The sequence below is a fragment of the Heloderma suspectum genome, chromosome 5 (assembly GCF_057233095.1).
Source record: "Heloderma suspectum isolate Gila_16-S chromosome 5, 16-S_ref, whole genome shotgun sequence".
Classification (NCBI taxonomy): domain Eukaryota; kingdom Metazoa; phylum Chordata; class Lepidosauria; order Squamata; family Helodermatidae; genus Heloderma; species Heloderma suspectum.
Genome location: NC_139462.1, coordinates 40,347,794 through 40,419,882, shown reverse-complemented (window position 1 = coordinate 40,419,882; position 72,089 = coordinate 40,347,794). Strand labels below are relative to the sequence as shown.

The 72,089-nt window shown below is 43.1% G+C and overlaps 1 long non-coding RNA gene across 1 annotated transcript; it reads right to left on the bottom strand.

Moving 5' to 3' along the window:
• Nucleotides 1–12,951: 12,951 nt before the first annotated feature.
• LOC146343814 (uncharacterized) lies at nucleotides 12,952–52,024 on the bottom strand. Its single transcript, XR_014792569.1, has 3 exons — nucleotides 51,720–52,024; nucleotides 14,120–14,385; nucleotides 12,952–13,213 (listed from the first exon to the last, which is right to left on the bottom strand). It is a non-coding gene; the product is annotated as an uncharacterized LOC146343814 (long non-coding RNA).
• Nucleotides 52,025–72,089: the final 20,065 nt, after the last annotated feature.

The window sequence follows — 72,089 nt, the reverse complement described above, 5'->3', positions numbered from 1 at the left end:
TGGGGGGGGTTGTCCTTTTTATACTGTAGTTTTAAACTTTTACATTTGATATTGTACCTTATGATGTATTTTGTGGTTTTAATTGTTGTGAATTGCCTTGAGAGTCTCAGCTATTGGGCGACATAGAAATGTAATAAATAAATAAAGTTTGCAAATGCTTTAGAGGGGGATTCCAGCAAGGAGTGGCTTCCTCACCTAGAATGCAAGTCCACTGTAGGACTCTGCAGTCAGATAACATTTAACATCGTGTGGACAGGATTTCATTAGACTGATGTTAGGCCCCATCTACATGGCACCACTTTTTCACCCTTCACTCCATTGCAACTGCGCAGCATTGTAACTTCAAATTAGCTTCTGGTGGTATACACTCGTGACTTCCCTTTGGCTTCCCTAACAGACTCTGCTGTGCCCCCCCCCGTCATTATACTTTAATGCGCAGCTGTGCAGTCTCGTGAGCTGGGGGGGGGGGCTTCAGTGGCTGTTTTGTATTTTAGGCGTTCTGTTGTGTCTTTCCCTCCCTCATTAGGTAAAAAGTGGTTGTTCTGTGCACCTTCATTTCCATGCCATCTGTCTGTCAGTTCCCCAGCCTGAGACTCTCGCAATGGTTCGCACTCACAAGCGTGAGCAGTACATGCCTACCCATCGCTCCGAAATGGTGGCCAGAGTGAAGTTAGTCCTTCCCCAAGACCACCTCCCCCAGCCCTTGGGCACTGAGTCCAAAAGCAACCATTGAGAAGATACGAAGCTGCAAAAATGTGCAAAAGTGTGATCAAATAAACAAAAACGCAGGCTCTGTAACTGCGAAGCTGCGAAGGGACAGGGGAAGTAAAGGGGTGCCACAGAATGACGCAAGCACTACACGTGCCTACAACACGCCCACTGCAAAATGCGAAGTCAGTCTGAGGAAGGGACAGATGGCTCGCAACCGTGGGGAAACCCGCAGTGAACGAAAAACATTGCAGCAAAGTGCCTCCTTGGAAATCCGCAGTTTCCGGGAGAAAACCACAGACAGCTGTGAAGTGGTGACTACATCGTTTGTCCCGAGGGACCTCGATTCGCAGCCGCCCCAGAGTAAAAGTGCTGTGCGGCTCAGAACAGCTGAATATCAGGGATGTTTTAAACTACACCTGGCTGTGGAAGTGCTGCAGAAGCTTCAGCATAACAAGGAAGGGAAGAAGAATACAGCAATGGGTGTACAGATGGCTATGACAGCTGCCACTGTAGGCTAGGTGTTTCCCCTCTCAAGCCATCTAGTGAATGCCACTGATTTGGTAAAATGAACCATCAGTTAGGTGTGAATGATATTTTTTATTTTAGAAAGAACTGGCCTGACATGCCTGCTGCACTGGGCATTGTAATGTATTATGTTTCTTACACACACACACTCTGAGTGAAAATGCCAGACATTTGAGCCATGACGTCTGTTACATTAGCTCCTAGGAAATTCTGAAATAAAGGATGCCTGCCAACCTAAAATACCTCCACTTGGAATGTTTCTAGCCTATAAACCAGTTATTCTAGAGTAATCCCCCTCCCCTGGCCTTCAATTTGACTACTTGAGAATATTGTGAATGGTCCTCTGCATATTCTAACTGGTAAACTTACATTATTTAACTGGCAGATGTGTGTAGGTCCAGCATTATTTAGTTAATAGTTTGAATAATGCTGCAGTTCATACAAGACAAAACATGTGAGTTGAAAAGTGATAAGGGGAAAAAACCTTCTACTTATCCTCTTTAAGCAACTAGTACATCAGCTTGTGGGAAGTTACATAACATGAGAATCCCATCTATGATTTATAATGTTGATTCTGGTGAGAGCTCTGGTTAATCTCTCAGTTGCACCTCTGTTTTCCATCAGCAGTGGTCATGCCTATTGTTAATAAATAAGTAATGCCTAGGAGTTAGACTGGAAAACGTATCTACGTTATGAATGTGATTTGACCAATTTTTAGCCACACCCCTTAAAGCCCCCAACCTCCAAGCCACCTGGGCTTGAGAGAGTTCCATATTTGCCTGTCATCAGGAGACTTCCTCTTTCCTGTGCCAGGGAAACAGGTACGTTGCCTTGGCTCGCACAATTTGCGAGGCGTCATTTCAAAGTCCAAAATTTATTTAAACACACCTTCTCTGTAAGCGAAAACATGAATTATAAATTATTTCCATTCATTGAGAGGCCAGTACAGCTGCATTCTATTATCATCAGTCAAAACGTATGGAGTTCTGCCATTGGACACGTGCCATGACTTTCTCCATGATGTAAACAGCTCTGTGGCAACATATATCAGAAACTGTCTGTTTAAAATGTAAGGTGAACCAATTTTTCTACATCCATTTCAGTTTGAAGATATAAACAACTACCTTTGGAATGCGTAATATAGGAACTCAAAAATGCAACAGATTTTTTCAGTGGTAATATAAGTGCAGTATTATTTATATTTATTATTGGTATTTCTGTGCTGCCTTTTAGGGCCAAAGTCCTACTAAAGCAGCTTATATACTTACAAAATATAAATACAAATAAAATCAATTCACTATCAAGTCTCCATTGCTCCTTTCCTGTGTTATTTAATTTTATCTCACCTTAATAAAATGTTTTTTTTCTTGTACTGAATTAATTCTTTTACAAAAGTATTTTATTTTCATTCATTATAGTACCGTTCAGACTGACAGCCAATTCTATACTGTGGGACAAATAAATCCAACAAAGCAATTATAACTGGCCGCTGATGGCCCTACAAAATTTTAATCAAGGTGTGGTACAAATTTTCTCCACAATTACATTGATAAGAAAAACAATTGTGCCCCCAAATTGTGTGCATGAGAAAGAGGGAAACTGTCTTATAGCAAGTCAGTCCATTGGTCCATCTAGCTCAGTATTGTCTACACAGGCTGACCTGGGGATGTCAGGGATTGAACCTGGAACCTTTTACATGCAAACTACATGCTCTACCACTGGGCTATGGCCCTTTCCCAAAATGTTTTGCATTAATGTTGCACTTCTAGCCATGCCAGAGCATAGCTATGAGTTCTTATTGCTAGGTGGCGCTGGGCAATATCCAATAGCGACAAATAGCACTTGCGGAGATCCACTGAATCTTTCTGTTATGCAAGTGGTTGCTCATTATGGTTGTGCAAGTGGTTGCACAATAGATACAAAACAGTTGTGCAACTGGTTGCACAACGGGTTATGCGCAACGTTACGCAAAAGCATTATGCAAAACCACTTGTGCAACCATGCTTACGCAAATGTAACTTTAGTTGGATTCTTCTCTTGCACATAGTGCAGAACCTAGTTTCCACTAGCACCACACCGTTTGCGCTAATGGAATGACACAGCTGGATACTGCCCAATTTGACAATTTGGCCAAGTTAGATTGTTTATATTTCAAAAAGATCCAGCCAGTTGAAGGTGCCTTGTCCGAAGCTGGGAAAAGGTTGGTCAGTATCAAATTGGTCAGTTACCAATTTTTCCCTGGGAGTCATGGGAGCTAAAATGCGCTTTCAAAATAGCCCTATTTTAAGATCTGTGATGCAACACATATAGGACTGCACAGAAGGAAGCAATGGGCCTTCAACCTAAAGGGTTCTGGAAGAACCGAATGAAACTGGAACTGGAAAATGAGCTGTATGTATCACATTGAGTATGCTTTTGTTGGTGGCTTGTCTTTATTTGCTAGACTGCTGCTGAAGAGCTTAATGAAACTTCAGTGCTAAGCCCATCTCCGAGTAAGAGCTAGCATACTACCATTCAATTAACATAGTTTGCTCTCTGTTTTCGGTATTCTCTCAGACAAGAATGGGAAGGCAATCTGCCAGCAACTCGGATAGGCAATCAAATCTGTTTGGGGTATGATCAGGCCAAACTTAAGCACATTTAAGTCCCATTGATTTCAGTGGGAGAATTCAGCACGTCCTTAAAATCCTTCCCATTGAAATGAATGGGAATGCATAAATATGCATAATTAACCTTGGATAAGCAAAAGGTTTTATGGGGTAAACAAAAAAGGAGTTTTATTCCAAAGATGTGAACTGTTCCTCTTTGGAATAAAACACTTTTTTTGTTGACCCCATTGCTTTTTGGTTAACCATTTTGGGGTTTCCCCATTTATTAGATTTTAATTAACCTTGGACAAACTAGGTATGATGTTAAATGTCTGATCCCCCTCATCCAGTTGTTATTTAGAAGGAAAATTATCTGATGTACTTAATATTGCTTGTAGTCTGTCTCTTTTCTCACCTTGTGCCCTTTGTTTATTGTTCTCTTTTTCCTTTAACTATCAGTGCCTGTATGGGACTTGTGGTTTCTGGAAACCAGCCAACAAACCAACCAGTTCATCCAAAACTTCTGCATTATTGATCTCAAGCAATATTAGAATATAATCTAGAGGAAAAAGTTAAAATGAGGATATTCAAGATGACAATTTACCAATGGTAGATTCGGGGTTGCTCCTAAAGGCAACTATCCAAGTAAAGATAGGTGGAGGAACAGAGAAGAGAAATCAGGTTGTCAGATCATTGCCAGAAAAGAAATTACTAAACGCAGAACAGAAGAAAAAGGTCAAACACACATCATTTTTGTCAGTAATATTAGCATAGTGATTCCTGCACAAATGTCTACCTAAGTGATGCTGTAAAAGCAGGAGCAGATAAGGCGGGGTGCTCACAACTTAGCAACAGCTTTGAAAGTATTGTCAATAAATGCTACAGTTTGAAAGGAGGCCAAATGATAGGATGTGATAATGCTGCACAATTGAAGCAGCACTTCAATATCTAATCTGGGGATTAGAGCAGATCGGGAGGTTCACACCATGAAACGTGTCAGGGCTGAATTTATAGCTTTGGTCCACTGATATAAATAAATTACAGATTAGAGGAGACAAAGTACATCACAACTCATCCAAAAATATTGCCTCTCCTAAAGCTAGGCAGACTCAATTTTTAATCCATTAAAAGGGGGCAAATTTCAGGTGTAAGAGATGGCAAAAACATGTCTTCAATACTTTATTTGCTTTTAAAAAAATCCCACCATTCTATCAATATGGCCTTCCAGGCAGTTTACACATTCCATAAACAGCACTGCAGTTAATGCAATTAAAATTATAAAAGTCCAGAAAGCACAAAGGTCCCTCTCCCCGCCAAACACACACAGAACCTTTTGGGAGAAAAAAATCCCTAAGGCAGGTGGAACTAAACCACCTCAGTGACGACGACTGAGCATGCTCAGTGGCCACAGATTGCTAAGTATCTGTTGGAGGGTGGGAAATAACAGAAAGCCAGGTGGAAGGGGAATGGAATGGAATGGAATAGAGTGTTCTGGAAAAGATCATGGCTTCCTTGCTGAATCCCTGAACAGAAAGATTCTAAACTTCAACATTTAACTTGTTGTAGCCTGATGCTTATTGCAGCTCCTTGTGTACACATGGAACTATTTAGGGGAATTTCAGACTTCCAAATCTCCAGCCTCCTTGACATAGGGTTTTTCGACATGAGGCTTGTAACCCACCACTTTACTGAGGCTTCTGCTTCTAGATTCTTTGTTGGATTAAGCTTGGCTCATTTACATATATTTTTTCCATGTGTGTGTGTGTGTGTGTGTGTGTCTTTCTCTGCCTTTCAATATGTTCCAATACACAACCACTAGGAGGCATTGTGGTATAGTGGAATTGTGCCAGATACGCAGGATTAATGCCACTATTCATAGAAATACCAGACTTTCCTTGTTAGCATACACACACACACACACACACACACACTGCCTGCTACAATGGTTGCAAAGAACAGGAGAGGCCCTAGAGGAGGAGGATGTCATGTAAAGCACCCACAAACTACCATGAGTGAGGAACCATGGGCACACAATAAATGCCTCATGTAGAAAGAATCTGTTATGAACTAGGAAAAAAGATAGTACAAACAAACAAGGGCACTGAAGGAGCACACTGTTCAAATGACTTCTCCCTTGACTTCACTGCAGGTTGTTGTTGTTGTTGTTCAGTCGTGTCCAACTCTTTGGACCATATGGTGCCATGGACCATAGCACGCCAGGCCTTCCTCCCGGAGTGTGCTCAAGTCCATATTCATTGCATCGGTGATGCTATCTAGCCATCTCATCCTCTGCCGTCCTCTTCTCCTTTTGCCTTCAATCCTTCCCAGCATCAGGGTCTTTTCCAGGGAGTCTTCTCTTCACATTAGGTGGCCAAAATATTTGAGCTTCAGCTTCAGTATCTGTCCTTCCAATGAGCAGTCAGGGTTGATTTCCTTTAGGATTGACTGATTTGACCTCCTTGCAGTCCAGGGGACTCGTAAGGGTCTTCTCCAGCACCACAGTTCGAAAGCATCGATTCTGCAGCGCTCAGCCTTCCTTATGGTCCAGCTCTTACAATCTCAATAAGATGAGGTTACCTGATTTTGACATAAGAAAAGCAGCGGTACTTCTTTGATGAGGCAAGGGGCTAGTTCATATGCCGCCAGTGCACCATGCATACTGCTTTTCCGTGGTTTGATTCCCCATCGCACCAGCAATATTCGGACAATGGCATCATTTGGAACAGGTGGATCACAAGGGAAGTTTGGTTTCCAAGGCAGTACTGCCAACTAGCAAGAAGTACAGCATTCATATCTGACATTCTCTTTGTGTGAAAGCAAAGAGATGGGCCACAGAACATGGCAGCCCCAGAATAGTATGCAGCATAGGACTCCTGTGTATTTTAACCTAGTATGTTACAGTCAAACCATCAGTTAGTTAGCTGACCAATATAGTATAAGGGTGGGTAGACTGGAATCTACTAGTAGATCTCTGGGTGATTTGCAGTAGACCAGCCAGGGTTTTCTGACTCCCAGGGCTAGCCCAGCCCTGCTATTAGACACAATGAAGCATCCTCGTCAGATGGCAGATGCTGGGGACAGGCAGAAGCAGTGAGGTGTTGCAGAACAGAGTTGTGTGCACCATGAAGCCTGCATGGCACACATACACGCACTCCGCTGCCTCTGTAAGCTAGGCAGCTGTCCTCAGGTGCTGTTTCATTGCCAGTGTCAAAGATTCAACTGCAAGTCCATTTGGTTTCTGAACATGAAACCGAAGGAGGGGTGGGGGCATCTTGTCCTTTGCCTCCATCAGCATCAGCAACATGTCTTGGGCTCGACAAAAGGGGAGAACATCCAAAATAACTCAATGGAAAAGAGAGAACAAGTCACAGGATGTAGGAAAATAAAGTGTTATTCTTCAAAGTAGCCCAAGGTGTTTCAGCCCTTCAAAGTAGCCCAAGGTGTTTCAAGGTGGCATATATATCTGGGCCTTCTTCAGGGGCTATAAAATATGGATAATACTATACATTAATACGCATTTATATACATAAACATTTTAAAATATCATATTAGACTACATAAACATACTAATACTATGTCTATGTCTACATACTTGAAATTTGTAAGTAGCCTGCAAAGATCTCTGAAAAGATGTCTCGAAGAATAAATTCTGCAACTGGTGACGTAATTTGTAAGCAGCAGTTTTTATATATTTTCTCTACATAATTTAGCTGTACCTGTGATTGTACTAGTTAGAAAGACATTGAATCTCTTGAAGACCTTGAAGGCCCAGAAATATATGCCACAGGGCCAGAATGCCTGGGGCCACTTTGAAGAATAAAACTTTCTTTTCTCACATCCTGAGACTCCTTCTGTCTTTTCCATTGAGCGAAATGTCTTGGGCCGGGCCAGCTGACTCCCAATTCTTTAACAATAGCAACAAAGATGGGCTTTTAGGGGAAGGTCCTAAATTAGGCTGCTGTAATTAATCGTGGGGGAGTGATCAGAAGGGATTTTTTGCATGAAAGGACTGAGTTCAGTTCAGAAGCTTTGAAGTTCATGCCTCAATTAGAAAAAGCGGAGAAGCCCCGATTCTGCCAGGATAACACCTTAATTTTTTTTAAAAAAACATCCTTTTTAAAAAAGGAGGGGGTAAAACTTAGTCTCATTTGAAGTGATACAACAACCCCCTGCTCATTGCAGGAAGCCTGATTCCCAGGCGGTCGCCCATCCAACTACTGACCGGAGCCGACCCTGCTTAGCATCCGAGATCAGACAAGTGCGCACAGGAAAACAGCAGGAAAACAGCACAGCGCTCGAGTGTGAACCGAGCTCGCGCATTCGATGAAGCACTGCAACGGGGAAAATGGGTGAGTGTGAATAATCATGTTTTAATGAGAGAGCATTTAACCTGACGGGACACCGAAGTCATTGCGATGGCGGGCGCAATGTAGATCGGCTCATCCACCCCCTGGGGAAAAAAACACCTTATGCAGTTCAGGAGGCAGAAAATGTAACATCTTTTAAACACCTCCTGAAAACTCACCTTTTCACACAGGCTTTCCCTGGGCTGTAACTGCCACTGGGTTTTACTTTGGTTTTATGTGGTACTTTCAAACTTTTAAAAGTTTTATACTATGTCTTGTCAAGTTGTATTTTACGGTTTTAATTGTGAACTGCCCAGAGAGCCTTGGCTATTGGGCCATATAAAAATGTAATAAATAAAATAAATAAAATCAATATTTACAAACAAGAATATTATATATATTTCAGTCTAAGGACCAAACCAAACTAGACATGACACCAAGAGCATCTCTACAGCAGCCTAAAATCCTGCATTTAAAATGGGGTTTTCTGCTTCCATTTAAATGCAGGATCACAACAGACTCCCTTTACATGTGCTTCTTTCCCCCTTGTCCCCTTTCCCCCTCCTTCTCCCCCTTATCTGAGTCATCCATATGTTTCATTGATCTCACTCCTCTTCTTGCCGCTTTTCCTCTTTTCATGGAGGGAACTCAAGCGGACCCCAAGTGGGATAATTTGATAGCTCATTATCTTCATCTATTTAAAAATGGAATAAAGGTCATTTAGTCCAGCAGATGCCCTGGAGGTTCACAATGTCATCACAAACCTTTGTGAGTGAGCAATCTCAACAGCAGGTTAAAAGCTCTGTGTGAAGGAGCCCTAAGATTGCACTCCTATACAAGTCTACTCAGAAGTAAGTCCAACTGAGTCCAATGGGGCTTTCTCCCAGGAAAGAGGGTACTGGATTGCAAGCTAAATGCATCATTTGCTGCATTTTTTAATTTAAAGAAAAATTAATAGCAGGTGTGCCCTCCACCTTTTGTCAAGACTGTGGTGTAAGAGGAGGAGAAATGTAACCCTTTCCTCCCCTGCTACGGTCCCAATGAAAATCACTCCCCCCCACCCCCAGCTCTGTCACTAGCCCTGGGAGAGAAGTTCCATTGGTGCCATAGGGGGATCTCCTTCTTTCTTTGGGACCATGGCTGGAGAGAAAAGGGTTAACTCCAGTTCACTGCATGCCATGGGTTCTAAATTGTCCAGGAATACAGTTTTCCTATTAAGGCCTGTCCGTTGCCTTAATAAATCTCATGTAAAATATTTAAACAGTAAATCACATTGTACTATTTTATTTTTTTAAATCCATTTTTGTTCCATTCTAAGGCATTGTCTCTTTATTTTTGCTTCCTTGTGTTTGGTGCTGCCCTCTTTTTTTTCTTTGCAAAGCACTTCGGGGCAGCATAATCTCTCACTCTTTGTGAGGTGCTTAAGAGGATCAGAAACAGTGTGATCCAATAAGTTATTTTACATAATTTCCCCTCCCTAAACCCCTTCTTGTTGTAGTGTGTGGATAGTCAGACCCAAAAGTCCTGGATCATAGCTGAACTTTAAAGAGTAGGTATTAGAATACTAGAATATTCATGTATGATAAGCTGTTAGACTTGGTACCATCAAAACAATATGTAACATTTGTATAACGCTTTCAAGTATGTGATCTAGTGTAATCCTTACAAGACGTCTGAAAGGTAATTCAATATTTTAACCCACATATGGCAGATAAGGGGACTAAGTCTTAGAGACAGTAGCTTAACTATGTGGTCTGTTGCAAAGTTTATATTAGTATTTATTTAGCATCACTTCGACATTTTCTTCTGGTCTCAATACTCTTTAAAAATGTGACTGTCCCATATTTATGTCAATGTGTTTTTTTTTTCTCTTTAGTCCATCACCTCATTATATGCTTTCCTTTCCTTTCCCCATGTGTGCAGCAGGAAATCCTTCATTCTCAATTTCTGACACTCAGTGAAAGTGGTACCTTTGTACTTGCCACTTGTGATGGGTTCTCTAGAAACACGAATGGCAATAAAATTAGACTAAAGCACCCAGGGAAGGATCCATTTCAGTCCACTTGTTTGGTTCTATTGTGCTGTGCATTCCTATAATACGAAATACTGCCATGATGGCTGATCATAAATATTCTTTTCATTTTGAATGGGTCATCAGGGAGTTCATACCTTGAGAGATATCCACACACCCCTGCTCCGCTGTCCTCACCTTTAAAAGGAGCCATTGTTTTATTTCTTGTTCTGACCATGTAACTCTGCTGACTAATGGAGGAACAATCAGAGTTTTGCCTCTTGTGTGACTGCAGAAAGAGAAGGAGGCTTTCAAAAAGACACATTTCTTTCATTTGTGAGAAATTAAATCCAGGTTTAAAGCTCTTCTTGAGCCTACTACTGTTTGCTTTCTTTAGAAGGAAGCTGTGCTGGTGCCAGACCCCGGGAACGGATTGCTACATGTGTCAGCAATCATGCAAACTCAACCTAGAGCCCCCTAGATTCAAGATGGGATATTTATTAGGAGCAAGTCTTGCCTGAAGTGCGTTCTGGGGGTTTATGCTAAGCTACTAGCAGCATGTAGGGTCCGTTTCCTGTTGTTTATCCCCAGCAAAGTTTAGAGCAATTCTAATTCACTTCCTGGGGCATCCCACCGAGATACTAGGCACATTATTAACAGAGTCGTTTTTGACCATGGTCTCCTACAGGGGCATACAATTTAGTACCTGGAATCCCCTGTGCTGCTTTCCCATTAGACAAATCACTCTTGGCTTTAGAAATCACAAATAATAAAAAAACAACTAAATGAGAAGCGATGTATCATCTTAGTCTTGTGTGACCTTTATTTTCAAAGGTATTTATTTGCTCCTGGATTTTTTTTTTCTTTTTGTTTTTTGAAAATGCACTTTATGAACAACAGCAAGCTCTGAGGATGCAGCTTAGGGTACAATTTGATCCCTTCTTTTCTTTGTGTGTGGAACCTACAGTCTAATTAGCTTGCTATGCACATTAAAGTATAACAGAGATTACTTCAAAATTCTCTTCAAGATGTAGTTATAGAGTACTCAGATTCCCAGCTGTTGTAAACAGAGGTAGCTTCACTTTCATGACTGGAAACTGTGGAATCATTCTGTCCATTCCCCCTTTAATACCTTTACTACGTTGTGCAAATACTGCAGGGAAGTAACAGTCAAGGGGTTGAAACAGAATTCTTACCTGGTTTTTGCTGGTGCGCTAAATGGAGTATTGTTGCTATAGATCAGGGGTGTCATACCTCTTTTAGCTTAATGGCTGAATTCAGTTCAAAAGCTCTTGGGGGTCACATTCTAGTGGTGGGTGGGGCTGGAGGCAAAATGGACAGGGCTGGAGAACCCAGAATATTTTAGTTTAAAGCTCTTACTGCTAGTAACGAAGCCTTAGGAGAGACATTTCAACCTTTAGAATGGGAAAGAACTGTGTAAAAGCCAGGAAACTAGAGGCTGGGAGAAAGGAGCTGAGGAAAGGGTGTGTGGTCATCTGGGGAACCCTGAATGGCTGGATTGGGACCCCAGGCAGGTCAGATTTGACTGGAGGTTAGACTCCCCTGTTATAGTTAGACATGGTAAACTCTCCATCCCATTGTACACATGTACCTCTGGGAAGCACTACCACGGAGAAATGAATAAATCTGTTGCACATCTGGTGCTGTTGCACTCATGCCCTGCTTGTGGGTTCCTGGTCAACAGCTGGCTGGCCACTGTACGAACGGAATGCTGGACTAGATGGACACTTGGTCTGATCCAGCAGGGCTCTTCTTCTGTTCTTCTGTTCTTAAATCCTCAGAGCATGGGCAAAGGTCAGTGTCAGCTCCAGGTTTTTTTGGGGGGAAGGTCTGAGTAAGGTATCCTCAAAGGACCCCCCAACCCTGAGTAGTCTCATCTCCTCTCAGCACAGCTGCTGCTGCCTGTTTGTTTGACCTGTCTTGCTGGGCCCAGCCTGCACCATTGTCCAGAGGAAGATGACAAGGCAAGTGGCGGTAGCTGCTTCTTTTCCTTATCCAGGGCATTTCAAAAGAGCTATTGGCAATGCCACCTTATAATACAGTGCTCTCTGCTTGTGACCAGCGGTGTAAAGGAAATGAATTTCCCTTCAAAATGCATCAGCTGGGCCATTAATGCAAAAAAAAGTAAATTAATTTCAAATAAGATCCTGCCCATTTGTTTCCTTTGGGAAGTTCAAAGTTTTGCCATTCCAAACCGACCTGAAACACTGCCTGGCTTTTAAAGTATTTGATTGTTTGTCTCCAGTGTTGTAGCTCTAAGTTAAATGGGGTCTAAAGCCCTTGAGGCCAACCTCTACCCAAACATTGTTAAAAGGCTTGTTCAATGACACCTTAATTTTTCACAAGCTGAAACTGCAGCCCAGCCTTTTTTGTTCTTTTCTTAAATAACACATTCCTAGGCTCCAATAGTGGATTCACACTCAGATGACCCTTTGACATTTTCCAGTGACTGCAAAGAAGGCTGTTCCCTCTCTGGAAATAATCTAAACATTGATTCACCAAACTGACAGAAAAGAACCAGAGATAAGGAGAAAACTGTCTATAGACACTTACAGATCCAGCAATCCCTCTTGAACAGGACAAAATGCTTACAGTTTGCTTTAACTGGAGAAGTGACTGATGCAGTAGGCCTTACAGGAATAACCAGAATCAAAATCAAGATGGTTGGTCCTAGACTGAAATGGGAGAAGTCCAGATGGTTAAAAAAACGATACTTTAACAAAAAAATGAACTGGTTTCACAGGCGGTTAAAACTTTGCAATCTTTATTTTTGGGGGGACGGGAACTGAGGAGCTATATACCTGATGTTCCCCACACTCCATCAAGCTTTCTTTGCCCACATACATGCTGTGAGACTGGTAACCTTGTATGAAGCCACGATGGTGCCTTCAGATATGACTGCTGTTCCTGGCATTGTCATGTCTCTGGGGAGTGCAGATTTGGATTTATATAATTCTTCCATACGTTCTTAAGAGTGCCAACCCACACTGTTGTGCCGCTACAAGGTCCTGCTGAATATGTGCATAGAAGACATGTTAAGTATTAGGACTGCACGATATGTTCCTATGGCATGTTTTATGCAGAGAATGCAAATAATTCTCATAATGATCTTAACTTGCTTTAATATCTAAGAAACTAGCTGATGTCAGATCCTTCAGGCTACAAAAAAAGAAGACAACATTACACCAACACTTAAACGAAGTCCAACCATTGGCCCATCTAGCTGTACTCTGACTGGCAGTGGCTCTCCAAGGGTTTGTGGACCATGGACGAAGGATTGTCAAGTAATAAAGATGAACCATGTTTAACACCCCACATGACACGATGATAGTATGCATTTTTTCCCCATGGATTTTTAAAAAGAGGTGTCACTTAAAAGCTGAAGTGCTATCAGTCTGTCTGGGATATGTCCGTCTGCTGTCTCTGAATTCTTGTCTGCTGCTGTCATCAGTTCAATAGCTTTATAGCTCAACTCCATGAACTGTATGCCAACAGAATAGTTGAAGCTGGTTTGACAAGAAAATGGGAAAACATCCTCTGTGCAATCCATCCTCTGTGCAATCCAAGTTGTTTGGATGTAAGACCTTACTGCCTTATTCAAAAGGAAGAACTACAGAAAATATCTAAATGAATGAACTATGATATAGAAGGAAAAGGGAGATGGGGAATAATTAAATTAAATGATTTAGGGGAGAGATGCTACAAAAAAAATGTTTGTTAACATCCCATTGAGGTTGATCTCTGTTTTAAGGACTGAAGTTTGCACCAGCAATATTTACACACATGCGTGTGTACGCGTGTGCGCGCGCGCGCACACGCACATACATACATATACGATTAAATTTATTACATATAAATAATAAACAGAAACAGACTGGTGAAAAAAAGCCATTCAACCAATCATTTGTGAAACTGACCTGGTAATTCGAGGATAAATGATAGTGTGAAATGGTTCCCAAACTTTGTTTCAGCATTGTTTTGCTGAATCATTTCACTGGTTCATCAATAGAATTTCTTGGGAATATGTCCTGTTGAACTCAATGGAACTTCCTTCTGATTAGACATGCATAGGATTGAACTGTTAATCTCTGATGTCCATGTCTTCCACCTCCACAAAGGATGCCATGAGATGCCATTTGGGCCTGATTTTGAATAATGTAACTTTGGGTTTTTGCAAGCCATTCTTTAAAAAAGAAAAAAGAAAGAAAAGAAATCAAAACATTTAAAAAGTTTGTCCTAATATTTCAAATTTAAAATACAGTTGCACACTGTGACTTTATATTTTTAACCAGGCTGCCTCAGTCACTACCCTTTCTTTGGAGGGGTATTTAACATTGCATCTCTCAACTAAAATGACTTGCTGGAGAAAGAATCTGCCCACTCTGTAAAAGTTTGGGTGCATTTTTTGTAACTATCCATATATGGGATATAGAGTTGAAACTGCCATGGTCACTTTGGTGGATGATCTTCACCTGGGAATCAACAGGGAGAGTGCACTCCTGTTGATTCTTTTGGATCTCTCATCAGCATTCGATACCATTGACCATGGTATCCTTCTGGACTGCATGAGGGAGTTGGGGGTTGGGGGCACTGCTCTGCAGTGGTTCTGCTCCTTTCTCTCAGGATGGTTTCAGATGGTGTCATTTGGGAATAGTTGAAAAAGGAACTATTATGTGGAGTCCCTCTGGCTCCATTCTATCCCTGATGCTGTTCAATATCTACATGTTGGGAGAGATCATCAGGTGGTTTGGGGCTGAGTGTTATCAGTACGCTGATGACACCCAAATCTATTTCTCCTTAACATCTTTATCCAAGGAAGGTAGGACTCCTCTGAATGATCGCCTGAAGTCGGTAATGAGCTGGATGAGGGAGAACAAGGTGAAGTTGAATCCAGGCAAGACAGAGGTGCTCATCGTGAAGGGTCCTAATTCAGGTATTGAGGTATGTCAACCAGTTCTGGATGGGGTTCCACTCCCCCTGAAGGAGCAAGTTCATAGCTTGGGGGTGCTTCTTGACCCAACTCTGCTCCTGGCACCCCAGGTGGAGGCAACAGTGAGAAGTGCCTGTTACCAACTTCGGCTGATACCCAAGCTATGCCCATTCCTGGAACATGTGGACCTGGTAACGGTGGTACATGCGCTGTTAACCTTTAGGCTTGATTTCTGTAATGCACTGTACTTGGGGCTGCCTGTATATTTAGTTTGGAAACTTCAACTAGTACAAACTATGGCAGCCAGGTTGGTCTCTGGGACACGCTGTGGCAACCATCTACACTGGCTGCCAATTTGTTTCCGAGCAAAATATAAAGTGCTGGTTCTTACCTTTAAAGCCTTACATGATCTAGGTCCTTTAGGGCGTGCCTTCTCCCCTATGCCCCAGGCCAGTCTACCACCTAAGGTCCTTTGAGAGCTCTCTGCTGTGGCTGCCTATGCGAGACTGGCAGCCACACGCAAGAGGACCTTTTCTTTTGCCACCCTTCAGATCAGATGTGGAATCACCTGCTGGTTGAAATGTGCCTGCTGACCTCTTTGAAGGTTTTTAAGCAGGCATTAAAGACTGTTATTCTGGCAGGCTGTTATCCTTTTGAGAATTCTTGTTCCTTTTGCTGACTTATATATACTGTTTTTAAGCTGTGTTGTTTTATTGTTGGATTTGTTAAAAATTGTTTTTCATTCAAAGTCTTTTTTAGTTATATGTTGTTTGTATATATTGTCCGTATGCTTTTATGTGAATGGCTTTTAAACTTTGTATATTGAATTTTAATGTCTTAACTTTTGTAAACCGCCCAGAGAGCTTCAGCTATGGTGTGGTATAGAAATGTAATAAATAATAATAATATAATGAGGATTCCCAGTGAGTGGTTAAGGAGTCATTCATTTTTTCATGGTGGCAGTTATTTTGAATTTTCAAAAATGATGGCAGCTCTAGTTCTCTTCCTCCCTAAGGCATTTTGACTCATCCCCAAATTATAGTTGGAACAAAACAACCAATTTTGATATGGGTGAAATGGTGAGAAGTTATCCTTGTCAATTCAGTACATTGTGTGTGTGTGTGTGTGTGTGTGTGTGTGTGTATATATATATATATATATATGGGATGTACGATCCCCTTACCTGGGGTCTGTGGGGGGGGGGTCTGCAGGCGGGAGGAGGCAATCCGGTCCTCCCCCTGGAATCCTCCCCAGCCAGCTCCGCTCCCACCGGCCAGCTCTGGCCGCTGCCCGACTTCTGGCTGCAGCCGGTCTGCGGACGCAAGTGGCGTCCAGTGAAGGGGATGCCATTTGCGTCCCTGCTGTTGGCTGTGATTGGCTACGTAAATATTCACATCCCTAAATATTAGGGATGGCGGAAAAATCCACCATGGACTCCAACGAGGCCAGATTCTTTGGAATCCGGCCCCACGGAGTCCGTGGCGGAACAGACTAACCCCCCTGCCACCCCCCGAAATCCCCCCCCCGGGACGGAAACTACTTGGCTGTGGCTGGTCCGGGTCGCTGTCTTCATTCCAAAGAATCCGGCCCCATTGGAGTCCATGGCGGATTTTTCCACCATCCCTAATATTTAGGGATGTAAATATATATATATATATATATTTACATATATATACACACACACACATGATGTATATATATCTACACACACACACACACAAATCATATACACACATACTGTGTATTTACACCATAACTAGCGTATATACTAGCCATTACTCAACTGTGTCAGAACAGTTGTAACAATTCCTGGACTTACTGAAACCAATAGCAAAAATACCAATCACCAAATCACCAAAATACATTATTGTAGCATTTCAGTGTAGAACTTCCTTGAGGATTTTGTCTTATATCTTTGTTTAAACATGAATGTAGTAGTACTCTTACACATCTCCTACTCCATATGATGGGACTTTATAGGAGTAGGAGAACATCCTTTAATGTGCTAAGGGTTTTGGCTTTATCTTGGTTTATGATAACAAGGCAGCATAAGGCTACTCACAAAGTCAATGCATACTGATGCTAAAGATGAAGCTGCTATCCCATTAAGGGGTGTTTAGCATAAGTGCGTGGAAAAAAACTTTCAGTGCACTGTTTCTGCAAAGATGATTTTGATTTAGTGACAATGGTCTCTTTGCTAGTGTTTACCGGTTTAAAGGATTACAGAGCCCCTTACGTTTTAAAACAACAGAGGATCCAGAAGGATTTTATTTTTAACTTCTGTTTATTTCCTAAATCATGTATTAATGTGATTTGGGGCTATGAAATACACAGTGTTAAGTGCTGAACTGCTAAATTGGTGTAATCTAGAAAGTGAGCTTTGACAGTGGAAACAGAGTGATTAATCTTTTTTCCATTTTTTCTTTTTGTCTTTCTCTCTTGCAGTTTGTCTTTCAGGGGAGTTTAAGAATTTGCCTTTTACCTATGAGATGCCTTTCTGCAGCATAGGGTGGACCCATCATTGCATGTAGTCTGCCAGTCTGCAGTTTAATCTAGCTCCTATGTAGGCTGTTTGCACAGTCATTTATCTAGGGATGTAAGAGAATTCCGCCATGGATCTCGGTGAAACCAAATGCCAGTGCATTCGGCCCCTCGAAATCTGTGGTGGAACGAAGCCCCCGCCCCCCCAACCCACGAAAGGTGCGTGAAACGGAGCATTTACCTGCTGCCCTCTGCGCTGACTTGTGAATGGCGGCCGCCCTGCGGCCACCATTCGCTTCTTCATCATAGCCGTGATAGGCTATGTAAGTATTTACATAGCCTATCACGGCAAGCGCCCCCCCCAAACCCCAGCATACGCAAATGGCGGCGGCTACGGCGGTCGCCATTTGCGTTCCATATTTTTTGCCATTTTAGCCTACGTAAATATTTACGTAGGCTATTACGGCGGAAAAAAGGGGAATGCAAATAGCATAGTGGGCGCCATTTGCGTTCCTTTTTTTTGCCGTTTTAGCCTACGTAAATATTTATGTAAGCTATTACTGCGGGGAAAAAAAGGAATGTAAATAGCGCCCACTACGCTATTTGCGTTCCCCTTTTTTTCACCATAATAGCCTACGTAAATATTTACGTAGGCTAAAATGGCAAAAAATAGGGAACGCAAATGGTGGCTGCTGTAGCTGCCGCCATTTGCGTACGCTGGGGTTTTTTTTTGGCTTGCCATGATAGGCTACGTAAATACTTATGTAGCCTATCACGGCAGCTTCGCTGGATGCAAATAGCGGCCGCTATAGCGGCTGCCATTTGCGTCCGCAGCAGCCCGTCTGCGGCTGTAACTCCGGCTGCGGATGGCCCTGGCCGGCGGCTCCACGGAGCCGCCGCGGAGCAGAGCCAGCCCAACGAGGATTCCAGGGGAAGGGACGGAGCGCCTCCCCCCCACCGCAAATCCAAGCTGCAAAAAGGTAAGTGGCTTTCGTACATCCCTACATTTATCAGACGGGCACACAATTAGGTAAGTAGTGTTATTATTTGTAACAATACTATCATAGCATGGCTGACAGGGTGAAGCAGCAGAGGAAAGCAGAGAGAGAGAGAGAGAGAGGAAGGAAGGAAGAGGAATTGGTTGTTTTTACCATATCTCTTAAGGATACAGGCATATCAGTAACTAAATAACACCAGACTGGTATGGCACAGTACAGGGGTAGACAAGAAGGTAGATCTGACTGAGCATGCTGGTAGATCTCAGGGTGGTTTTGGTTAGCACCCAAAACTGCTATCAACAGGGTAGCAGTTGATAGGCAAGGCTTTCTGCTCCCAATTGTTTAATAACAGCAGCAACAAAATGCCCCCCCCCTCCACACCCCTTCCTTAAATTATACTGCTGAAATGAAGAAACCTTGGGGTAACCAGGATTAGATTTTTGTGTGGACAGACTGTGAGACCTAGTCTGTTCTGGTATTCAAAAGAAAGGCATAGGCTTAGAATTTTTAAACTCTTAAGTGTATATGTTTTGCACCAGGCTCCAGTTGGTGGATCTCAGAGTGCTAGTAAAAAACAAAGTAGTTCCTGGGAGCCGGATATCTGTCCATCCCTGATGTAATGGTGAGTATGCTTAACTAGGACAGGGAAGACCTAGGTTTATCATGTATTTCATTTAATTATTATCCCATCTCTCTACCAAAAATGGCAGCCAAGGTGGCTAACAGTAATAAAATACAGATTGAAAACAAAATCTTAATTATAACATAAAAAATAAAAACACACAACTAAAATACAGCAATAAAATAAATGAACAGCACCCAACTCACCCCCTTCAGCAACAGACCAGCTTATATGTCAAAGGCCTGCCTGAATAAAAATATATTTGCCTGCTGGCAGAAGGAAACTGGAGAAAGGCCCACCCTAGCCTCCCTCAGGAGGGAGTTCCAGAGCCTGGGAGCAGTCGCCGAGAAGGCCCTCTCTTGTGTCTTCACCAAATGTGCCTCTGATGGTGGCAGAACTGAAAGAAGTACCTCCCACAAAGATTTTAAAACCAGGCGGGCTCATATGGGTGAATGCAGTCTTTTAGGTAGCCTGGTCCCAAGTCATATAGTGCTTTATTGATTATAACTAGGGATGGATGAACTCACCTGCTGCCACTTTGCCCTTCTCTTGCTGGAGCCCTGCCAGGGTACCAGCTGCCCAGAGGTCCATGGGCATGCGTCAAGCCCGTGCCCACTTCCCCAACTAGCCACCATTGTATGCACAATGGTGGCTGGTTGCGGGCTTGTGGCAGCAAAGGCAGCAGATTGGGAGTTGAGAGGGAAGCTCCATGGCACTTCTCTCTCGGTTCCCATCCTGCCACCACCACCGCCAAGCAACCATGCTTCGTCTGCTGGGCGCCGGCAGAGGAAGGTGTAGTTGCTGAGCAGGAGGCAGCAGGATGGGGAACCTTAAAGGGGCCATGTCAGCCATATTACAGGCATGAATGCCTGTATTGTTGTGGACATGGCCCCTTTAAGGCCCCTATTTGCACTTATGGGTTAGTTACAGAAAAGCATGAGCAGCCATTTGAGTGGAAAATGGCAAGGAAGAGGATGCCCACAAGCTTTCCCAACTCAATAAGTGCTGGGGACTGCGGATTGGCATCTGGGGGGCTGATCAAGTGATTTCTCGCCGGGCTTCAAGCTGCACCTGGGCGCCCGCACCATCCGCAGTTATAACCAGCACATGAAATTGTGTATTAAAGGAGCCACCAAGTCCCATCCCAGACAGATGCCTTGGAAGGATACCATGGTTGATGGTACTGAAAGCTGCCAAGTGGTCCAGCAGAACCAGCAGGGACACACTCCCCTTGTCCAGTTCCTGCCATAGATCATCCACCAAGGTAACCAAAGCTGTCTCTATCCCATAACCAGGCCTGAAGACAGATTGAAATGGATCAATGTAATCCTCCTCATCCAGAAACCCCTGGAGCTGAAAGGCCACCACATGCTCCAGCATCTTGGTCAAGAACGGAATATTGGATCCTGGATGGAAATTATCCAACACAGTGGGGCTCAGGGAGGTATTTTTTTTTTAATTAACAAAGGTCTTACCACCGCCTCCTTCAGGCAAGACAAAGTGACACCTTGCCATAAAGAGGCATTTACCACTAGCCTTACCAGGAAGGGCAAGAATCCAGCACACAAATGGTATGCCTCAGCCCTCAAAGGATGCTCTCCAAGTTCAAGTCCCCACTCAGGCATGAAACTTACTGGGTGACGTTGGTATAGTCGCATGCTCTCTCTCTCTCTCTCTGTGTGTCTTAAGCTACCTCATAAGGTTTCTGTGAGGGTAAAATGGCCAGGGCAGAACCATGAATGCTACCCTGGGATTCCTTGGAGGAAGGATGGGCTTAAAATATGAATAAATAAATATCTCTAGGGATGGGTGAGAATTTTGTTTCAGTGCATTTTTTATAAGAATTTACTAAAATTCACAAATTTCTTCATCTTCATGACAGAAAAAAAAACTTGAGGTTAAAAAAAATCAAATGTGGGAGAAACTGAAACTGATAGATTTGTCATTCCAGTCCCAGGGCTTTGAGTGCTTAGCTCTTAGAAGTCTGGGTTTGAATCCCTGTGTATTCAACCATGTTTATGGTGCTTAATTAGGGTTGCCACTTCTTTTCCCTGACAGGATCATCAGCTTTAACAACTGTATCAAAGGCAGGTACAACAATGTTCTCTCCATGCTGGGAATAGCTATAACTACTGAATTTAGCCAGTGCAGAAGGCTGAGAATTTCAGTTCATTTTTGATAAGAATTTACCAAAATTTGCAAATTTCTTCATATTAGGATGGAAAGAATTTGAAATTTTTAACATTCAAATGTGGGAGAAAGCAAAACTGACAGAGTTGTCCATCCCTAAATATCACAGGCTGGAAACTGAGATAGGTTTGAAGGCGGTATGAGAAATATATCATTGCCTGTGGTGTGAACATGGATCTCACTATTGCTGCTGCTAACGAGTTTCGCTAATTTTGTAGTGCTTAAAAAATCTGAAAAACTTACTTGACCAGAAATGGCTATGGGATGTGTGTGTGCGGCCTCACTCAAACCATTTTCAAGACTCTCAAAAACTACAGCTTGTCTACACTCTCAGTCATTTTAGAATTTAATCCATTTGATGTATTCATTGAGCATTCTGTAACCTACATTATGTATTACAATATGGTATAAATAATTTTCTTTCTGCATTCTTTTGCAGGGACATTCTTTTCCCCACTTGGAATTTACCTTCAGTTAAAACAAGCAAGCAAACAAAACATGAAACAAACCAAAAAAGCTCTATGTATTTCAGTATTTGGTATTTTGTTTTTGGTCAAGTGTATGCCATTGACAACTCTGTCGTATTAATAGGGAAATGTTCTCAGGCACTACAAGGATTATGTTGTGAGTGTCCACAGTACAGAAGATAAGAGAACTAGGGGAGGTCTTCATGAGCGATTTAGTGCAAAGGTAGAGCAGTCTGAGTTCCTTCGCGACAGATGACATCATCACCAATCTGCTGCCAACCAGCTGTTTCCCTCTTGAAAAGCTGCATTTTCTGAAACTCCTTTTACTCTGACTTTTTTTTACTGAAAGCAGCTCCCTGGCAGTTTTACCACAGTGTGCCATGCCCCCCCCATTAAATCCTGGGTGTGCCTCTGTGACCTGGCAGTGATGTGGTCAAGGGGATGGGACACCGCATTCCCTCTTGTTCCCCCAATGGAAGTAGTTTTTCCCATTGAGAAAATCCACAGGAGTGCAGCAGCGACTCCTTACATTACCACACTAGTGGTAATGTAATTCATTCACTTTAGCTAGCCTGCTTTTAATCTTTAACATATCCCTCCCTTCTGTGCATGTGTACTCAGAAGTAAGAAATAAATCTCACTCCCCTGCAGTAAAACTGACTTTAGTAACTCACCCTAAAGTGCTCTTTAGCTTCTCTGTTGCTTTCTTAAATCGCTATTGTGATGTTGTGCTTCTTCGATATTTTGTGGTTTCTGATGTAAAATTGTTTCTCTGTTATGCAAAGTTCCTTCTCTGCTTTATCGCAGTAAGGACTTTTCCATTTACAAGAGCTTCTCGTTGCAAGCAGGGAGAAGGAGAAAGGGAGACAGGAGGGCTTGGAAGCAATAACTCTGGGTAAGAGTGCTGGAATGGGGCAAAATTGAGGGGCTGAGCTGCGGGGGGGGGGGCTTTAGATGCTGCACTCAAGAATTGGGGATTTTGGCTTCTCAAGGCAAAAGTGCGTACATAGGGAAAAATGGGGTGGGAGCAATAACTCCATGGCAGATTGCTGGAATGCAGTGAAATTGGGGTGGAGAGAAGCTCTCAGGGAGACCCTTCAGATGCTGCACTGGAGAACTGGGGATTTTGGCTTCTTCAGGGAAATCTGCACACATGGGGAAAATTAGTTGTTCTCCATTCATAATAAAGTAGTAACAAGGGGAAGCCTGTACCGGGGGGTGGGGGACAAGGCCTTCTCATTGGTTGAGCAGCCCCTGCCAGTCTGATGATGTTCAATTCTACTCCCCTCACCCCACCTGGAAGTATGTTCCTTTCAAGTGCTTTGTGACCCTTGAAAACCGGATTTTAGAGGTATGCTACACTCGGCTTATCTTGCTTTGTGTGTCCCTGATGGACCAAAGCCGATTCCATGAAAATCTGTCTAATACTCCAAAGTGCTTCTCATTCTGTTGTTGTGAAGATCATGTTGAAGTTTGAGCTAGGGATGGTGGAGAATTCCATCACGGATTTCAGTGAGGCTGAATGCACTGGCATTCGCCCCCCCGAAATCCATGGCAGAACAACCTGCCCCCCTGCCCCTGTGGATTCCCCCTGGGACGAAGCTTACCTGGGGCAGATGTTCCGGACGGCGGCGGCTCCAGCAGTGGCTGGTCTTTCGACAGGCTGCCGCAGCCACCATTTGTGTCTGCTGTTTGCCGTGATAGACTACGTAAGTATTTACGTAGCCTATCATGGAAGCAAAAACAAAACAAAACCCAGTGTATGCAAATGGTGGCGGCTACGACGGCCGCCATTTGCATTCCCTATTTTTCACTGTTTTAGCCTATGTAAATATTTACGTAGGCTATTACGGCAAAAAAAGGGGAATGCAAATAGCTATTTGTGTTCCTTTTTTTTCCGCCATAATAGCTTACATAAATATTTACGTAGGCTAAAACGGCGAAAAATAGGGAACGCAAATGACGGCTGCCGTAGCCGCCGCCATTTGCATACGCTGGTGTGTTTTTTTGCCTGCTGTGATAGGCTACGTAAATACTTATGTAGCCTATCAAGGCAGCCTGTCTGGATGCAAATGGCGGCCGCTACAGCGGCCGCCATTTGTGTCCACACCAGCCAGTCCACGGCCAGAACTCCAGCTGCGGATAGCCCTGGCCGGCTGCTCCGCGGATCCACCACGGAGCGGAGCCGGCCGGGCAGGATTCCGGGGGGGGAGGACCGGATCGCCTCCCCCCGTCAAGGATTCCGGGGGGAGGGACGGAGTGCCTCCCCCCCACCGCAAATCAATCCGCAAAAAGGTAAGTGACTTTCGTACATCCCTAGTTTGAGCAACCAGAGGGTGTGTGTGTGTGGGGGGAAGGATCCCATGCTGAAGATCTTGCACATAGTTGCTATCTGTGAGCTGCAGTGTTTGAAACATGTACAATTTTTAGTCCAGACTGCTTTGCCATGCACATGCACTCAATTCATGACTAATTTTAAAGAAAAATTTTGGGAAAACACACCACTTACAGGATGCCTAAGCAATATCACTGATGTCCTTATCCCTGTTCAGGCTTTCATTAGGTACAAATGAATATGCGGAGAAAGCTGAAGAGGTTGGCATCTGCTGGGAGCCCCCTGTCCTCCATGTGTTCAAGTATAAGACCATGAGAACATAAGGACAGCCCTACAGGATCACACCAAAAGCTTATCTAGTCAGGCTTTCTATTTCCCTCAGTGGCTACTTGGTTGCCCATGGGAAGCCCAGAAGCAGGACATAAGAGCAATAGTCCTTTCCTGCTGTTATTGCCCATTGACCAATATTCAGGGGCATAATGCCTCTGAACCTGGAGGTAGTACATAGCCATCATGACTTGCAGCCATTGATAGCCTTATCCTCCATGAATATAGGTGTCTCTACATGAACAAATTTATGAACAATTATGAGTAACCTCATAATTGGTTACTCAAGGAATTTTGTGGGCCCTTCAGATGACATCACCAACCTCCAGGATGCCTCGTGCACATTTTCCCCTTATCACACTTTCAAAAAGATTGGAGATAAACTAGTCATAAAAGTTAATAGTGCCATATCAGCAGTGTGTAATGCCATCTTAGTGCCATGAACTTGCCGAGGATGGACTTTCCTCAGTTCAAAGCACATGTCTCTTGTTTGCCAATTGGAGGGAGAAGAGAGTAAGTTCAGTGGGGCTTACTCCCAAGTAAGTGCGCTTAGGGTTGCAGACTTACAGGGTGATCTTATGTCTACTCATAAATAAGTCCCATTGACTTCAGTGGGGCTTACTCCCAAGTAAGTGTGCCTAGGGCTACGGGAAAACTACAGCTGTGCGCAAAGGGCCTCTTGAAATTCTCCACGGTACTTGTGGGCAGAGCAATTTGGGAGACAATTTCACCAAATTTCTCCAGGGGAGGAGAAATTCTCCACAGTTTCTCCCAGGTAGGGCTCCCCACTGGCAGGACTTGTAGCATAGCTTCTTTCTTTTTAAGTAAGAGTTTTGGGGTTTTTCATGCAGCAACAGCCATCAACTGTCTTGGCAGCCTTGGCCCCCAGTTTGCATCCACTGCAATGCAGGTGGGGGCAGAGTTGTGTCCGGTTCCAGGGATGTGGTGGAGTTCGTGCTCTGCCAAAATTTGTCCTCCAGTTTCCTGAAAGGTTTCTCCCCAACCCCATGAAAGAGGCTTCCATTGTTCTGCCTCATTTAGGATGTTTCATAATGTATGTTTGTGTTGTTTTTGAGCTTACCTAATCACAGCTAGCCTCCTGGGCTCCCTGCATGTCCTGATCTGAAAAAGCCCTATGGGACGAATTACTAGGGATGGCGGAGAATTTCTCCCCGAATCTTCGGGGGGTCGAGTGCCAACGCATTCGGCCCCCCGAAATCGGCGGTGAAATTCTCCACCCCCCCCCCGGATGGGACTTACCTTTGGCGAATGTCCCTCCCGGCGGCGGGTCCTGGTGGCGGTTTGTCGGCCTTTCGTCAGGGGTGGGGGTGGCAGCTGCCATTACAAAGTGTAAAAAAAACCCCAAAACCCCCATGATAGGCTACGTAACGATTTACGTAGCCTATCACGGCTAGATTTCCAAAGTCAGCCTTGATAGGCTACGTAAATCGTTACGTAGCCTATCACGGGTGACTTTGAAAAAAAAAAGAAAAAGCGTGTACGCAAATGGCGGCGGCCTATGGGCGCCGCCATTTGCGTTCCTTATTTGGTCCCGGTAGTCTTCGTAAAGATTTACGAAGATTGGTACGGCGTAGTCTACGTAAATCTTTACGTAGACTACCGGGACCAAATAAGGAACGCAAATGGCGGCGCCCATAGGCCACTGCCATTTGTGTACACGCTTTTTTTTTTTCCTTCAAAGTCACCCGTGATAGGCTACATAACCTATCACGGCTGACTTTGGAAATCTAGCCGTGATAGGCTACGTAAATCATTACGTAGCCTATCACGGGTTTTTTGTTTTTTTTTAGACTTTGTTTCGCGGCCGGGGAGATGGGACGCTTCTCCCCGGCCTGAATTTCGGCCGGGCGAGGCGGGAAGCCCCCCCCCGGCCTGAATTTCGGTCGGGCGAGGCGGGACGGCTCCCCCCCTCACCTGAACTTCAGGGGGAGAAGCGAAGCGCCTCCCCCCCACCGCGAAGCACCCCTGCGAAAAGGTAAGTGACTTTCATACATCCCTAGGAATTACCTCATGGTTCCTTAAACTGGGCTTTAACTGAAATGTAGGAAGCTCAGGAGGCCACAGGTAGGGATGTACGAATCCCTTACCTCGTTCTGCATGGGGTCATTTGCGGTGGGGGGAGGTGCTCCGTTCCTCCCCCCTAAATTCTCCGTGGCTGGCTCCGCTCTGTGGTGACTCCGCAGAGCCACCGGCTGGGGCCGCCTGCAACTGGACATCCAGCCGCTGGGCTGCACAGGGACACAAATGACGGCTGCCGTGGCTGCCAGCATTTGCGTCCCTGTCTTTTGCCGTATAGGCTACGTAAATATATCCGTAGCCTATCACGGCAAAAGACAGGGACACAAATGGCAGCAGCTATGGCAGCCGCCATTTGCGTTCCTGTCTATTGCTGTGATAGGCTATGTACATATTTATGTAGCCTGCCTATCACGGCCTCCGCAGGGACGCAAATGGCGTTAGCTGTGATAGGCCACGTAAATACTTACATAGCCTATCATGGCCATTCGACGGAATGCGAATGGCGGCTGCAGACGCGGCCACCATTCGCAGAGCACCGGACGGCTGACACAAGGTAAGGCTCTGTTCCGGGCCCATTTCGAGGGGTGGCGGGGGGGTTGCTTCATTCCACCACAGATTCCGGGGGGCCGAATTCACTGGAATTCGGCCTCCCTGAGATCTGTGGCGAAATTCTCTGACATCCCTAGCCACAGGTGGCCAGAGAGATGATTGTACAATGAAAAGCAGGACACTTGTGCTCACTTCTCAGCCACCTCCTAAGTAAGGTAAGCCTGAGAAACCCAAACCCAACCATGAGAATTTCTCCGAAATTTCTTCACCGTTGAATTTCTTTTTTGGAAGCAATTTCTCTTCTGTCAAATTGAATGAGAATGGTCTAAAAAAATGTGGGAGAAATTTTCGGCATAGCATAGGGGAAACTGCAGCACAAGTCAAGCGACCAAAGCAAGGCTCCTCCCACCCCCACTCTTTTGCGCACATGCCAGGGAGGGAAATAGGCGCTTCCTCTATGCAAACCACGTGTCTGCTGTGTAAAGAATCCCATCCTAATCCTATAAAGAAAGTGAAACCAGAAACTCGGGAAAGGATGCAGGGTTTTGTGTGTGTGCTTAATATAGAGACACCCTATGTCTAATTTAAAGCTATCTTTAAGGCCATCTAAGCTGATGGCTGTCATCACATCTTCAGGAAGCAATTCCATAGGTTAAAGAGGTACTTCCTTTCATCTGTCCTGAATTTTCCACCATGAAGAACATAAGATGCTGGATCAGACCAAAGGCTTATCTATTTCAGCATTGTGCTCCCACAGTGGCCAACCAGATGCCCTTGGCAAACCCAGAAGCAGGACATGAAGGCAATGCCCCCCCCCCCGTTCATGTTCCTCTGTTGTACGTAGGTATGCTGCCTGTGATCCTGGAGGTAATACATGACCATTATGACTTGTAGCCATTGATTGCCTTACCCAGTTCTGAGGTATGGACGAGGCCGATCTTAGGAACAAGGTACATTTTTTTGTTAGAAGATTAACAATTTTACATTTGAGTTATTTAAGGATTCTCAGATGGACCTGATGATTTTTTTTCATTTTTAATTAGTCAATAAGGCCTAGAACATAATCTCTTGTTCCCACTGTTTCCCTCAGTTCTTTAGACACTCTTAAAAAGTCAGTTCAGGCATGGGCATTTGAACATCTTCTGTAGTGAAGACAGACACAAATAATCCACTCAGCTTTTCTTCAGTCTCCTCATCCCCCTTTAGTACACCTTGAACTCCCTTGTTGTCCAATGCTCCAGCCACCTCCCTAGCTGGTTACATGCTTCTGATGTATTTAAATCAGAGGTGGGTAACATAGGCCCTGCTGCTCCTTCTGGTGTGACCCCCGCCATCCCTCAGAGCCCTGACATATCCTGAAAAAAAATTGCAAGTGAAATTTATCCACTCTAGAACCCTGTAGCTGCTATTGTGTGCTAAAACAGTCAAATTTATCTTGATAGCAAGCTAAATTTAGCCCTTTTAGCACTACTGACGGCTAAATTTCACAGAACAAATTTTGGCAGCAAACCAGCAATTTTTTTTTAAGTGCACCAGGAGAGGGGTGGGGGTGCATCCAGGGGGAAAAAATGCCCCCTGGACCTCCTACTGTCATCCATTTCTGCTTTAAATAGTGTTTTATGGTTGGTCTTAATATTTTTAGCAATATTCTCCTCAAATTTTCTTTCTTTCTTTCTTTCTTTCTTTCTTTCTTTCTTTCTTTTTGTCTGCTTGCATTTCTTTTGTGCAAACTTGTGTTCTCCTTTGTTCTCCTCATTTGGGCAAGACTTCCATTTTCTAAAGGAAGCCTTTTGCCTCTATAAGCTTCCTTGACTCTGCTCATTAACCACATTGGTGTTCTTTTGAACTTGGTGGTAATCCCAATATCTGGTGTGCATTCTAATTGAGCTACTATTAGGGCGCAATCCTATGGAAGTTTAGACAGAAAAAAGTCTGCAACTCCCAGCATTCCCCAGCCAGCTCTGGTGGGAGTTGTAGGACTTTTTTTCTGTCTAAACATGCATAGGATTGTGCCTTTACTGTGTTTTCAAATAATAGTCAAGCATTCTGGAGAGTGTTTGCCTTTCAACTTCCTCTTTATAAATCCCCTTATTTTTGAGATGTTTTCTCTTTAGAAGTCAAATGTAACAGTGCTGGATTTCCTCATTATTATCCACATAAATATATGTTGAATTTGATAGTGTTGTGGTCACTGTTTCCAACTGGTTGAACAACACTAATAGCTCATACCAGGCATCATGTAGGATTAAGTATAGGGTCGCTACCTCTCTGGTTGGTTCCATAACCAACTGTTTCAAGACCAAATGTAACATTTGCAGGAAGGTTGCAAATTTGCATAGGAAATGAAGGGTCCTGGAAAATGGAGGGTCCTGGATTGTAAATACAGGAGCCAGTGTGTGTGTGTGTGTGTGTGTGTGTGTTACTACCTATGAATCCCACTGAATTCAGTAGGACTTATGTTCTTGGAATTGCACTGTCACTGTAATGTAGGGGTGGGGAACCTATGGCCCTCCCAATGCTGATGGATTACAACACCCATTATTCCTGACCATTGGCTCAGGCTGATGGGAGCTGGCTGGGGCTGATGAGAACCAGAGTCCAACAACATCTGGAGGGCTATGATCCCCCAGCACCTTGGATAGCTACTTTAGAGTTCTGTCTGGTTCTGACTAAAACCCGGAGTGGATTCACAGCCCCACCAGAATCGGAGCCACCAGCTTCCACTGGTTTGCTATATGGAAATGATACTCATCTAGGATCTCATGTGTGAAGTGCCACTGGGTTACTGAAACAATATGCAGCCAGCATTGGCATATTCAGATCCTACAACGGGGAGAGAGAGGCCCGGCTAGTAGTTCCTAATGCCAGACGTAAGTTCTTTGAAGTCACACAAAAGGGTTAAACAGACATATTTTCTCTTATCCAGTAAACAGCTGCAATTTGACAAATGTATTCTTAGTGCTGCTGATTCAGTACATGTGCTTTGAACGTTTTGATGTATATCCCAGTGTTTTCCGTTCGATCGTATAAACAAGCATCCTGATAGAACACATCACCCCTCCATATGGCTGAAGATGGCTGGAAGAACACACACACACACACACACACACACACACACTCCTCTCAAGGATACAAATGAGGTGGTAGGAACATTAAGCAAAGCTATTAAAATGAGATAAACTATATGGCAGGGTAAAAGAGTAAAAACTTTAAAAATCGATTCTCTCTCATTTATGGCAACACTTTGTAAACCAGCTCCTTGACACTAGTTCTTTCCTTATCAAGATAATCTATTGAGTAGCCTTCCCCAACCTGGTGTCTTCCAGATGTGTTGGACTGCAACTCCCATCATTCCCAGCCAGCATGGCCATTGCTTGCTGAGAGTGATAGGAGCTGTAGTCCAACACATCTGGAGGACACCAGGGTCGTGTTTCCATGACAACGGAAAGGTGAAGCAAACAAAGGAATACTGGATTATTCATGGAATCAGCATGGCTCTGGGCAGGGCTCCACAAAAGGTTGCACTGCACCATTATAAGTCACTGAGACAATGAGTAGTGGCTTTAAATGTCCAACATCAATACAGTTGGTGGCTGGATGGCCACGATGCCATGTATCCCTAACTACCTCACACACAGCCAGTTCAGAGTATATCACTCGTGGAAACAGAATATTCCAGTATTCCGAGGTTGGGGAATACTGGAATAGACCATCAATCATAATTAATATACGAACAGCCTGTGCCCCCAAGGAAAGCAGAGGAAAGGCATGAAGATCAGGGTGGGTCACAGATCAGTCCGTGGATCCCTATTGCCCAAAGGCACGGTCCGTGCTTGTGTGATGCATTATCACTTCTTGGAGGTGGCATATGGAAGGTGCCTGCAAGAGTTACCATTACAGCAAGGATGGGGGATCATTGTCCTCCAGATGTTGGACCCTGGTTCTCATCAGCCCCAGCCAGCTCCCATCAGCCTGAGCCAATAATGGGCGTTGTAATCCATCAGCATTGGGAGGGCCATAGGTTCACCACCCCTACATTACAGTGACAGTGCAATTCCAAGAACTTAAGTCCTACTAAATTCAGTGGGGTTCATAGGTGGTACCAGTTGGGGGGCGGGGCACTGCCCTCCGTCACTCTTTCCCCATCTCTGTGGCTGGATCCAAGAAAGGGGCCTTGGACTTGTGGGGGATCGCTGAACGGGTATGCCAACCCAGTGTGCAGCTGTTGTGAAAAAGGAAAATTCCATGTTGGGGATCATTATGAGAGAAATTGAAAACAAAACTGCCAATATCCTATTGCCCTTATACAGATTTATGGAAGGGTCACACTTGGAACACTGTGTACAGTTCTGACTGTAAAGGATATTGTTCAGCTGGAAAAGCTGCAGATAACGGCAGCCAAAACCATCAAAGGGCTGAAGCAACTTTCCTATGAGGAAACGTTGCAACCTTGGGTACTTTTTAGTTTAGTATGGAGGCGAATAAGGGGGACATGACAGAGGTGAAGAAAATTATGCATGGTTTGGAAAATGTGGATAGGGAGAAGCTATTTTCCCTGTCAGATAATACTAGACCCTGGGGTCATCTGATGAAGCTGAGTGGTGGGAGGTGCAGGACAGATAAACTACCTCACAGAGTTCAGCGTTTCCCAACCTGGTGCTCTGCAGATGTTTTGGACTTCAACTCCCAGCATTCCTGTTCATTGGCCGTGCTGGCTGGGGCTGATGGGAGGTGAAGTCCAAAACATCAGGAGAGCACCAGTTGGCCACTAACTGGGACGGCTTTAAAAGGGGCTTAAACAAGTTCATGGAGTATAAGGTTAACAATGGCTATTATTCATGATGGCTGATTACTTCCAGTATCAGAAGCAGTACGCCAGTTGCTTGGGAACGTAAGCTGGAGGGTTCTATTGTATTCATAGGCAGCTGGTTCACCACTGTGTGAACAGAATTCTGGACTAGATAGGTCTTTGGTCTGATCCAGCACAGCTGTTCTTAAGTTCTTATGCCTGTGATTACTTGAAGAAAAGGCACTTTTCACATGCAGGACACAAACTATTAATGAAAATAAGGCTGCAACCCTAAGCAAATTACTTGAAAGTTAACTCCATCAAAATCAGAAGGATTTACTTCAGACCAAATCTGTTTCAGATGGGAGCATGAATGCGAAATATCCCATTATTTCTTTCTCAGAAAACTAACATGTGGGACAAAGTTTGCCCCACTCCCAAAATGCACATTGCACCTTCTGTGGACCCTTGGTATTTCCAGTGCTACCATTGATGGGACTTCTGCTCTAGTAAATATGCTTTGGATTGCATCCTGAATTTTACACCATGTTCTCATCTTCCTCCTTTCAGATATCTTCTGGGTTATCTAAGAACCAGTTTTCTCCTGGCTGCTGGAAGGAGCCTCTGGTACCATTTCCTCTCTTTCTAGGACTGGATTTAGCCATGATAAATGTGATTTTTGGTGGATATTTTTCAATGTGTACCTACACAGCTGTGCAGCTGTGAATAACCACACAGAATTTATTTTAAAACCTGCATTCCTGTACAGCTGTGCACATGCATTTACTGGACTTAAAAAACAACAACATGACATGACAGCATGGCTTCTCACTTCTCCTGCAGTTAAGTCACTATACTATGGCTTGTGGCCTGTGCTTGCACTGTTAACATAAATGATAAAGCACTTGTGATCTGTCAAGTTCCTGCTACTTCTACCACAAATACAGCACAGTGCATTGGTATGTGGCACTTGATCATGTTATAAAGACAGTGTATACTCCACCGTGTTCATTAATATGTGCCCACAGAGCAGCAGTTGCATTTGAAAAGAATACCAGCACAGCAGTGCCTCAGAAATGAAAGCGGCTACAGTGTAGATCCTACCCAACTGATTCTTCTCAGCCTTGAAAGACTTAAGGTGCAATCCTATGCATGTTTAGACAGAGAAAAGGCCTACAACTTTTCTCCCAGGGGAATGCTGGGAGTTGTAGGCCGTTTCTGTGTCTAAACATGCATAGGATTGCGCCCTTTAAAGTGCAGAAAGCTGGGGTCAGGTGAGAGGTGGCATCTCTATTGGGAATGGTTACACTCTGGATTCTGCTGGTCGGTTGACATTTGGCCAAAAGGAGACTAAGCACAAGAAGTTCCAAATCCAAAGTACCGTTGATATGCAGTCTCTCTCACTGCAGCAGAAACAATCACAGACTGGGCTACTTCACTCTGGAAACACTGAGGCAAATTTCTTGCCTTACTGTCTGTTGCAGTAAAGCTCTAAAGTAAAGTTTACTTTTAAAGTAAAGTTTACTTTACTTTGTTGCAGTAAAGTCCATCCTACATCCTCATATCTAGTTATTTATTTATTATATTTATTATGCTTTTAATTTGCCCAATCACATATGTTCTCTAGGCAGATTACAAATAGTTAAAAGACTAAAATACAGTGGAATTATTGAAGAGAAACAAAACAAAACAACAAACAATACAGGAATAAATAAAACTATACAAGAACAGCTATAACAATCTAGGCCTCTAAAATGCCTGGGAGAAAAGAACAGTCTTTCCGTGGCACTGAAAAGAACATTGTGGGCACCAGGCTAACCTCTTTGGGGAGGGCATCCGGTGCCACAACTGAGAAGGCCTTTTCTCTTGTAGCCATCTGCCTAGCTTTTCTTTGGCAGAGGCACCCAGAGGAGTGCCCTTACTGAAGGAACATTTCAGTAATATTACAGTAATGCAGACCTACAGGCAGTGCTCAATGCCCAAACCCAGTTTTTGTTAAGTCACAGTAGAAAAAAAATATTGGGGATAAGGAGAGGAATGTGAAGACTTCAGTAAAAAAAAAATTGTAAAGTAAATTTTCATTGTAGATTGAGGTCAGTAAATTGTTCACAACATTAAACTAACCTGATGTTCTGTCGATGTATATCTAAAGGTAAATTGGTCCCCCCCCCACTTAAAACAAAAGATAAATGCTTTCTCCCAATGTTTTGTGGGAAAGTACTGTCTAGTTGAAATGTGCAGAAAACATATGAAGCAGAGGCAGCTGTATTTAGATTCTGAGCTGACATGCCTGCATAAATCAATGGTCTGGATTCCTGTTTGTACTGCAGAATTCCTTTTGTCACATTACCATGCTAAAATACATTTAACATGATGTAGAACCAGCTCAATTTGTAAGTGAGCTAAGCATTTGAGGTACACCAAGCCATCTCTTGAACTTTGGAATCATTTCAAATGTGTGTAGGGCCACGGGCTGCATTCCTTCTGCCTAAACGCAAGAGTGTGACCTCTGTTACTCCATCCCTGTGGTTTGGGAGTATTTAGGGAATGTAAAGAATATAGAACTGAGAAAGTGAGTAGACAGAAAATTAGCCAAACAGAGGAGCTATGAGCTTCAGCACTGCTTCATATGTTTTTCTTTCCCTACAGTCAGGTATATATCCATATTTGATACATATGCCTGTTCAGCAGTCCTATATGTATCAAGTTGTTCACATTGCCCTTCCCCTGGGTGTGCTCAGCAGGGCCAGGGTCAAGGGTAGGAATGGTTGGGCATCTGCTGAGAGCCCACACTCCAGCAGGGGCCCACTGACAACAGCCTCCTGGACGTGCCCCTGCTCTTCACCACTGCAAACTGTTTCTTCACCTGCTTCTCACTCTGGCCCAAGCAAAAGCGAAGGGGAGCAGTAGGTGCCATTGCCTACTTGCCCACTGACTCTGTCTGAGTGTCAGGCTAGCAACTGGATGAGGAGCAGCAGCAGCAGCAGCTGGTTACTATGGCAGTGAGACTGTAGAATCATGGAGGGAAGGGGCCTTTTGAGGGTGTCTTGCCCAAGGGCCCTCACAGACCCGGAGCCAGCACTGATGCTGAGCTCACTGTAATCATCAAACTGAGCTGCACACATTTCTGTGCTGGCTGTGGCCATAATGTTAAGGCACGTCCCTCAGATATGGCAACCATAGAGATCCTGTCATAAATTACATCCACAGATGTAATTATTCTGTGACTTTTATGAACATTAGTGATGGGCACATCCCTCCCCCCCCCCATGCCATTTGTTTCAGAAATGATTTTTTTTGGGGGAAACAGTTTATTTTGATGAATATCCAATGGATGCTTGAAAAATACTCCATCTCTGAATTGGGTCTAGAGAGGGCTGGGCTGCTAGGTCCTACCATGACAGTTCCCTGCCATCTTCCCCACTCTCTCAAGCTTACTAAGGTAGGCACAGGCCAGAGGAAAGGTTTCAGGGATCTATGACTAGCTCTCAGAGCATGTAGGATTGCCACAAAAGAATGGAAATAACATCAGAATACTTGGATGCTGCAACAAGCATGCATGGAAGTGTCCAGACATGCTGGGAACCATGGGGAATGTGGCATTGCTGCAACATAGTCCTATAGTTCCCTGAAATCTTTCTCCCTGTGCCTACCTTAGTATGTTTGAGACAGCGGGGAAGTTGGTCCTTCCCACTGTCCCCCACTCTGGCAAGCCTGGGGAAATAGATGTGCACAGTGGCCTCCACTACAGACTGAAAATGGATCCAGTTTGGATTGTGTCCAGACTCTAGAGCTATAAAACAATAAATAAAAACTACAATAAATCTACATAGAATCATAGAATAGTAGGGCTGGAAGGGGCCTACAAGGCCATCGAGTCCAACCCCCTGCTCAATGCAAGAGTCCAAAATTTTAATTTTACATTGAAATTTAAAATAGCAAATGTCCCTGCGGACAGTTACAAGACAACATTTTCTGTTTCACAGCAACCAGTTGCATATCTAAATATTGACCTGAGGTCTGTTGAGTTGCCAGTCATGTGGACACATCATTAAATCATGAGAAAACATAGTCATGGTCTTCCAATCACAGATGGCCATTTAGAATGTGGACAATGCTGATCTACTTTCAGTTGGCTTTATTACGTGCTCATGTAGCATTACTCATGGGAAGGAGGCATCACACAAGTAATGGAGAGCAGGGACATGCTCCTGGCTCCACCTATAAATGGTGACACATTAGCATAGCTGTCTGCAAGGCTTCTGCACAATTGAGACACCAGTGCCTAGGCCCCTCCCCTGCAGTCGACTATGATAACTTGTGGATATTTGTAGGCGAGGCCAGTGTCTATGAGCAAGGAGCTGGAGGTAATGGCCCAAAGGGATCTCTTAACCCAGCAAAAGTCTGGGAGGAAACTGAAGGCTCATGTGCATGCTGCTAGCTGCTTCTCTTCCTGGTTGACCAGTTGCAGATGGGTCTGCTTCCTCACTGTCTGCAGTGGAGACTTTTCCCTCCTTCCAACGAGACCCTTGCTCCTAATTAGATCCTTCCTCCCAAGTAGACCCTGGGCAAAATAATCTTCTAGTGGCCAGGGGGACCTGACGACAGCTCTGAGTCTCCCACCTGAAGAGGAGATTTGGGAACCAAGGCAGGGCTTGGGATGGAGTCAAAGGAGTTCTTTGGGATCCCAGGTGAGGCAACTCTGTGACAGTACTTGTCAGGTTTCTGTGGGACTGGGGTTCACTGTGGATTCCCAATCCTCCTCCTCCAAAGAGGACAGGTCGTCCGGGAGCCTAACAGCCTGGCAATGTACCTGACACTGGGGATGGGCCAGGAGTGTGTCTGCTCTTTCCCCATTAGTCACATAATGTCCCCTTCAGGCAAGTAACTTATAACAGATTAGTTATGTATCATTGCGATATCATTACATTTACTGTGTGATCCCTGATTGGCTGGGATCGCCCAGGTGACACTTCCCAGGAAGAATCATAGAATAGTAGGGTTGGAAGGGGCCTACAAGGCCATCGAGTCCAACCCCCTGCCCAATGCAGGAATCCAAGTCAGAGCATCCCTGACAGATGGCTGTCCAGCCTCGCCTTGAACACCTCCAGTGTGGGAGAGCCCACCACCTCCCTAGGTAATTGGTTCCATTGTCGAATTGCTCTAACAGTCAGGAAGTTTTTCCTGATGTTCAGCCGGAATCTGGCTTCCTGTAACTTGAGCCCATTATTCTGTGTCCTGCACTCTGGGATAATCAAGAAGAGATCCTGGCTGTCTTCTCTGTGACAACCTTTCAAGTACTTGAAGAGTGTTATCATATCTCCCCTCAGTCTTCTCTTCTCAAGGCTAAACATGCCCATTTCTTTCAGTCTCTCTTCATAGGGCTTTGTTTCCAGTCCTCTGATCATCTTTGTTGCCCTCCTCTGAACCCTCTCCAGTTTGTCTGCATCCTTCTTAAAGTGTGGTGCCCAGAACTGGACACAGTACTCCAGATGAGGCCTAACCAGTGCTGAGTAGAGGGGAACTAGTACTTCCCGGGACTTGGAAGCTATGCTTCTATGAATGCAGCCCAAAATAGCATTGGCCTTTTTTGCAGCCACATCACATTGTTGGCTCATATTCAGCTTGTGATCGACAACAATTCCAAGATCTTTCTTGCTTGTCGTGTTGTTGAGCCACGTATCCCCCATCTTGTAACTGTGCATTTGGTTTCTTTTTCCTAGGTGCAGAACTTGGCATTTATCCCTATTAAATGTCATTCTGTTGTTTTCTGCCCAGCGCTCCAGCCTATCCAGATCACTTTGAATTTTGTTTCTGTCTTCCAAAGTATTAGCTATCCCACCCAATTTGGTGTCATCTGCAAATTTGATCAGCATTCCCTGCACCTACTCCTTCAAGTCATTAATAAAAATGTTGAAGAGCACTGGGCCCAGGACTGAGCCCTGCGGTAAGAAGATGACCCAGTTTTGTTTTGTTTCCTAAATGTCACTGATGCATCATCAGGCCAGGCAAAAATGGCAGCAGACAGGGAAAGGAAAACCTTTTCAAGGGAAACAAAAGGGAAACAAAAAAAATATCTTAGCTCTACAAAAGCCTAATTTTTGCCCCGGAAAAACAAAACAGGTAAACATTTAGTGCCTCCCTAGTTACATCTTAGAAAACAGTGGCTTTCTATAACATTCATGCTGCCTCTTCCCATGGATCATCATCCACACCATGTAACTCAGGCTGAATGACACTGTCAGTGTTTGATTTTCACTTATTTACAGAAGGGGATGTGGGTGGTGGGGCGGGGGGAGAGTTAAGGCAAATATGAAAATAATTTCAGCTCAAACTTCTTGTGTGAGCTATTAAAGCAAACAGCACATCTTTGGTGCAGAATTTGAAGCAAAGTTAGAAACAATAGGCAATTCCCCTGTGTCAGCAGAAGAGGATTATCACTGATCTATTGATAAATATATAGATATTTAAAAAGGAATATTTACTTAGCATAGTGAATGATCCTATCTAATTAGATGATACATTACCCAAATATTAAAGAGCTTCATTGAACAGAGACTGAAGGGAATTAGATGGGTCACACTTCAGTCTTCTGAAAAATGGCAGCTGCAGTGTCTATTTGCTCTGAAATTTCAGCTGAAATGCAGGGAAGGGAAGAACTTGAGGGAAGAAGGCAAACTGTGTTATGGAAAGAACTCCAAAAGAGGGCAGCATTCCTTTCCTCACCCCCTTGTTGTCTTGACTGTAATGTGTCAGTTTTCTGTCTTTTTACTTAAGCCATGTTGGGGCTCCCTCTGCTGTCCATTTTTGGTTTTTAAAATGTTAAAATAAAAAAGGGAAAGAAGAAACGTAATGCAAACGCTGTCCATTTACTTCTTGTTAAAATAGTAGTCAAACACTATCTCCAACACAGTTTTTACGTTATTATTGCATTTCCTACAAACCATTTGACACCCCCAATATATAAATATTTAGACAGAAATATTCAGAAGGTGAAGGCAAGGAACACAGTAAAAGGGTTATATTAACACAGCCTTCCCTATTCAGGTGCCCTCTGGATCTGTTAGACTGCAAGTCCCATCATGCCCAGCCAGCATGGTCAAAGGCTGTATTAACAGGGTGAACTGAAAGTGCCCCAAAGTCTGAACATCTCCTCGTTGTAAGTACATAGGGAATCTTGTGAGGAAGCATATCCCATAATATGGGATCGTGGGATGTAGACTCATTTCCTGCTCTCTGATGACAGGTTAAAATGGTCTTGTCTAGGCACGCATCTGAGCAGATTATCTGCTGGAGTGATGTGAACATTTTATATGCTCTGGTACTTTGCTATTTAACTACTACTGTGGACGGTCGTTTTCTATATTGCAAAGATTATTTTTATTATGATGGTTGGCTGCTTTGAAGGTCCCTTTAGGAGGTAGAAAGGTGAGATATAAGTATCCTAACAAATAAAGATATGGCTGAAATTTGTACTCTGGCTGATTCACATGGGCAGCAGGGCCGACCCTACCATTAGGCAGGGTGAGGCAGTTGCCTCAAGCGGCAGATGCTGGGAGGCAGCAGCAAGGTGTTCAAGGAGAGAACAGTATGCCTTGCCACCTACTCTAAGCCCCCTAAGATAACCTGCTACCTTCAAGTTCAGTGAAGAATGTTGTCTCACCATTAGTGTTGAGGACAGATTCATCTGCTAGTCCAGTCAGTTTTTGTACATGGAATAAGAGGGAGCGCCACCTTGTCCTTCAGGCAGCAAAATATCTTGGAGCAGCACTGATGGGCAGGTCCATCACTTGACGCGTGCACGGTCAGGTAATAACTTTCACAAGGGAAGGGGCTGTTATGGATGCCACAGCACATGCACCTGTCAGTCATCAAAAGCAGAGAGATCTAGTGATGTATGTGTATGGACCACTGACCGTGTTGTGACTGCTGAAAAAAACACAGGGCACACTCCAGCATGTGTTTAATTCTCTCCAACTAAAATCAAAGAGACATAGAAGTGCTCAGCTGAATTAAGGGACCTAGGTCCATGCTGGTTTGTGCCAGTGGTGCTTAGGGGTGTGAAAATCTGTAAAACCTGAGCTCTTTGAGGTTTGCCGATTTCCACCTCGAAGCTCATCATCATCCCGACTTGTGTCCATATTAGGTCGTGAGTTTCCCCTACCTCCGTTCATAACATATTTGTGTGTTTTCTGGTATGCATTTTTCCAAACATACACATCCCTTTTGCATGTTTTTGAAAAGTATGCATTTTGTCCCTTTGATTAAAGCATGCCTGGGCATTTTTCAAAAGTACAGAGTTTTTTGTGCATATTTCTCAATTGTACACATTTTCAAACATGCTTTTCTTTTGTCTGCAAATCACATTGCAAGCTCGGAAATGTACAGACTTTTAACCTCAGATTGCGTTCAAGTCTGGGCAGTGCAAACTGGGTAAATTCTGGTCTGAAACAAACTGAAATAAATTTCTGGGTGCTAGGTACCTCTTCTTACCAGGAGTAGTGGATGCAAAGTGGATATTGGAGGGGCATCATTGTCACCTGTACTGGGGATCAGAAGAAGGGAGGCTTCTCCTTTCTTCTAAAGACTAATATAAATAGTGAAGAGCTTGAATACATGGGCATTTCTACATGAGGCTTTTATCCCACACCTTTACTGGAGCTTCTGCTTCTGAAGTCTTTGTGGGATTAAGATTGGATCCTTTACATGTGCTTTTTTCTGGGGTGTTTCTTTCTCTGCCTTTCTATATGTTTAATTATACAGTGACTAGATGGTGCTGTGGTGTAGCGGAATTGTGGAATTACACAGAGAGTTTAATGGCATCATTCAGAATATTCCAGACTGTCCCCATTAACAAAAAATCCTGCAATAATAGTCACAAAGCATGGGAGACGCCCTGGAGGAGGATGACATCATATAAAGGACCCACACACAATCACGAGTGAGCAATCACGAGCACACAATAAAAACCTTGTGTAGAAAGGCTCCATGTGTGCTTCCTTTCTAAGAAGGAAATGTGTGTCAGCTGGTTCTTAATTCACGTGAACTGTGGATTAACTGGTGGGTTTCATCTGGATGTTTAAGCTCCAAGTTGAGGATGTTGCCTCAACATCAGCTCTATTCAGGTATTCTGTAGAAAATGTGTGGGCTAAAACTAGCAGTGTGCCAATTTTGCCTATTTATTAATTTATTTATATACAATATTTGCATACCGCTCCATATCTTGGAGGGGCCGCGGTGGCTTAGTGGTTAAGATGCTGAACTGCAGACCGGAGGGTCGGCAGGACAGCAGTTCGAGACCCGAGTGCTGCATGATGGAGTGAGCTCCCGTCTTCAGTCCCAGCTCCTGCCAACCTAGCAGTTCGAAAGCAAGAAATTGCAAGTAGATAAATAGGCACCACTTCGGCGGGAAAGGTAACAGCGTTCCGTGCACCTCGGTGTTCAGTCATGCCGGCCACATGACCACAGAAGCGTCTTCGGACAGCGCTGGCTCTTCAGCTTAGAAATGGAGATGAGTACCACCCCCTAGAGTCGGACACGACTGGTTGGGGACACCTTTACCTTTTTTTACCTTTTACCATATCTAAAACAGATTTCAGAGCAGTGAACACAAAAGATAAAACAGAAGAAAAATAAAAAGATTAAAACACCATATTAAAATTATACTGTTTAAAAAACAGAATGCCAATAGGGACTGTGGCTGGCCAATAACATAATGCCTCCAGGAAAAGAGCTGTTTTCAGGAGGCGAAACAGCACAGTGTTGGTGCCTCCCTGACCTCCAGGGACAGGGAGTTCCAAAGAAAGGGGGCAGCTGCACTGAACGGTCTTCTCCTGGTGGACTCTAGCTGGGCTATAGGTCCACCTGGAACCACCAGGAGCATGCCCTCTGATGACCTCAGTGATCGGAGGGGATGTATGAACCCACACTGTCTGGTCCGGGGGGGAGGTCCATGGAGGGGCCATTCAGGCCACTCAGGACCACATGGAATCCTCCGGAGTCCATCCACGTCTGCCAGAGTTGGCAGAGTGGCTCTCCAGCTCCCTATAATGGCTGCTGCCATTAGCCTATTGCAGGAAAAATACAGCCATAAATGGTGTATTGTACACCATTTGTGGCTGTAAAGCACTGACTTTTACCTAAATTGCAGCTGTTTGCAGCTGTATTTAGGTCAAAGTAAGTGCTTTACAGCCACAAATGGCGTAAAATATGCCATTTACGGCTGTAACTTTCCTGTAATACGCTAATGGCAGCTGCTGTTAGTGTATTGCATCTTATAGGGAGCTGGAGAGCCACCCTGTGGGAACTTCTCCAGACTCAGAGGTGAGCGCAGCTGCTCTACAGCGGACTTTGGAAGTCGGATTCTTTGAAATCCGGCCTCATTCGAGTCTGCGGCGGAATTCTCCAATATCCCTACTGACTGCGTAGGATGGTAAGGGAGAAAGCGCGCTCTCAGGTATCCTGGTCCCAAGTTGTTTAGGGCTTTGTACACTAGTACTAAAACCTTAATCCTGGCCTGGTAGCGAATGGGCAGCCAGTGCAGTTCCCTCAGCAAAAGAGTTGCATGCTGAAAGGGGGCAGCTCCCGACAACAGCTGAGCTGCTGTGTTCTGCACTAACTCCAGCTTCTGGAGCAGCCTGAAGGGCAGCCCCACATAGAGCACATTGCTATCAATTTAGTTTTGACCATTCGTTGTGGGGAGGGGTGAAAAGAAATTGTACCCGAAAATGGTGGGAGGGTGTGAATGTCAGAGAAATGTCTCACTGTGCAGGGCTTCAGTGCTTGCCACAGGTTTTGTTTGTTGTTGGAAGTCCTTTTAATAACCAGAAAGAGAAGAATGGCAGCAACTCCTCGCTAAGCTTTCAGGCACTCAGTCTGCAGCAGCACTGGAAAGCTGCAAGGGAGGAAGTCAGGGTTAAGTTCTCTAGGGAAGGACAAGCAGCTGGGGAGGCTGCACAGCACAGAACGGGACAATCGCTGTAAAACAAAGTGCCCGCGCACACTTCTCAGCCATCTCCTCGCTGTAAGGTGAGCATGGAGGCCCTGCACTCTGAGACATTTCTCTGAAATTCTCAAAATCCCTGCCAAAGGGGCAGAAAAACAAACCCCATCTGCCTCTTTCGCAGGGAAACAAAGAGGTTGCGGAAGGGCAGGTGGGGTTTCAGCACAGCACTAGCTACACCAGGAGAAGAGGATGGATGCACGCACAAGGCCTGCCCCCAAAGTTGCAGCATGCACTGGCTCCACTGCCAATCTTTGCACATTCTGCACAAAGGTCTGAAATGGGATTCTGATCAGGCCGGGTTCCCAATTATGGGATGGCTTCTAAGTGCATTCAGCTGAATGCACTTAGTATCTCTGTTTAGGTCTTTGTGCTGAAGGTCTGAAGCTTCTGTAGGGGGTTAGCAGGTATGGCCTCGCGACCCCCTAAACACGTTCATTTTGAACATCTGGAGGGGGGCAACAATTTACCTGTCCATTAAATGGAGTGGATTTTGTCAATATCCTACCATGTGAATGGACCAGCAGTCTTGGCATCATGAGATCTTGAATTGTTCAAATGGCTAGTTCAGCACATGCTAATTTAACTCAGATTGACTGAGAAAATCTATACAGGCTGTCAAAACATGACAGACCTCAACACACTACCTGGAAATGTGTTGGCTGATTTCAGTGGCATAGAATAGAATTAGAATGTCAGTAGTATCCTAACTCTCTGATTGCCTTGAGGTTGGCTTTGCAAAAAGAGCTGGATAGAAAAATGAATGTGTGAGTTTTCCATCTTCAGTATGCCTTTAAGTAAGTGAGTCAGGATCACACAGATGCCCTGTGCTGTGGTTAATCCCACTGGATTTGCCCTAGCCTTTTAAGCTGCACTTCCTGTCTAAACCCGCCTATGCATTCTGAAGACAGAAGGAAAACAAAACAAGGATCCAGCCAAGGACCATCTTTCTTCAGAATACCAAACATTTGCAATGCAGGTTAAACTTCAAAGCAACTTGGGGGTGGCGGGAATCACTCTTCGGCTTCAACACACAGTGTAAAGATCATTTTCTCATATCAGGCCTGAGTTCTTAATAGTGGGGAACTCCAAGTCTCCGAGGTGATAAGAAGACTGACAAATTTGTACAATCAAACCTGAAAATCTTTATACATCTCTGCTTCTCTCTCTCTCTCTCTCTCTCTCTCTCTCTCTCTCCTTGGAATCAATATATGAAAACATAAGGATTTGTTTGGCTGCAAAGCCTGTTGCATACATGACACTGTTTCAAATGATTTGTGAATCTGTTTTCTTTCTGACCTCAACCATGTATTTTAAAACAGAAGATGGATAACAAACAGAGATGAATTCCATCAGGCCATCTGCTCAGAGATGTCTTTAACAAATATCTTAGGAGAGTTTCTCTCCACCCCCACCCCCACTACTCTTAACATTCAAACAAGCTGGGCAAATTCAGTTAGTGGTCCTATTCTTTCCCCAACAGAAAAACAAAACAAAACAAACAAACAAGACATTCCTCTAATCTCTAGAAACACTTTTGACAAACAAATTGCTTCCTCCATAACTACCCTCCGCTTATCCCCGCAAAGCTATTGCACTCAGGCTGCAGTCCTAAGCACACTTTCCTGGAAGTAAGCTTCAATGAACACAATGGAATGTACGTCTGGGTATACACACATAGGGTTGCACTGTCAGTCTACATGGAAGTGCATTTAGATGCACTATTTCTAGAACATGAGGGGGGCAGACAACATAAGGAAATTCACAACCCTTCCAGCTGCTTCTTCAAACTGCAAGCCCCATAAAACCACTCTGTAGAGACATTTATTTGCCCCATCGGTTGTGGTTACCACATTAATATTGTTAGTGGGTTTTTAAAATCCAAATTCCCATGATATGCAGTGAAACCCATGCAGGTTCGTTTCATCGGCCTGTCATTAATTGTGCCCTCTGGATCATCTCTTTTGTATTTGTGTCCTGGAACACAACATAACATCCCCCCCACCCCAAAGCAATTGATTCTTCTGTAGATAGACTTAATCCACTCTGCTGCCTCTCTTATCCTCCACTGTAAAACCTAGCCCCACTACAAAACAGCATCCTTGCCGAAAGGATTCCTTAATGGACTACAGAGGAGAAACCAAGACCATAACAAATGAAACCAATAGTTGTGCCTACCCTCTTGCCTTGTCCTCCAAGCGACAGAAGGACATTGTTGACAACCCCATGTTAGCACCCCACCCTCAGCAAAATCGCAGGGCAGTACTATCAGTGGACATGAAGGCTATATCATCCATACTGTTGCACAGTCTTGTAAGGTAGAGCATAGGAAAATAGACTTCACAAGAATATTCTCACTGACCCAAGCAGAGAACAGAAGAGATCAAGGACCATCTTTCCTGATGTGCTCAAAGGACAATAAGTATGTTGTCAGGCAGGCATTAGCCATGCTACATGAAAGGGGAAGGCAAACCCCCTCCAGGGTCACCAGCCAAGTGTTCTATGCACTTAATGCTTAAATAAATACCTCTCTTGAAGTTATAAGCTAAGCAGCATTCCAAGCTCTTCCAAACAAACTGTATGCAGTAAAAGAAGAATGTAGTGCCAGCAATGCTGAACAGCACTATGGGTCCCACCTATCTAGTACTAATACAGAGGACACTGCTGGATCACCACTGTGAAGGAATCTCAACTTTATGCATACATTGATGATAAAACAAAGTCCCAGGGGTTAAAGCCGAAAGAATGCTGCCACTTCTTATGCCTCAAAAATGAGGGAATTGTAGCAACTTCATTCACAGGGATAATTTGCTGGTGAAACATAGTTGTGAAGATCATCAGATATGAGCCTGGAATCCTAGATTTAAACCTTAGTTCAGCAATGGATTCACAAACTGGACCTAGTCAAGTCACTATCACTGCATCCCACTCCAATCTACCTTGCAAGATCCTTGTAAGGATTACTCTAAGCTTTTAGGGGAAATTGTAATAATATTAATAACCACTATCACCACCACAACTAATTATCGTCATCATCATCGATCCTGATTCCTTATGTATGTTATGGATGAAAATTGCTCATCAGTTCCTGCCCATTTGATATTATTAAGGTGCAATCCTAAACACACTTACTATGAATTTATGTTATTTATTTAGAAGATTTATAATCTACCTTTCAAAATACAAATTTTCCCAAGATGGCATATACAAAAAAAAAAAAAAAATCAATTAAAAGCCATATCAAAATAATAAACAAGATCAACATTAAGAACATGAATAAACAAAAGCAGGAAAATAATAAAAACATTTCATTAGCCAGCCATTGCACCATAAGATCTTAAAACAAAACCACAAGAGCAAACATAATGAAATCCTAAACTTGATCCAAAATCTGATCCAAAATCCTAAACCTGAGATCCAAATGTTTTGCCCCAACCAGTTTCTACATTCTGCAGCAGATGAAGTTTCCAAACTGTCTTCAAAGGCTGCCTCATGTAGAGTGCATTGCAGTAGTCTAGTCTGGATGTGACATGACTACATCCATTAACTGAGGAAAGATCCAAAGCATCCTAATAAGGTCTTAGCTGGTGTATAAGCTCCATTGAATACAGTGGGATTTACATCTGAGTAAACATGCATTGGATTGCACTGTTGGTATTAATTTTCAGTGTCTCCCTGCCACAGACAATGGTATTTCTTTTCCCTGGTGGATACCTTATCCTGAAGTGGGTCATTAGATATTAGGGTGAGATTTGGTGATGTCTAGAATTGGGTCAGGATTCAAAATGGCAAGGATGCTTAGTTGCTTCATTTTTTAAAAAATTGGAAATTAAAAAAGAATAGAAAATACTACTTATTGTCTCCTGATTCCTAATGTATGTTACAAAGAAGAATTGCACAAATTACCCACAGAACAATCTGTATGCATAATCTTACACAATTGATTTTTTCTGGGCCATTGTGCATGGATTACAAAATTATGCATACAAAAACACAAATATTGGTCAATGCGCGTGCGAGCGCACGCACACACACACAGCTGTACACAATACTTTTCTCCCTTCCTGTCTGACAATATGTTGCCATGCTATAAAAGCCCTAATGCCCATTTTGAACGATTAGCTGTACATCAGCATTACCACCACAAATCCACAAGTTTCACATCAAGCATTAAATGGGATGAATATTGATCTGCTAAAGAGGATTTATTTATTTCTAGCTCTATCCAAAGATCAACTGCTAGCAGCTTTTGGTGGATCTGTTGAGCTCTCACGGCACAAAGCTACTGCATACATGACACTGGACTTGACATTTCAGTTCTGGAAGAAAACCAAACAGTAAATTCAGCGCAATAATCCTAGATAAATGAGATGATCACTGGGAAAGCTGAGATAGTTAAGTGGTCTATCAGAGAAGTCCAAAGGAAGGTATTGAACAGTTGCTACATAGTAACCTCTCTCATGTCAATATAGCCCAAGATCATGGTCATATATCAGATGTTAATACAATCACACAGTCTCATCACCAAAGTGAGCATCTTCTGCTTATCTTCCATATTGGCATAATTGCTTCTAGGTTATTATAAATGTGTGCCCATGAGCGTATGCTGGATCATCCATTTGTATGCTATACAAGGGATTTTAAACCAAGTCCTTTCTAAGTCATCTCCCATAGATTGCAACTTTCAAATTATTTTCTAAGGTTTGCTGCATCTGTTTGATTCTACAAAATAGGCCATATCGTTTATGAAAGTTAGCACTGTCTAGGAGGTTAATTTGCCAGTAAGATTTGGGTTCTTACATTTTGGTAGATGTGGGATGCTACACACCTGCATTTTGAGCACTTCCCACACAATTGCCACCAACGGCTGCTTTTCCCCTCCATGCTATTTAAAATGCCAGTGTTAATGATCAGAGTGCTTTGACTGTCGCTCACACAACAGAATGACGAATTAAAGCCTGAATGGGATGTGGCGGTCCCAGAGGCTAATAATGTTGTCCCGTTCCACTACTAAATTATTCATATTTATTTTATTGCGCATTCCTATTAATCTTTGCTAATTCTCTGATTAATTATGAGACAATGTCAATGAGAGAACATGAAAAAGAAACAAAAGAAAATGAAGCATGCAAAGGAATATTTGCTCTCTCTAAACAGGAGCCATTTCGTTTCATTTGAGCTCCAAGTTATCACAAAGCAGGCTTCCCTTTTTCAAAACACACACAACAACACTCTGTCCACAGCGCGTTGTTATTGAGGATGGATCTGAAAGCTGAAAAATGATGCTTTGTTTTCGTTACTTGAATTTGCAGGGCTGCTGAATGTCCTTGCTACAGGTAGCACTTAGTTTAATTAGGTTTTATCCACAGACTAGAGTGTCTAGTTTGCCAAGGACACATAATGCTTTTGTTAAGTTCCATCGTGTCAATGGAAAAAGACTGATGTAAACATTTAACAACAATAGAACTCCTTCTTATAAAGGCAATCACCAACCCCCTCCTTTCCCCCCTCTTCATATCTTGATGTAATTTCATGTCCTTCAGCTGTACATTAATAATGATCAAATACAGTTTTGGTAATATTCAGCTGCTCTTAGGATTTTATATTACCTCAAAAGTGACATGCAGATGCTACCATTTACAACTCCTTTACAGAAGGTTGGAGGCAGGCAACCACACAACTTCAGCAACTTGGCTACAGCTAGTCAGAAAAATGCAGCCTAATCCACAGCTCCCAAGATAAAACATTAAGAAGAGCCCAGGATTGTGTTTCTAACAGTGGCTAGCCAAATGACCTGGGGAATCCCACAACCAAGGTATGAAGGCAAAGTATATTACTCAAAGTAGCTGAAACATTTTAAATTCATCAACCTAATTGGGTTGTCCATTGGAAAGGGAACAATTACATATGCACATAATCAATTGATTTCAATTGGATTTTCATGTAGGTAGCTTTCTCCAGGGTCTCAGCTATAGAAATCAATTCTGCAGAATGCTACCAGAGGCAAGATGTCCTCTGAATCTTAGTGGAGTTTATTCCTAAGCACAATAGTTTAGTGTATGGCACATTGTCACCCTTCAATTTTCCCCAAGGCAGATGCCCCCACAAATGAACTGAACCATAGAATACAATTGAAAATGGATGGGTATATCAAAAATTTGTTGCATCTAGGAGAATATCACCAGCAAAAACAAAACAAACAAAAGCAAAACAAAAAAGCTGGTGTCATGTAGGAGTTAAGGCAAAGCATAAATGGTGAGCCAGCATAGCCTTGGTTCAAATCTTATCTGAGCCAAAGCCTCACTGACCTTAAGCAAGCTACTGTCTCTTATTTATAATTTGGGGATAATAATCTCCTGCCCTAGATTACAGGGTTGTTATAAAGATTTTTGGGGTATGTAGGTGATGCACTTGAAGCAAAAATGCTGTATAAATGCTAAGTTTTATGATGACGATGTCTCTCAGATATATAGACTATGAGGAGGCCTCATTGTTGCTTTTTATGCATGTGATCTGTATTTGCAGTAAAAAGGGCACAGGAAGGTAATTCAGGCTGGCGAACTCTCTGTGGCTTCACAGGTTCATACATCATGCAAATAGTGGGCATGATCCAGCTAACATTAAGCACTTTAAAGTCCCCTTAACTTCAATGGACAGTGATGCACACACAGTTTGGGTTGGATCATGGCCACTGTGATTAGCGTTAAGCACAACTTAACAATTTCGGTGCAAGCTTTGGTTTTGCTGCACGCAAAACCTTATAAAGCCAGAATACGTTTTGCAGGGAAAAAAATAGTGAATACTTAGCAAGCTCCTCTTAGGACATAATGCTTTCACTTAACAATAACTCCTTTCTTCAGAAACACTTCAGAACAGATGCCACTCAGAAACAGATTGCATGGCTTGTGGCTTGAATAACATGGCAACGATTCAGATGTTAAGAGACTCTGCCTTGACCTCGCATCAGCCCTTTGTACATCCCAGTGGTCATTTCTACTATTACTACCTGTGCAAAATACAGGTCTAGTTTTGTCTTTTCATTATTTTTAAAGTAGATGGAGACTATTTGTGCAAAGTGATCCCCGCACTGAGCTTATGCTCCCCGCCCCCCAGTCCCAGAACTGTTTGCTCTTGAATCAATGGGAGGAATGTGGCAGGGCTAGTGTAGGAAAAGAATTTAGTAGATTGCTTTCTGCTACTTAAAGGACAGCTATTTCTGTGTGGAAGAAGAACATAAGCTCCTGCCATTAGCCAGCTAAGATATAAAAATAAAAATAATGCTAGTTATTGCTGGAGTGTTACCAAAGACCAAACTATGCAGCCTTTGCTTCAGCCAAACCTATACATTCATTAGCACGACATACTCATATGCCTGAGTAAGGGCCCTGTGAGTTGACAATAGGACTGGACACATCTGTCATAGAATAGTAGGGTTGGAAGGGGCCTACAAGACCATCGAGTCCAACCCCCTGTCAATTTTGGTATCTCTCAGTTTCTCCTTTTTTCAGTCTTACCTTCAATTTATCCTGAACTTTGCGCATTTTTTCAGCCTCAAGTTCTGTCCATCCCAAACTCTGAGCATTTTTTTTAAAGTTTCCATGAAATTTGTATGCAAAATTCTTACATAATTTTGCTTAACACACACATTTTTGCAAGCAATTTTCCTAATATTTTTGTTATTTTCACAAATATATACATTTTTGTGTGCACTTTCCCCAATATATGCATTTTTTTTAAACTGGAAAAATCTGGAGAAGTGCGAATTTTGAAAGGGTAATTGAGTTTTGGCTCAGATATTGCTTTAAAAGGGAGAAATTAGATAAGTTCACATTGAAATGCAAACCAAACGATTTTCTCCCCCATTCCTAGTTGTCAGCAGAACATATTACATTTCTTTGTCAGCCCTTTGTGTGGTGGGATTTCTTGAAAGCCACAGAGCCCTGATTCTCAGTCTATTGCCTGCATACACAGAGGCATAATTATTTCTTATTTTAATTCATTATTCATGTAGCACCAACAATGCTTATAGGTTATCATGGACAAATCAAGCCAGGTACTTGCCAACGAGGAGCTTACAACTTAAATTTCAATTCTGGAAAAAAAGGAGGGAACGGGAGTTGAGGGAGCAGAGTCTTTTCCCCTTTCTGATTTCTCCCACTTTCTTTTAGCTTTTAACATTGTCTATACACAGACATATAAATGTCAGCCCCAATCCAAGGCCGCCCCAATCGTCTGGCTTATTTTACTGCCATCCGACTCAATCTAAGTCTTTTGCTAAACAGAAACATGCCCCAAGCTGATACAAGTCATCTGAAACCCATAGGAAGAATCCCCCCCCCCCACTTTTTTGCCAGGTCAGAAATGCTCATGCTACCTAACCTAACCTAACTCCTGCAAACACCGAAATGATGCCTGCTGGCTGAGGCATGCTGGGAATCGTAGGACTTTTCCCTGTCTAAACATGCATAGGATTGTGCCCTAAACCTCTCTAACAGTAGTTGATTTGTATGCAACAGTGGCTGCAAGGGTAACTCCTCGGTAAACCTGAATCTCATATATAATGCATAGCAGTTAATAAATCATAGACAAATCAAGTGGCTTAAAGCCAACAATACCCAAGTAGTAATGGAAAGAGGGGAAAGATTTATAGAGAGACAGACTCTGTCTGGATTTTGCTTTAAAGACACTTGCATAGCGGACTGGAAGGCCTTACTGTGGTTTTTGCCCTGGACATCTGTGTCATGCTGACTCGTTCCACCCTTTCTCCTTTGTAACCCCTTCACTTACCCCCACGGCGTGCGGCCTCTTTTCCATCAGAAATCCTCTTCTGTGACCTTCCACTGCTCTTGTCTTGTGTCTCTTTCTCAGCACAAACCGAAGAAAAGCCAACGAAAGGGTCTGGAGATTTTCCTCCAGGAATGTCTCACAGCCAAATCTTTAAGTTAAGGAGCAAAATCCACATTGGGGCGACAGTAGACAAAAATACAAAGTTAAAGTACTTTTTTTCTCAAGATAAAAAGGGGGCTGCTGTATATATTTCACCACCATGTTCAAATTAGTTCAAACATCCTTCTTTTCCTTGCATCAAAACCTTTGTTGACAAGTTGAATTTATTTTTTTACCTCTGTGTTCACAAAGGGAACAGATGTCTATTTTATTTTACATGCTAAGAACAAAATCCTCCTTGTGGTTCTCATAAAGAGACCTGCCTGAAAAGGATATTAGGAGATTTCTTTATATGGATCTGGGAAGAGAACACTGAATTCAAGCAATCCACAATAATGAGAAGACCCGAGACAGTATTTCCAGCTAGAGGACTCTAAAATATGTCATATAGGTTAGAATTAGGAGCAAATGTTACTCTTCTATGGGCCTGTCCTCCTAATGTTTTTACTGCATGATGACATTTTTTAAAAATGTGTTCTGATACATTACTATGAAGACAAATCTAACTACGTGACTAGAAGGAACTTACTGCTTTACAACTTACATTTAGTTTGCTATATCATGTCATCCAAATTATACAATAAAATATACTTGGCTGTTCAATATTGCCTCTCCAATCATAGTTTTCAACTACCATTGTGTTCCACAATTCCATAATGGTCTTGCAAACACTCCAGGAAAATTCCAAAAACCTTTCCCAATTGTTGTAAAAGTTAATATTGCACATACTAATATATGTGAAGAGCTTGGAACACAATTATGTAATCCTCAAGCCACTTACCGAGAAGTAAGTGATTAATTTTGAGTCGGACACGACTTAACAACTGAACAACAAGTGATTCATTTTACATGGATCATTCTTAAGATTATTTATATTTTATTACTACAAATGAAATGTGACTAATCTAAACAACAACCACCATACAGAATGTTGAAAGTGCTTCAAGATTCATTTTATTGCATTTGAAAAGAATATAATGACATGTTCCATCACACTGTAGTCCTATACGCTTATATGTTGACACCAGCAATTGGAATGGAATTTACTTCTAAGTAAGTGTGCTTAGGAATGGGATTGCTGAAGGATAGCAAAGGTAACGAGACTGTATTCCTCATGCACAACCCAATTAAGCCGAAGTGCTTAGACTTTTGGCTCAGCTTAATCCAAGCACTTTGTCTTAACTGGGAAGTGGATAGGGGAGTAAATATGATTAGTTAGAAGGGTTCCTGCAGATTAAAAACCAACCATTTATGTAATAGAAGTCCAACAAGTAAATATTTTGAGGCAGCATCCTTTCCTCTTTTTTGAGCCTGCTTGGCTTTTTTTGTGCCTATGTCTAATGAAGATCTACATCTTCATTATACAAAAAATTATATTCAAATGTACATATATTCAAACTGAGAACAAGATATATTACACATTTCTTCATGATGGGCTAGATTTTTTTTTAAAAGGGTAGATTTAAATAGATTGTCTCAAACAAATGTAATTACTGCAGCTTTTCAGAGTTTTATTTTAAAATCTATAGTCATGGAAAATTTGATACATAAGTTCAGCTCTTTCCCTAGACTGTGGTCCTTTATGTATTCTTTAACATGCACACGCACTTTGAATACATATGGCTATACAACGTACAACTGACCATTTTATTAATGCCTGACCTTATCCATATAGATGTCAATGTACACTTGTAAGCACAAATTAATGCTACTGCATGACATGTTTTTAAAATGAAAGTGCACACCTGCCCACAAGCACAGAAGTTCTAAAATGCTACATTTTCCTCTTAATTTGCTTTACTCGTGGAAAATGAAATACCTTCAGAGATAAATATATTTAAGCCTGATATTGTCAGAGAAACACACCCTGTTCCTGAACATATTTTCTTGCGAGTAAGTCGCCTATTTTCAGGATCACAGACGAGAATATCTTACACTAGATGGCAGCACTTGCTTGCTGAATGGTGTTTACACTCTCTGTCTTCTATTGTTTCCTTCACCTACTTTCATCTACTATTTGCTGATACTGAGCAAAGACCGTTAAAGAATAGATGGCACCCTGATCTGAAATTCTGAAATTCTTATCCTTACTATCCTGCAAAACGAGGGTATCTAAATAATTGTTCTGGATTTGTTTCAGAAGACTTTTTTTTTCTAAGAACATCGCTGCAATTTTTATTTTTGTAACCCCCACCCCTCAAAAAAGAAGTCCATTTTCCAGAATTTTCTCCATCATTTTTTTTTTTTTAATGATGGGTGCCATCCTTCCCCCCCCACACACACACACAAAACGCTCTTGAATGGCACTAGATATGAGGCATTGAGGATGATACAAAATGCTACCCAGGCTGCCGACACAGTTACCACTGCCGATGTTACTTGCAGTGGTAGCCACATCACCCCCGCAACCTTACAAAAGAAAGAAGCTGTGTTAGTGCCACTTCTAATTCTAAGCCTTCCCCCTGAGATAGTGTTGGACATTTTCTCCTCCCCCACAAGAAATTTGGTGAAATGCCCCAGATTTTTCAGTCCACAAAGGGTTGAGAATTTTGAGATGTCATTTGCTCATGGTTTTAGTTTTTTTTCTTAATGGCCCAATATGATTAGGCATATTTAATTTAAAATATGCCTAATCCTTTATTTCCCTGTAAATCAACATTGTGTTTGTATTTAGCTGGTCTATAAAAATCCACTTTCCTTAAAGCAAATCAAGAAGGACTCCTGTATATAATGTAAAATATACATTACAGTATATAATGTAAAATATACATTACTTGCAGTGCAATCTTTCATATATCTACTCAGAAATAAGTCTTGTTGAGAGAGAGAGAGAGAGAGAGAGAGAGAGAGATTATATATAGGATTGCACTATAATGGGATTTACTCACAAGTAAGCTATTAAATTTCAGCCTTAAAAGAGTGTGTACATGTGTGTATGTATAGGAGAAGAATAATTCCAGTATTTGTTATGTGGTACAGTCCTGGGTTAGATTGCACCACATACATGGATCAATATTTTAAATGACTCTGAAGGAAGATCTGAAGTAATAAGAGGCAGTTTTCAGGAGCTTAGTGTTGTAGCTGATGATTTTGCTATCAACACGCCACACAATGAAGCCACCGTCTAAGTAATATAAAGAAAAATGAGTCCGATCACCTTGTGCTCAAAGCGCCTATGCTGATGCTCACTGGAGCCCTCACAAAGCTCAAACAAATGAAGTGCATTGAGGTTCCTGCTTCCTCACTTGTAAACTGGGTTTTGGTGCTTTAGAATATTTTATTGGCCAACTGAGTTTGTTTCATTGTTTGTGTTAAGATTAATAAAGAAGTAAAATTGGGCTTTAACATTTTATTGTGTTTTCATTAAGAAAGCTGTATAACACAGTACCAATGAAATGGCAGTTTATGAATTATGAAATGATCTTTCAGAAGTGCTTTAAATCTCATTTATTTGGCATTTGGCTGGAATGGGTCCAGATGACTTACACTTGTGAACAAGCAATTCAAGTTCTTTAGTGAGCAAAAGGGAAGTTTGCTTAAGCCTGCAGTTTGACTGATTCATGCCCAGAGCTGCTAGCTCATTTCTCACCATGCAAGAGCTTTTTCCTTTGTGAATTTTGATGATGAATAGTATTATTTTTTAACCCTCCCTACCCAAATATATCTATACTATCAGAAGTTAGTTCTTCGTTCCATAGGCCACAATCCAGAGAACTTTTTCTCACTATGTAAACAGAATTCTATTCTATATAGGGTGGGCTTATATATAAAAAAAAGGACAAAAGAGAGTGCAGATTTACATAAAATTAGTGTATGCTAATTCATATGTTTAGGCACAAATGTAGAAGTAATTACTATAATTTCAGGAGAAATACAATACATTTCACCATAGTGGAGAAGAATGTGTCCAGATGAGCTGTGCGCCTGATCAGTCTTCTAACTGTTGATGGGCAACTTCAAGGCCCTGGCTGTTCCCCCTCCATATAGTCCTTTATCTTTAAGCCAGACGTGGACTGGACAGTCCTTGAAATAGAGGACATCTTCAACAAGTCCTTTGACAGCCTGTCCTGGGTAAAGTAGAACATATGGCCACCCTCGTTCTATATCAACTATGTACTGTACAGAAATAAAAATTACTAATTGGCCTTGTTCTCAAGTTCATGATCTAAAATACAAGACAGCCAAAGAAAGGGAGTAAGATCAGATGGACAGTACTACAACAAAGAGGTGAGTTGTTAACCCATTATCCAGTTGGGGGAGTTTTTTCATGGTTCAGCATAATTTGTTGTAAGCAGTTAGCCATAGGTTCCTATGATGTGGGCTCAACACATAATAAAGCTGAAAAATGGAAGCGTTTATTTCCCTATATAATCCTCCTAATTAAGACTAATTTTAAAAAGCAGAATGTTCTTCATGTTATATGTTTAAGCAGTAAAAATAAAATACTCTCCACGTTGATATTTTTTAAAAAGCCAAGAAAATGTTATTCCAGAATTCGTCGTTCTTTGGTTGCATTTCACAAGGAACAGTCTGTTGGCAGACTCTGAGGATGTACAGTCTGTGCCGTGTCTAGGTCTGTGGTTTGCCTCTGTAGTGACAAGCCAGAATATCCCACTGTCAATCACTCTGAAGCAGAAGAAAGATAATGTTCTAGTTCCTATTCCAGTAAGAGTAGACGAAAACAAGAGAGGTTGTATGGATAACACAAAATGAGAAAACATTAAATAAATAAGTATAATGCCTATAATAGTGCTTCTCTTCAGTGAAAGGGTAACCCTATACCTTCTTTAATAGTTGTGTTGGAGACAAGAGCTATATAAGCCCACTTTGAATGTAGGAGCATGTTCAAGGCCTTGCAATGGCATTCAGAATGTTGTTCCATCAAAATTGTCTACATATGATTGGAAGTCACATTAAGGCAAGGCTGGCCCAAGAGATTTTGCTGCCTGAGGTGAAGAACAAGATGGCGCCTTTCTCATTCCATATACAGAAGCTGACTGGATTGGCAGCTGAATCTTATTTCAACACTGGCAATGGTACAGCCTCCTTCACTGTACCTGAGGGCAAGATGCTAGATTAGGGAGCATAGGAAAGGCCACTTGGCACACACAGCTCTGTCCACTTCTTTCCCGTCAGCGGCTGCCTTACTCTGCCTAATGGTAGGGCTGGCCCTGCATAAAGGAGTTTCACTCAAACCCTGTCACACATAGAAATAATGTATGAGGGAGTTGTGGGATCATGTTCTGTAGCCCCACCCCAGATGGAGACGCCAGCTACATGTCTACATGTATGTGCAAAGGGCCCCTTCATACAATCGCCAAATGGACAGACAGTGAGAGGTGTGGCAGGCAGGTATGATTTGGCCTAAGGGCTCCTGAGAGCAAGGCCCCCAAACTTCAATTTAGATGAGGAACTGAGCTTTGGAAATGTGTTCTTGGGGCTTTTGCTGTTTGCTGAAAGCTTTGTTTCATGAGAATATAGGACTATACAGGTAACTCATAAGAAACAGTCCCTTGATAAAATGATGAAATTAAGGTTGCAATCCTGTACATACTTACCTGGGAGTAAGTCCCATTGACCTCAACGGGACTTACTTCTGATTAGGCAGGCCTAGGATTGCACTGTAAACCATTTTAATTATTCAATCCTATGAGCTGTACCAAAATATTGTTATTAGGAATTTTGATGAAAAGCTATTGAAGACCAGGAATAAAGGGATGGAAGGAAATAAATAGTGCATATTTATTGTACTTTGCTGGAACACAGTTGGGTAACACTGCATTGTTACAAAAGACAGAAAGTACATATTCATTTATCCAGCTGGAATGTACCTAGGGACAAAGCTCTACTATTAACATAAGAACATAAGAAGGGCCCTGTTGGATCAGATTAAAGGTCCACCTAGCCCAACATTCTGTTTCTCACAGGGGGGGGAAAAGTGCCTGTGGCATGACCACAAGCAGGAGGGCAATAGCCCTTTCCTGCTGTTGTTCCTTGCAACTAGTTTTCAGAGGCATGCTGCCTCTGATCCTGGAGGTAGCATGTAGACACTGATAGCCTTATTCTCCATGGATTTGACTAAACTCGTTATAAAGTTATCTAAATGGTAGTGAATCCTATGGTTGAACTATGTGCAAAGAAGTCTTTCCCTTTGCCTGGCCTGAATCTCCCACCAATCTGTTTCATTGGATGTCTCTGGGTTCTAGTCTTATGAGAGAGGGAGAAAAACATCTGTCTATTTCTCTACACCATGCATACTCTAATAAACCTCTATCACATCCCCATTTACTTAACTAATGTCCCCCACCCCATGTTGCAACCTTTCCTTATAGGCAACTTTTTCCCACTGCAGCAAGGGGATTGCAGTCCTTCAAAGAGGCACACTAAAGCAATCCCACTAAAGCCAATGGGACTAACCTGGAGTAAATGATTTGAAGATTGCCACCTGGTCTATGCTGTTATGACACCACAGAGGCAGGAAAAAAAATGGAGGAGAGGGGGAAAAAAATCAAACATCAATTTTATTTAATCTGGTGCTTAACACATTATGCACTAATGATACATTGGTGAAAGCCAAGAATGAATAAAAGCTTAGTCAGGATAAAATGCAAAATACTTCTTAGAGAATAATGACTCCTTCCTTCCCCCACATATATTTGCTCCTCTTCATAAAAAGAAAGACAAAGCAAGACTTTGGGTGAAATCCAGTATTGTACTTGTAAATGCTTTTAAGCTGTGTTCTGTGTCTGTCTGGCCCTTGAACATGTAAATTATTTTAGACAGCAGGGCCTGTCTAAGGCACGGGATTCTCCTTTTGAATGCTTCTTTGAATCACTCCCCTGCTGGATAGCAGGACCCCACCTGCAAAACATCCTTCTTCCAATGCCATAAAAGTCCAACAGAGGTGCATTTTTTTGAGAATGTTGAAAAAGAGAAAGAAAAAAGTATGAGAGAACTCACCATTTAGTACAGAAGGGAACATCATTTTTAGTATTTGTGTGTGCTCCCTATTTTGAGTAATGCAAAAGAGCCAACCTGACTTCACAGAAGGATAAACGTTGTGAGGATAAAATGGGTGGAAGAACCATGTACAACTTCCCTGAGGTCCTTTGGAGAAGGGTGGGATACAAAGGCAATAAAATACTAATTAATATTGTCATCAATGCTCAACTGAAGAGATTTAGACTACATTCTATCTCAGATTCACAAGTTGGATATCTGATTTTGAATTGTGACAAAACAGCCCATCATATAATTCTGTTCGCAAGTCAGGAACTCAACTTGTAAACCAACTCACCAACTGAAACCGCTGATGCAATCTTTTATTTGTTTTAGTTAAGCCACTGTTTGTTAGTTCAAATAGTAGAATTTCACACAGGCCAGCCAAGTCTGCAATCTTTAATGATGATGTCCTTTATGGAGCAAGAAGCCTGTGCATTCAAATTGTGCAACACTATTCATTCACCCAAGGACTGGAATCAATGAAACTGGAGACATGCTGCAGAACTGTTCATTTGAGTAATGTTGAGTAAGTAATGTTTAGAATGGGGCACGAATCAGACACAATTAAGTCTCAAATCAATGGAAAAGAATTATGTATGCGTTTAATTCTCCCATTAAAACCAATAGGCACGATCCAGCCAGACATGAGCATCTTTGCGTCCCATTGATTTATATTGCAAAATTAAGCATTTACTTAAATCACTTCCACTTAAGTCAGTGGGACTTAAAATTAGGGCTGAGAGCTGGAACTACTTGCTCTGTTCTGTGATTATTTCCATTTGTGTTGAGAAGTGCTCATATTTTTGGCAGTTTTCTGCACTCTTAAAACTATTTGCTGTCTTCCAGTGCTGTTTGTCTCAGTGATCTTTCCTTCTGCTTTGTCTTCACAGGGTCACATCACACCTACTGTGGTGACCCACAAGGTTTTTTTTTTTGTCAATGATAACACAATGATACATCTGTCATGATGACATCACAAATACTCATAAGCAAAATTAATCTAATTGCTTGTGTTGACTGATATAAACAGGAGTGTGGATAAATGGCTCTTAGGACATTTCAGATAAAGCAAAAGAAGGTAAATGGCATCAAGAAGCAGCAGCAGTCAGGGGGCCCAAAGGACACCAAACAGCATCAAAATGGCACTAATACAGTGACACAGAATAAAGCCCAAACCACATGTTACTTGAAAGATGTCACAAAAAAGACTTTCTAATGTCTTCTTTAAATTTTAAATTAAGTGGAAGGGACCTGATTGGTATCATGAACCTAATGTGCATGTGTGTGCGTGTGCGTGCATACGTGTGTTGGGGAGTATAAGGGGGCTTTAACCCTCTGCCCTCCACTGTGGCCCCATTCTGGATCAGCCTTCTTATGCTGTTAATATTGTCAAAAAGTGATCTGTAAACAAATGGATTATTTTTGGTGGTGGGGGGGCTATGATATGAATTGGGACCACAATGGTGGACAAAGGGTTAAAGCCCCCTTACCCCATTAGGGTCCATATAGTGTCCTCTTCACTTACTTTAGAGTAAAAGAAAAGAGTAAAGTAACATGTAGTGTTACGACTCAAGAGACGACTCTACACATGGACATCACCAGATGGTCAGTATCGAAATCAGATTGATTATGTCCTTTGCAGCCAAAGATGGAGAAGCTCCATACAGTCAGTCAAAACAAGACCTGGAGCTGACTGTGGCTCAGATCATGAGCTGCTTCTTGCAAAATTTCGGCTTAAATTGAAGAACGTAGGGAAAACCACTAAACCGTTCAGGTATGACCTAAATCATATCCCTTATGAATATACAGTGGAGGTGAGGAATAGATTTCAGGGATTAGACCTGATAGACAGAGTGCCTGAGGAACTATGGATGGAGGTCCGTAACATTGTTCAGGAGGCAGCAACGAAATCCATCCCAAAGAAAAAGAAATGCAAGAAAGCCAAGTGGCTGACTGATGAGGCTTTACAAGTAGCTGAGGAAAGAAGGGAAGCGAAAAGCAAGGGAGAAAGGGGAAGATATAGCCAACTGAATGCAGAGTTCTAGAGAATAGCAAGGAGAGACAAGAAGGCCTTCTTAAATGAACAATGCAAAGAAATCGAGGAAAACAACAGAATGGGAAAGACTAGAGATCTCTTCAAGAAAATCGGAGATCTCAAGGGAACGTTTTGTGCAAAGACGGGCATGATAAAGGACAAAGAAGGCAGGGACCTAATAGATGCAGATGAGATTAAGAAGAGGTGGCAAGAATACACAGAAGAACTATACAGGAAAGATCTGAATGTCCCTGATAGCCATGATAGTGCAGTCACTGAACTTGAGCCGGACATCCTCGAGAGTGAAGTCAAGTGGGCCTTAGGAAGCATTAGTAACAACAAAGCTAGCGGAGATGACAGTCTTCCAGCTGAGCTATTTAAAATCCTAAAAGATGATGCTGTTAAAGTGCTGCATTCAATATGCCAACAAATTTGGAACACTCAACAATGGCCGCAAGACTGGAAAAGGTCAGTTTACATTCCAATTCCAAAGAAGGGCAATGACAAACAGTGTTCAAACTACTGCACAATTGTGCTCATTTCACATGCCAGCAAGGTGATGCTCAAAATCCTACAAGCTAGGCTTCAGCAGTATGCGAACCAAGAACTACCGGAAGTACAAGCTGGGTTTCGAAGAGGCAGAGGAACTAGAGATCAAATCGCCAACATTCGCTGGATCATGGAGAAAGCAAGAGAATTCCAGAAAAACGTCTATTTCTGCTTCATTGACTACGCTAAAGCCTTTGATTGTGTGGATCACAACAAACTGTGGCAAATTCTTAAAGTGATGGGAGTACCAGACCACCTTACCTGTCTCCTGAGAAACCTGTACGAGGGTCAAGAAGCAACAGTAAGAACCAGACATGGAACAACCAAGTGGTTCAAAATTGGGAAAGGAGTACGACAAGGCTGCATATTGTCGCCCTGCTTATTTAACTTATATGCAGAGTACATTATGAGAAACGCCGGGTTGGATGAATCACAGGTCGGAATTAAGATTGCCGGGAGAATTATCAACAACCTCCGATATGCAGACGATACCACCCTAATGGCAGAAAGCGAAGAGGATCTAAAGAGCCTCTTGTTGAGGGTGAAAGAGGAGAGTGCAAAAGCTGGTTTGAAACTCAACATTAAAAAAACGAAGATCATGGCATCTGGCCCTATCACTTCCTGGCATATAGAAGGGGAAGAAATGGAAGCAGTGACAGATTTTACTTTCTTGGGCTCCAAGATCACTGCAGACGGTGACTGTAGCCATGAAATTAAAAGACGCTTGCTCCTTGGGAGGAAAGCTATGGCCAACCTAGACAGCATAGTAAGAAGCAGAGACATCACCTTGCCGACAAAGGTCCGTCTAATCAAAGCTATGGTTTTCCCAGTAGTAATGTATGGCTGTGAGAGCTGGACTATAAGGAAGGCTGAGCGCCGAAGAATTGATGCTTTCGAACTGTGGTGCTGGAGAAGACTCTTACGAGTCCCCTGGACTGCAAGGAGGTCAAATCAGTCAATCCTAAAGGAAATCAACCCTGAGTGCTCATTGGAAGGACAGATACTGAAGCTGAAGCTCCAATATTTTGGCCACCTAATGCGAAGAGAAAACTCTCTGGAAAAGACCCTGATGCTGGGAAAGACTGAAGGCAAAAGGAGAAGGGGACGGCAGAGGATGAGATGGCTAGATAGCATCACCGATGCAATGAATATGAACTTGAGCACGCTCCGGGAAAGAGTGCAGGACAGGAAGGCCTGGCGTGCTATGGTCCATGGGGTCATGAAGAGTCAGACACGACTGAACGACTGAACAACAACAACAACAACAACAACATGTAGTGTGGCCTTCAGATGAGTCTTTTCTTTTCTTTTCTTTTGGGGTAGTTTGTTTGAGTTGAATGTACTACTGTCAAAGCAAAGACCAAAATTAGAGAACATTATATGCAGCCCTCTTTAAGGGGAATTTACTTTGGCTGGATTATGACCCTAGTAATTTAAAAGCCATTTAATTTGCCTGGATTGTGCCTATGGCCATAATGCCTTTCTTTAAAATTATGGCAGTTCCCTACAAATACCTAAAGCAAAAATAAATAATGAAATGAGATGAAATGGAAAATGTATCTTGTAAGCATTCAGTGCAGTTATAAAGATCACCCAAGGTAAGTTCATTTCCCCTTGATTGCTTAATTAATTCACTGTTTTCTGTACCATGAGCTTGTCTTTCATTGTCCTCCCCCCACTGCCCCACCTCGCCATCAATTCGTAATATCTAAACATGGGTTTAGCTGTGCAGGAGGGGTGAGCCCACACAGATAGCAACCTGTGGGTTCAAACATGAATAACTAAATGGGTAAATAGACTGAGCCTGTTCACCACAGAACAGATGCCTGCACACGATGATGGCATCATCATCAGCCTCCTCCAAGCAGAGATGGGGCCATTACTGGTAATTACAGTTAATCATCCACAATAGTCTTTACCAAGATACAGATCAACTCTGAGCACCAGCCTAACAGGACCTAATGAGTGTAATGGAGGATGAAGAAAGCCTGATTAAACCTATGGAACACTGAATGACCTGAACAGATGATGCATTGTAATTCCGTCTTCTCCCTCCCTCCCTCTCTCTCTCTCTCTCTCTCCTCAACCCATCACTCAGTTAAATCCGTGTTGGTTATCTGGAAAATTAGTCACACAGCCAAGAATGCATTTCGCGTTGAATGCAAATTCCCTGTAAAGGATGCCGTGCAACCAAAAGGATAGCTGCAGAACAACAGGGAATTTCTCTGTTTTGAATGCAAAAGTAGATACACCATCATGAAGCAGCTTTAATGAAGCCAGATCATTTGCACTGGAGGAGCCACTTTATTCCAGATTATCCAGACATAATAGCCCCCTTCAGGTGCTAATTTCCATGCATGGAAGAAGCACCGGAGCCGCACTGCTGGCCCTGCCCCTCAACGCTGTGTGGCTCCCTTGGTCCCACCCCAACATCATAAGAACATAAGCAAGGCCCTGCTGGGTCAGACCAAGGGTCCCTCGAGTCCAGCATTCTGTTCACACAGTGGCCAACCAGTGCCCATGGGAAACCCACAGGCAGGACGTGTGTGCAACAGCACCCTCCCACCCAGGTTCCCCAGCAACTGGTGTATATATAGGCATACTGCCTCTGATACTGGAGGTGGTATATAGCCATCGGAACTGGTAGCCATTGATATCCAGCTATATCGGCTTCCCCCCTGCAGGTGTCCACATTCAATGCATGGATATCGCTCTCAGGGGCAGGGCCAAGGAATCCATGCAACAGCAAGGGGGCTGATGGAGGCACTGTTCCACTCCTTCTATGTGTGGAGCCCCCTTCGTGCCATTAACATGTGAAGGGGGGTAATATAAAGTCTTCTTTTAGAACAGAGTTGCCATCTATTTATTTTTCTTACAGAAGTTTTGCAACTCTAGCAACTACATGGCGGAGAGGAATTCAGTGGTGTCAGCTTGTCCATTACTGCATGATTAGGGCAAGGAAGAAAGCTGCATCTGTTGAGTTTTATTTGCCATTAAAAGGTGGCAGATTATTTTGAAATGGTAAGTCAGTTTTCCCAAGCCAGCCTTGCACATCATCTAACCCACCAAGATGGACACCCCCCCTCAGCCATGGGATCCATGTAGGGGCACTGAACCTGTTTAAACCCGAGGGTAAATTCCATTTTGGAGACGCTCTTGAGGACCACATTCCAGTGGTGGGCAGAGCTGAAGGCAAGAGGGGTGGGGCCAAAGACAAAAGAGGCAGGGCCCAAAATGCAAAAAATATCGGAATATTTTTTAAAGCCTTAGGATAAGCATCAACCTTTTAGAATGGGGAAAAACTTCACAGAAGCCAGAAAACCACCAAATGATCAGTGGTCAGGGTAAGGGGCTGGGGGAAGGGCTGGGGCTTTTTGGGAAATCCAAGAAAGCCATGTTGGGAACACAGGAAATCCAGATTTGTACTCCCCTCCCCGGCATGAAGTTCTGCACCCTGATCTAGAGATTCAATAAACTTCCTGGTTTGTTACTTGCCTGGGACTGCAAAAACAGGGAGATCGTTGGGCACATTGCAGGGCCCTGCTCAAGGCTAATGGCCTGCAGGTTTGTCTGCTGGCTCACAAGCCATGCAAGTCTGGTCCAAGCTACATCTCCTTGGCCCATAATCTTGCAAACACTCATATCACTACTAGGGATGGACGGACTGTGTAAAATCCACTCCGTCTGTGTTTTGCAGATTGTCAAGCACTATTTGTTCCATCGTCTGCTCATGGACAGATGTAATTTTTTTGTGGAAAAATATCCAAAGAGTTCCGTAAGAGGCTTCATAGCAATTTACATAATTTACCCTAGTACATAACTTTTAGCATATTATCCCTTATTCCATTCAACTTTTCCTCAGCAGAAACGTGTGAATTTTCCTATGAATAAATATGCGTAAATTTTAGGAAAGTAAAAAAAAACAATTAAAAAATCTGAAAGTCCTCGGACTCTGCACGGCCTGAGGGGGTCACTCCTCAGCAGATTCTGCAGGTCGGATTCTTAGAAATCCGAGCTCATTTTAGTTCATCTTGAATTTCTCCAGTATCCCTAATCTCTACTACACAGAAATCACTATTTTGCCTTATAGTCTGATCCTGAACACATTTCCTTGCAGGCAAATCCCCATTCATTTTCAAGGGGAAATCAAAAGGAGTGTGAAGATCACAAGCTTACCCTAAACCTCTTCACTCATTCTCCTTCACTCATAAAATACATGTGTGGAAGAGGGAACATGACCACCCCCTTTGGCCCATCCCTGATACTGGGCATCTCATGTAACCCCAGTAGTCAGGGGGACATCTGAAAAAGGGAGCCATCTGCATAGGGCTTTCTATGTAGGGTGGCCATGTGTCCTACTTTACTTAGGATAGTCCTGTATTTGAAGGGCTGCCCAGTCTATGAGCGGTTTAAACATAAAATACCATAAGAAGGAAGAGCAGAAGTTACCCATCAGCAGCTAGCTGATGAATGAATGTTCTCAAAAGGGTCAGTTTTAGATGCTGAATTGCAGACTGTGGTTTCTATGACTGCAGCAGTAGGAAACACTTGACAAATGGATGCAGAACCATCCAGCACCGTATTTAAAAGTCCCTTGCCATAATATGTAAGGAATACGATATGGTGATGACCACTGGATTAGACAAATTCATGGAGGTTAATTCTATAAACAATGGTCGTTAGCCCTGATAGCCAATAAAAGCGCCATGTTTAGGGATGTTGGATGAGATGGACCCTTGGTCTTATCCATGCTCTTAAGAAAGCACAGCACCTTCAGACTCTAGGCTCTTTCTCAAGGCTCCTCTTCTAGGCCTTAGGTGCATCACTGGCATCAGTACCTTTTGTCAAAAATGGTTTTGAGGGGACAGGACAACAGAAATCAAGGAAGAGGCACCATATGGTTGTCAGGTCCAAGGTTTGGGAGAGCTGCCATGCCTTCAAGAGTTGTAAAGAAGGAAGAATTTTATTCACCACAGCTTTTCCTACCACAGTGCTGTATTGATCAGTTCAGTTTCCAAACATCCCAGAGGCATTGCCATGCCGGTCCATTGTAACAAAAACAGCCAAGAGCCCTGGAACACCTTAAAACCTAACAAATTTACTGTGGCTTAAGTGATATGCAATTTTCTCTCAGGGTCTGCTGCTTGCAGCCCTTCATGCAAGCCTCACAATTATTTCTGGAATGCTTTACAATACCTGTGCAAAGAGTCCCTTCTGTGGTTTGTGCTACCATCGGGATGCCTTTCATCAACTTTGCCAGCTCCTGAGGATCAGGTTGTAAGTAAATTAATTCATGATCTGTAGTTTAATAGTGTGCCATTTACTCCCACTTTAGCTTTGTAGTTTGTGCTCGTCTCTTTGAATAACAAGGTTCTCTTTTATGTTTACTGAATATGCATATTTTCTACTTTAGTGCCTCCTTTTCATCTTGTTCTCCACTGGAATTATGAATTCCCTGGATAAGCAAGCAATTCCTACTTCTGCTTAATGGAAATGTGATTAAATGAGCTGCATATTCTATCAAATACAAACATGTTCTACACTTGTACAGCTAATAGCATTTTCTAGAATGTTGCTTGAAAAATATTTTTTTATGAACAAGACCCATGGGGTATCCATAACTTGCATCAAAAGAGCCCATTAAGGCAAAGGGAGAAGTGAATCCACTGTAGGAAGGAAGAATAGCAACATAATAATAGTAACAATAATTAATAATGATAATTTATTAGTTATTAATAGTAGCAACAAAAACAACAATAAAAAAACAAAAAAAATTGCACTTTTCATTCTGCAGGGGGAGAATAGAGTGTGTGTAGCCCAATCCTTTGCATGGTTACTCAGAAATATATCCCACTGGGTTCAACAGGGTTTACTCCCAAGTAAACAAGCTTTCAGTCACAGGATTTACTCCCAGGTAAATGAGCTGTCAATCGCACCATAGGGCTGCAATCCTAAATACACTTACTAGGGAGTAAGCCCCAAACTTTAATAAGATAGTGCTGTTAATATGGATTTTTGGAGTCCCATATCAAAGCATCCTTAAAAATGTCAGAACTTGTTATAAAATTTTGCCTGATTTGGACCTCTTTGCATCTTTCTTTCTTTCTTTCTTTCTTTCTTTCTTTCTTTCTTTCTCTCTCTCTCTCTCTCTCTCTCTCTCTGTCTCTGAATCATGATATATAAGAATTTAAAATCATTCAGTTTAGGCTTCTTCCTACTGGCATCCTTAACCTTGATTTTAATTTTGTGGCAGTGATTTCATAACAATAGGGTCTAGAAACCTTTTAAAAAACCTACTGCTTCAGTTTGGGGTCTCAGTTCTTCAGTTTATACCCAGAAAAGCAATTCCTTTTACTTTGATAACCAGTAAGCCAACAGTATCTGTCATATACTGAAGGGTGAACTTCAAAAACCATCATAGATTCAGACTGGAGAAACTGATCTGAATCTTATCCCTACTTCTTATGTTTGAAGAACTGGGATGAAAATCTTGCTAGAGCTGATTTTTCTCAACAACTTTTGGGCACATGACAAATCTGGGAAGACAAAAAAGCAGCTCCTCTCACAGCACTGTACCTCTTCTGCTCTCTTCCTGGATGTGAGAGTGCACAGATTGAAAATCTCTCTGGAAGAAAAGCAGTCAAGAGTAACCTCTGGGACCTCAAAAACACTACTTGGGTTTGGTTTGAACTCAAGAAGACATTATTTTATTTATATCGATTTGTTCATCATCAGTTCAATGAGGATTATTGAGTTTTACTTTTTGGGAAAAGAGAGAAAAATAGCAGAAGTGTCAAAACATCGAGAAGGAAAACACATACACACCAAGCTTAGATGCTGGACATTGGTGTTTAATCCTAACAGAGCATGAGAGAATAACCAGGCATATTTTTTATGGCCTTTCTTTCTCTCTCTCTCTCTCTCTCTCTGTGTGTGTGTGTTAGCCAGGCTGCTAACACAGTTGCTGCTGTTGTCATGTACAGGGGCAGCATAAACAAACAAACAAACAAACAAACAACCTTTGCAAAAAAAGAAAGAACCTCTGCTACTGCCTTTGCTAAAAGTTGACTCCACCCTCAAGAAACTGTAGGATTCTCCTCCCCCTGGACATTTGGTGAAATGGCCACTTTGGTTTCTTGGCTCACAAATATGGAGGAGGCTTTTGAGAGGCAATTTGGGCACAGGTCTATTTTAAATTGTACAAAAAATGTAACTTTGAAATGAAGGCACTGTTTTGAGACACATAGGAGTTTTGCAACTGCATTTAAATAGAGGACACACACACACGAATATGGCCAGTGATGCAGAAGGTTCTGAATCCACTATTTTGACTAGGGGTGGGTAAGGACATGATAGACATTTATAAAATGATGCATGGTGTGGAGAAAGCGGAGAGAAAGAAGTTTATCTTCCTCTCTCATAACACAGAATAACATCTTCACACAACACGTAATTATGCCTATTGAATTTGCTGCCATAAGACGTGATGACATTTTAGTGGGATTCAATGAATTCATGAACCCCTGTTATGCATTAGCCTGATGATGCATGGCTCCCATTGGGCCAGCATCTATGCATTAGGTATGGATGTGTGCAGGGGGGAGCCAACATGCCTAGACCTCTATGCATGTAGGACCTGGAACTAGAGATGTATGGATCAGTCTATTTCTGGCCCATGGGAGGTTCACATGTGGTCATTCATGAGTCCATTCCATCCCATTTCTGCATTAATCTGTACTTTAAAAACAAACAAAATCTGCATGAAAACTCATATTTAAATGCATATTTTTAATGTATTTTCTCACAAAAGACATATTTCTAAATCTATTTTCTCTGAATATTATGCATTTCTAAAGGCATCTTGGCCTAAATACTCACATTTATACTCAGTGTGGTATGAAGTTTTTTTTGAGCCAAGAAGTGCTTTGCAAAATTTCGAAAGAGTATGAAATCCAAAGGAAAACTCCTTTCTGATCCATGCATTAGTCTTGGAGGTGAGGATCAGGTTGGTTTGCATTGAAACAGTGGAGACTAGTGGCTCCGATGTCAGTAGGATGGTGAATCCATTCCAGGTTTCAGTCACAACCAATCAGAATGCTAAAGGAGCTATCCAAGGTGCTTCACAGACCCTTTGCATCACTGGCCATCCAGCCCACATCTATATCTATATCTATATCTATATCTATATCTATATCTATATCTATATCTATATCTATATGCCTCTGTGTCCTCTATTTAAATATAGGCCTCACAGCACTTCTTTGGCGGTTCTTGAGCTGTCCTTTAGCTTCTGCAGCGTGGCTTGTGTGGGCAGGCAGCAACAGCGGCTCAGCAATCACCTGAAGGGACCGGACGGAGGTGAGTCTGTCCATCCCTAATTATGTTCCCCCTTACTCCCCTTTTTTCTAAGCTAACAAGCCTAACTGCCATAACCTTTCATCATAGGGGAGTTGCTCCAGCCCCTTGATCGTATTAGTTGCCCTTTTCTGCACTTTTTCCAGCTCTACAATATCCTTGTGAGACATTTTTCTGGAGATGGGGAACAAGGAAGGGGGAGGAAAACTCCAGATGCTGAAAAAAAATGTATCTGTAGGCCTGAGATGTTTAGGAAAATCCTTCTTCAGGGGCACTATATACAAAACAATATAAAGAATGAGATCAGAAAATGAAACTGAAACGTAACAAAATAAAATTTTGGAGAGCCAGGGCCTGCAGGAGAGGCTACCACCACCCCCGGGGAAGAGGCATGCCTGCTGCTGCTGCCGCCGCTTCTGCCGCCGCCGCCGCCGCCGCCGCCACCACCACCACCACCACCACCACCAGGCCTTCCCTGTGGACTCCGGCCTGGCATTATTTTTAAGGGGATTTTTAATTGTTTTTGTTTGTTTGTTTTTCTGGGGGATTTTGTTGCATTTTTAGGGGTGGGTACCCTGCCTGATAGGCGGGAGCAAGGGGGCATGTGTCCACCTGATGGAGGCAGTGGGGGGAGTGTTGGGGGCCAGAACATACCGAGGCTGGGCGGCAGGTGCTGGCGGAGCGCTAGGGGCAGGCCATGCCAGGTAAGGGGAACAAGTAGGGATGGCGGAGAATTTCTCCCCGAAACTTCGGGGGGCCGAGCGCCAACGTGTTCGGCCCCCCAAACAGGTTTCAGGGAGAAATCCTCTGAACCCCCCCTGCCCCCCGCACCCCCCCCGGGACGGGACTTACCTTCACCGAATGTCCCTCCCGGTGGCGGGTCCGGCCGGCAGTTCGGCGGGTGTTAGAGCGGGGCGGGAGCGGCAGCCGGTCTTTTGACCGGCTGCCGCCGCTGCCATTGCAATCAAAGAACCCCCCCCCCGATAGGCTACGTGACGATTCACGTAGCCTATCACGGCTAGATTTGCAAAGTCAGCCGTGATAGGCTACGTCAATCGTCACGTAGCCTATCACGGGTGACTTAAAAAAAAAAAAGCACGTACGGATAATGGCGGCCCCCATAGGGAGCCGCCATTCCCGTTCCTTATTTGGTCGCTGTAGTCTACGTAAATGTTTACGTAGACTACGGTGAAAATAAGGGCAACGCAAATAGCGTTGCCCTTATTTTCGCCGTAGTCTACATAAACATTTACGTAGACTATAGCGACTAAATAAGGAACGCGAATGGCAGCTCCCTATGGGGGCCGCCATTAGCGTACGCGCTTTTTTTTTTAAAGTCACCCGTGATAGGCTACGTGATGATTGACGTAGCCTATCATGGCTGACTTTGCAGATCTAGCCGTGATAGGCTATGTGAATCGTCACGTAGCCTATCAGGGGGCGTTAAAAAAAAAAAAAAAAAAACTTTCGCGTTCGCGGCCGGGCGAGGCGGGAAGCCTCCCCCCTGGCCTGAATTTCGGCCGGGGCGAGGCAGGAAGCCTCCCCGCCCCGGCCGGAACTTCGCGGGGGGAGCAGCGAAGCACCTCCCCCCCACCGCGAACGTCCTTCGACGACAGGTAAGGGACTTTCGTCCACCCCTAGGAACAAGGGAGAGATGTGTAATATCTGTCCCCTGCTCCGGGCCTGTCCAGAGCCAAAGGATGGCTGGGGAGGTGTGACCCCATCTTCTGGCCTTCGTTTGCTGCTCTGCAATGCCAGGTCTGTTACCCAGAAAACCTCCCTCATCCATGACATGATTTTGGATGAGGGTGCAGAACTGGCATGTATTACGGAGACCTGGCTGGCCGAGGCTGCTGCTCCAACCCTTGCAGCCGTGTGTCCAGCTGGATGTTCGTATGCACAGCAGCCGAGGGCTGGGGATCGGGGAGGGGGAGTGGATGTTATCTACCGAGAGTCCTTGGTCTTCACCAGGCCCCCTCTCCGGGAGACCAAGGTTGCTGAGTGCATGTACTGGAGGTTGGGCCCGAAGGACAGTCTGGGGATTCTGCTCGTGTACCGTCCACCCCGCTGCATGACTGACGCCCTGGCCAAGGTGCTGGAGGTGGTCTCTGATGTGCGTGTACAGTCCCCTAACTTATTGGTGTTGGGGGACTTCAACGTACATTCTGAGGCCATCCTCACAGGAGCACCTCGGGACTTCATGGAGACCATGGCCTCCTGGGAGCTGCACCATATTCTAACTGGGCCCACCCATGTAGCCGGTCATGCAC